This window comes from Littorina saxatilis, linkage group LG1, assembly GCF_037325665.1.
Source record: "Littorina saxatilis isolate snail1 linkage group LG1, US_GU_Lsax_2.0, whole genome shotgun sequence".
In the NCBI taxonomy this organism is placed as follows: domain Eukaryota; kingdom Metazoa; phylum Mollusca; class Gastropoda; order Littorinimorpha; family Littorinidae; genus Littorina; species Littorina saxatilis.
Window position 1 is genome coordinate 42,329,973 of NC_090245.1, and position 72,089 is coordinate 42,402,061.

General features: G+C 42.4%; 3 protein-coding genes and 1 long non-coding RNA gene across 13 annotated transcripts in view; 2 read left to right on the forward strand and 2 right to left on the reverse strand.

The window, feature by feature from the left end:
* Positions 1–4,791: 4,791 nt before the first annotated feature.
* Positions 4,792–24,746, reverse strand: LOC138970114 (aquaporin-5-like). Its single transcript, XM_070342601.1, has 3 exons — positions 24,001–24,746; positions 14,988–15,068; positions 4,792–6,693 (listed from the first exon to the last, which is right to left on the reverse strand). The coding sequence occupies exons 1-3, from the start codon at positions 24,547–24,549 to the stop codon at positions 6,403–6,405; spliced, it is 921 nt and encodes a 306-aa protein (XP_070198702.1). The 5' UTR covers positions 24,550–24,746; the 3' UTR covers positions 4,792–6,402.
* Positions 24,747–50,343: 25,597 nt separating this feature from the next.
* On the forward strand, positions 50,344–51,200 carry LOC138964135 (uncharacterized). Its single transcript, XR_011455036.1, has 2 exons — positions 50,344–50,724; positions 51,048–51,200. It is a non-coding gene; the product is annotated as an uncharacterized lncRNA (long non-coding RNA).
* Positions 51,201–59,884: 8,684 nt separating this feature from the next.
* On the forward strand, positions 59,885–68,196 carry LOC138970124 (cytosolic iron-sulfur assembly component 2B-like). Its single transcript, XM_070342608.1, has 5 exons — positions 59,885–60,045; positions 62,196–62,275; positions 64,145–64,270; positions 65,168–65,213; positions 66,940–68,196. Exons 1-5 carry the CDS (start codon positions 59,928–59,930, stop codon positions 67,038–67,040), a joined length of 471 nt encoding a protein of 156 aa, XP_070198709.1. The 5' UTR covers positions 59,885–59,927; the 3' UTR covers positions 67,041–68,196.
* A 672-nt stretch (positions 68,197–68,868) lies between these two features.
* The window catches only part of LOC138970133 (uncharacterized), a 44,793-nt gene continuing 41,572 nt past the window's right edge, over positions 68,869–72,089 (reverse strand). For all 10 annotated transcript variants that reach the window (XM_070342636.1, XM_070342628.1, XM_070342653.1 and 7 more), the window contains one exon: positions 68,869–70,524. Coding sequence is in view for 3 of the 10 variants with exons in the window: in XM_070342643.1 (XP_070198744.1) it covers positions 70,503–70,524 (22 nt within the window). In the remaining 7 variants the exon portion in view is untranslated. The remainder of the gene's footprint in view (positions 70,525–72,089) is intronic.

Below are 72,089 nucleotides of genomic sequence, written 5' to 3' on the forward strand. Positions count from 1 at the left end.
AATTTTAATTTTTATCTTTTGTAAATATTATAGAAGCGTATCATGATGAAATTTAAATGAAATACTTATTGCATGTGCCAGTTGTAAGATGAAATCGCTTAGACATAATCTGCATTTGGTTGTTTGAAATGATACTCCATTGCCTGGCTTGACTCATTAATCCTTCACTGGATGTGCTATAAGACAGGCATTACATGTGGTTGACAGATATTAAGTTTATTTGCATGATTGGTGCAATGATGCCGACGAAAAGAAGGAACACTTTTTAATATCACAAGAGCTAATGGCGATGTACATAATATGAGTGTGTATATGATAACAAACAGTGACAATGAGAAAAATAAAAATGTATGCACTAACTTGAACACAAGACACAGTAATATCACAAACTGGAAGGTATAATTATTATGCAGTTACTTCACACGTACGTAGAAGGAAGGGTGGATGTTTTGCTATGGCGATCCGTAAGATCAGTAATGCCAGTAGCGGTGACCGTGATTCTTTAAGTCTTTATGACACTTGGACCATTGTGGCTAACGGAAGTCTATAGTGAAAAGTTCTAAGCTTCGATAGTTGTTAATTTTGTGCTCTTGTTGTGCAAATCTAACTCATATTTCACCAACGGTAATCTGTGTATTGTTTGTGTGTTTTCATGAGCATGTGTGTATCGTGTGTTATTGTATCACGCCGTAGACGGTGGCACGCCTAGTTTTTTCCACCGCAGGAACAACACCCCATTCGTTCCCCCGCACGCGGAAGCAAAATTGTTATCTCGCAAAGGAATTGCCCTGTGAAGGTACGTTGTGGCAAATCACATTATCAAGTATAGATATTCTAAAGCAGAATTGCCTAGGCTATATGTATAATATGTAACTTATGTCTTGTTGTGTACTCGTGAACAGTGGCGTTCGATTTTCTGCCGAAGTCCGTGAAAATTATACAGAGAGGTCTCAATTTCGTACAAATTAACCTAGAACTACCATTTAAAGCACTATTTTAATACTCACAGTTTAATCTTCGATACCTTGCAGCCTTGTATGCGCGTTTTTGGGCACCAGCATCGTGGATAAGCTGCTCTAATCTAGTGTTATTTTGTGGTACTCGATTCTCAGTGGGTAAGGTCCCCCGCAGACACCAGATAAGGTCCCCCGCATTTTTGCCGGAGTGCCTACTACGCCCCCCCGCACATGCGCGCTGAAAAAGCACATCATGCACAGCAAAACTGACCCGTTTGAAGCGTTTTTATTTGACAGATGGAGACCAGCGACCACGCGCTATCTGCCGGGGAGGTGTCTGGGGAAGTAATCGACAGCTACCTAGACATCAGTAGTGAGGTGACTATAGGTGAGACAGTCCCTTTACAGACTTCTACACCGAAGAAGGTTGGTCTCCTCCATTTGTGTGACGAATGCGGATCAGCATTCAAACACAAGCGAACATTGGACAATCACAAACGTGAGAAACATGGCAACGAATCTCGTTTTGTATGCATAGTTTGTGACAAGAGGTTTAGTCGACAGGTAGATTACCAGTCTCATATGAACAAGCATGCAGGCACCAAACCTTTCTAGTGTGGTGTTTGCAAAAAATCGTACGCACACAAACGCAGTCTGGACAAGCATGTATGTCTGGGTGAAAAGCCGGGGTTTTAGTGCCAAACCTGTCAAAAGTCGTTCATGAGAAGAAAGTATCTTCGTGACCACCAAATCACCCACTCTACTGGCTACGCTTATTTATGCTATGCGTGCATGAAACGGTATAAGCATCGCTCTGGTCTTGCCAGGCATAGGCGTCGGGCTCAACAAGATGGAAACTGCATATTTAACATCGCTGTAACACATATAGGCTACTATAATGCCTACATTCACACACTTGCAGAGGAACAACTTCTTTTAATTTCCATAACATTCAAGAATAAGTGTGCTCGACAGTTTTATATGACACGCAGTTAATCAGGTTTGTTTTGTTTATGACCACAAAAAAAGAAACAAGTCGCGTAAGGCGAAAATACAATATTTAGTCAAGTAGCTGCCATTTTTCAGCAAGACCGTATACTCGTAGCATCGTCAGTCCACCGCTCATGGCAAAGGCAGTGAAATTGACAAGAAGAGCGGGGTAGTAGTTGCGCTAAGAAGGATAGCACGCTTTTCTGTACCTCTCTTTGTTTTAACTTTCTGAGCGTGTTTTTAATCCAAACATATCATATCTATATGTTTTTGGAATCAGGAACCGACAAGGAATAAGATGAAAGTGTTTTTAAATTGATTTGGACAATTTAATTTTGATAATAATTTTATATATTTAATTTTCAGAGCTTGTTTTTAATCCGAATATAACATATTTATATGTTTTTGGAATCAGCAAATGATGGAGAATAAGATAAACGTAAATTTGGATCGTTTTATAAATTTTTTTTTTTTTTTTACAATTTTCAGATTTTTAATGACCAAAGTCATTAATTAATTTTTAAGCCACCAAGCTGAAATGCAATACCGAACCCCGGGCTTCGTCGAAGATTACTTGACCAAAATTTCAACCAATTTGATTGAAAAATGAGGGCGTGACAGTGCCGCCTCAACTTTCACGAAAAGCCGGATATGACGTCATCAAAGACATTTATCAAAAAAATGAAAAAAACGTATGGGGATTTCATACCCAGGAACTCTCATGTCAAATTTCATAAAGATCGGTCCAGTAGTTTAGTCTGAATCGCTCTACACACACACACACACGCACACACGCACGCACACACACACGCACATACACCACGACCCTCGTTTCGATTCCCCCTCGATGTTAAAATATTTAGTCAAAACTTGACTAAATATAAAAAGAGACAGAGAGTTGATCAATCAATCAATGAGTCTTATATCGCGCATATTCCGTGGGTACAGTTCTAGGCGCTCTGCAGTGATGCCGTGTGAGATGAAATTTTATACGGCCAGTAGATTGCAGCCATTTCGGCGCATATTTACCTTTCACGGCCTATTATTCCAAGTCACACGGGTATAGGTAGACAATTATTAACTGTGCCTAAGCAATTTTGCCAGGAAAGACCCTTTTGTCAATCGTGGGATCTTTAACGAGCACACCCAATGTAGTGGACACGGGGGGGGGGGGGGGGGGGGGGGGGGGGGGGGTGGGAGGTTCGGACACCGAAGAGAGTCTGCACACAAAGTTGACTCTGTGAAATAAATTTCCGCCGAACCAGGGATCGAACTCACGCTGACAGCGGCCAACTGAATACAAATCCAGCGCGCTACCAACTGAGCTATATCCCCGCTGAGTTGAGGGAAGTTGAGTGCTTTTTGTTTTTGTTTTATAATTCTGCTTTGTTAAAAAGCACAATCCTTCAAGTACAAACGATTCTCCTCATCATATGAAGTCTTGCATGCCTGTCAGAGTATATCTATACTGAATGAAAGAGTGTGACATGAAGTTCTTGTACATCATTGCAAAGAGTGTGACATGAAGTTCTTGTACATCATTGCAAAGAGTGTGACATGAAGTTCTTGTACATCATTGCAAAGAGTGTGAATGACGTTTTAGTTTAGATGTCAAGCGCTTAGAGCAAGCCTTTTTAACGAAAGTTTTTGATTTAGCGCTATATAAATGTTCTTCTTCTTATTATTATTATCTCTGGACTCAAAGCAAAAAGTAACAACCTCACAGCTTCCTGTGTAAAGTGGACATATTTATGTGCAATTCTTTCACACACACACACACACACACACACACACACACACATGCACGCACGCGCACACACGCACGCACACATACATGCACGCACGCGCACACACACACACACACACACACACACACACACGCACACGCACACACACTAAAACAATGGTTAATCGGTGACTTATTGCTCGTGCCAAATGTTGGAATACATCTGAAGATGTCAGAGTCCAATCACATCCATAATTAGTGGATTTACACAAAAATTATAGCTGTATGTCATTTTTTCTGATAAACATAACGGCGGGGGATCTTACCCTAGTGTTGCGGTGGGGCGTAGTAGGCAAATCGACCAAGCTGCGGGGGATCTTACCCCGTCAAATTTCACTGTTGATCTTTGAACCGATCGTGAGTCTAAACTAAGGTAAGCTTAAACTTAAAAATGAAGAGCAGTATCCACAAGTAGTTTGACTTTGACCAGCAAAAAGATTTAAGCCCTTCTGTTGACCGTGCTTTGTGTTATTTCAACATTTTTAACGTGGGAGACAGTATTTCTGACTTGTCTTGATGACATTTCTTCTCTTATGTAGTACACGAGAGTGTAAATGGTAAGACAACTAGCTGATCCAATGCAAAATAAAGTACAGAACAGTATGATATAAACTTCAATACTAGAAAGTCTGGTTATCTACTGTTTTAAGGCATTGATTTGGAGACACCTACCATGTTGTTCGTCTTGCGGGGGAACGAATTGGGTGTTGTTCCTGCGGTGGAAAAAACTAGGCGTGCCACCGTCTACGGCGTGTGTATGCTCGCATGCTGGCGCGCATGTGTCTGTTCTTCGTATTACTTTGTGATCTTCCGTTTTCTGTATTTAACCTTAGATCAGGCGATCAATGTGTGTCTTTCTTGCTCTGACATACACATAATGTGTTCCTCAAGCGTAATTTGTAATTTGTCTGCTGATGCTTCACCACACACCCACACAAATACACACACACGTTGTCATGCACGCATGTACACACACACACACACACACACACACACACGCGCGCACACACACACACACACACACACACACTTCCGACAAACCACAATAAAAGCAAATAATTACATTTAAATGTTTATTAACGACAGTTTCATGGACACACAAAGACGTCAGCCAATCCTCACTTGAACAAATACTGAAGAAAACGACATGAATTTGAACAGATGATACCAGTCTGATCGAAATACGCAAACAAAAGACAGCTAAATGTTGACAGATGTGTGTTCAATGGTGAAACTTTACAAATATTACCAATAATTACAATACTAAAAACAAATAAAGAATTAACTTAATCATGAAGATAGAGAATGAAATGAGCGAAGCATCTAGGAATGCCATATCAAAAACCGTTTTAGCAGCTTCTATGCCAAACATGATTTGATGACAAGCAATCTTACCACACCAAAAACTAAAAAATTAAACACATCTTAATTCTTGACAGAAAAAAATTGAAGCAGTATTTCCTTTACAAAGCATTTTTACAGCTAAACATATTCTGGGGTTATCTTCATAAAGACTAGCTACTACACATCAAATTGCACAAGAGGCCAAAATAAAATACAAAATCCACAAAGATCGTGTTCAAAACAAAAGAGAGGAATACCTCTGCAAATGCAGATTTAGATTCTAAAACGTAAATTGCTTATAAATGATTTCTTCGTAGCGTTTCTGCGTACCTCGTACGCATAGATATATTCAGGCAGCTTGCTAAGCAATACGAAGAGTTAAAAAGGGACTGTTTTACAATGAGTATTTGAATAATCCGTACAAAAATGAAAGTGAAGGCACATGATTATAGCTGTCCAGAGTACAGGCACATGATGGGTGTTTAACATTAACCAGCCTCTCTGTACTGAAGAATGACTTCCAGTTTGTCGCGTGAGCGGTTGTGTATTTGGCAGGTGGTTTACATATCCTGAGCAATGCAAAATAACAACGATTGGATGGATTTTTACTAACTTCTGCGATGCATCCGAAAACGGTCAACATATCATGCTGCAAAGTTTAGAATACCCCGTATGAAATTTAATTAACGAATTTCCCCTCTTTTGATTTATTCGTTTTATCTGTTTGTTTTTATCCTTTTTTATATATTTTTTTTCTTTACTAACAAATCTTTGCAGCAGTTACCCATCCTTTTTATAGACTCCCCCGCCCCCCCTCCCCCTCCGGAAAAGCCTCTATTCAAATCACTTGATAACAGATTACAGCTTACGCTTGTGAACGTTTCTCCATGGTATCTCTGATAGTAAGTTTTATATTATCAAGGAACTCCCCCCTCCCCCATTCATTACTTTGTGTCCATCAGCTCTTTTTTGGAAACTGTTGCAATAAACCTTCTGCTATTGGTCAGTGGAAACCACATCCGAACTGTGCGAAAACGATTTGATTTCCAGAACATACTGACCATCAAATAATAACCGTTGTTTCTACTTTCATAAACAAGAAAAGGCCGTTCGCCGGAGTGACGCCGCTTTAGTTATAGTGCTTCTTGCTCATCCTCAGCCATCCATAAGAAAGCCGCTGTCTACTGCATATAGCGCAAGAAGATCAGCAGGTTGAGTTAGCGATCCTCATTTAAAGCGTGGCTTTTTGGGGCAAATCAGCTTTTAGGCCTACAAAACATCTCGCAATGATATCCCCTGATTGAAATTTCTACAAATCTATTCTCCCTAAACCTGCTCCTTAGCGTTCTCTTCCGTCAGTTTGGCTTTGTCGGAATCGGTGGCAGCCGGCTCTTTCTCTTCCAGCGTGGGTTCCTTCTCGTCGATCTCGATCACCTCCGCCGCGGCCGCGTCGTCCAAGGGGGGCTTCTCCGAGGACTGTTTCTGCTGCTGCTGGTCGGGTTTCTTGGTCCTGAGCAGACACTTGCGAGCCTTGGCCACCGTGGCGCCGGCAGCGAAGATGTAGTCGTAGAGAAGTCCGGCCACCAAGCCGCCTGAGAGAGGTCCCACCCAGTACACCTGTGGAACACATCAAGTCAGAACGTTACATTTTGAGGTCTGGCGTTCTTAATAACAGGGCTGGACCTAGTGTATGAGAAGGGGGAGGGGGGGTGCTTCCAACATGAGGCAAGGTTATTCACAAACTATACAAGGACACAACTTGAAGAACACAAAGTGTGACCTGGAATAATAGGCCGTGAAAGGTGGATGCAGCGCCTATAGGCTGTTGATCTACTGGCCGATGTGAATGCGTGATATATTGTGTAAAAAATTCCATCTCACACGGCATTAATAGGTAACATGCGCCATGAGTCGCCTTGTGTGGTGAGATACGTGCGCGATATAAATCCTCGTTAATAAATAAATAAAATAAAATAAACAAAGCACCCCAAACACTCTCTTTTCATATATTATTGGTGACCTTTTTATCCCCTTTTTTGTGTGTGTGTGTGTGTGTGTATGTGTGTGTGTGTGTGTGTGTGTGTATGTGTGTGTGTGGGGTGGGGGGGGGTTAGCTATTTTGAAACAAAAACTCTTTTGCAATTAATTCCTATTTTTGACTTTAGTTTGGTGTCAATGAACCAGCCTACTCCAATGGAAACGATATGTGGTTAGGGCGTGGATCCGTACTGAGCGGTATATAAGTCATTCAGGACTCGAGCAGCTTCACCTAAAGTAAGCCGAGACGCAGTCATAAAGATAGAGAGACCCCAGGAACCCCCATTGATGGTGCGGGGGCAGCTGAGCACTATCACAACTCACGCTGGTTATCAGGTACGCCCGCCTGTCCTGTAATACACGCAAGACTCGAGAAATATCCTCCCAACAGAGAGGAGCCGTTTGGAACAACTTTGTTACAGTGGAACCCCCCTTTTAAGACCTCCAAAATACTGGGAAACTCAGGTTTAAAAAAAAAGAATGAGTGTTAAACTTGGGGTAAACAGGGGTTGTGAACAGGAAATTCGAGAAAACAGGGTTTAAAAAGGGAGGGAGTATCAAATGGGGGGGGGGGGGGAGGGGGAGGGGGGGTGCGCGTCTTAAAAAGGGGTCCACTGTACTCGTAAATATACAGAGCTTACTGATGCCCCTAGCACATATGTGAGCCTCCACCACGAAATGAGTCGCATGTCACCTTTGCATGATTTTCATATTTTTACATTTTCCTAAAGAGTTTTTCATGCTCTATCCAGTGATGAAAACCGTTTTAGAAAAGAGCGAAAACTGTTTGAGTTATAAGTCTGTGACTAAGGTGACCCTCACACTTTCTACCAGACACTCCCCGGACTTGTATTGAGCCTATAGCGCAGAACCGCGCGAGGTGACATGCGACTCAATTCGTGGTGGAGGGTCACATATATAGGGCTGGAGAAGATACGGCGATTTTGGTTGATTTTTTGGAATTAGTATCCTGGCCGATGATGCTAAGAAGGGACATTTAGAATATTAGATTGACACTTTAAACTGATTGCGCTGTATCAATACCACGAACTGCACATTTGTTCATTTGAGACTTTCTTCTTTTGTCCCCTCACACCCCTCACTTTATTCAAAAGTTTGCGATGTCGAGTTTTACAAAACCGTCGGAATGGTGACTTATGGACAAAACGCATGGTAAAACTACGGAACGCTCGTGTAAAAACAAAATCCAAACACTTCTTCTAAATAGTTTCATTATAACTTCTGGTTCAGGTTTTACAAGTTTCTGTGCCATCCGCTGTACCAAGAAACACCCGTTTCCACTTTGTGCCGCTTACGAGGATGTCAGCGGAGATATTGTTTGTGAGAGCAGACAAATGTTGTATTTGCGGCAATGCCATTTGCTGCGGGCGGAACCACTTTGCGGTGCATGCGCAAGTCGAGCTGCACAGCACGTGCTACGTGTCTCTTCGAATCAACTTGCCATTTGTAGTCACCTTTCTTGGACCCCCATCCCCACCCCAACCCCTTCCTACCTCTCTCTCTCCACGAGTCGGCAAATATATTTTTCTTCAACCCTTTTGACCCCCTTCTCCGATTCTACTATAAGAGTATTGGCATCTTTCTGAAATCTCTCTCTCTCTCTCTCTCTCTCTCTCTCTCTCTCTCTCTCTCTCTCTCAGCCCCCCCCCCCCTCACTCTTCAGTCAGTATCACTCTGCTGACGAAAGCAAGGGGTAAAAAAACCCATAACAGTGTCACTATAATAAGGAGAGCTATGTATCAGTGTATCCCAGATACTTCCACGATTCTTCAGTGCAAGGCAGCTCAAGTCAGCTACAAGCATGAGAGATAGTTTGTTAACCCGGCTCGTGTGGAGTCCCTTGCCAAAGTTTAATTAGTTCCTGTAAATCAGAGAATTCCCAGGCAGACAACTTGCACAGCTTACAACAGAGAGAGTGAGAGAGACAGAGAGAGAGAGAGAGAGAGAGAGAGAGAGAGAGAGAGAGAGAGCGAGACAGAGAGACAGAGAGACAGAGAGAGAGAGAGAGAGAGAGACAGAGAGAGAGAGAGAGACAGACAGACAGACAGACAGAGACAGAGAGAACGAGAGAGAGAGAGAGAGAGAGAGAGAGAGAGAGAGTATGAGGGAGCGAGAGAGAGAGAGACAGAGACAGACAGACAGACAGACAGAGACAGAGAGTAGGGGGAGCATAGAGACAGAGAGGGGGGAGGAGGGGGAAGGAGAGAGACAGAGAAGAAGGAGGGAGGGAGAGATAGAGAGAGAGTAAGAGACAGAGAGAGACAGACAGACAGACAGACAGACAGAAAGACAGAGAGACAGACAGACAGAGAGACAGACAGACAGACAGACAGACAGACAGACAGAGAGAGAGAGAGAGAGAGAGAGAGAGAGAGAGAGAGAGAGAGAGAGAGAGCGCGCGTGCGAGTGGATGTGTGAGTCTGTGTGTCCGTCTGTCTGTATGTGCGTGTGTGTGTATGTGTTACTTAGCCATTCTTTCCCGTAATTTTTCATCCCAAACACAATTACTCATTTGAACGGCATATCCAGACAATCTTGATGTGTGTGTGTGTGTGTGTGTGTGTGTGTGTGTGTGTGACCTGCCTCGGGTAGTTTGCGAGTTTATTTTGGTGAATGTCAAGTAAACGTTTTTTTTAAAATTTATTTGTTTTTGTTTTTTACCAACACCTGTTTCTTTCATCTATAGATATCATTATCTATCCTCGCCAAGTTTCTCAATTACAGCAAAGAATAAGACTATTGTTCTGAGATGATTTCATCAGAGCATCAAAGGTTCATACAACCGATGCAAAAATAATTACCGTAAACCACTGCGTTTATCCTAGTAGTGAGATTTGAGAAGGGATTTATTTTTCATCAAAGATTCTTTTCCCTGTTTTTTTTAAAATTTTTATCAAGGAAACGTCAATAATCTTCTGAAAAAACCCGGGTAATGCCTCTCTGTGGCAAGCTTCCTTCTGTCTATCTGTCTCGTCCCCCTCCACTTCTTCCGTAACCCCCTAGATTTTTTCATTCCTTCAGCCTTTACAAGACAAGGGGAGAGAATCATGACTTTTTAACACTTTTTTTTCTTCTCTCAAAGCTATCACCCAGAAGTGCGAGGCTATGAGAGAAATGCCTAGATGGTAGCAGAGATAGTGGTAGTGGAGCCTGACGGACCGAGTCATCAAGAGGAACCAGAATGAACGAGCCTTTAGTTTGTGTGGCAGAGTGACGGTTTTAGATGGAATGCGTCATATCTGTTGGCCTCAATGCGTGGAAGAATAAACTGAATGAGAGGAGGAAGGAGAGGAGGTAACGAAGAAAGCTATCATCATCATCAGCAGCATCAGCAGCAGCAGCAGCAGCAGCAGCAGCAGCATAAGGGAAGTTTTGACAGAAAAGACGGGTGAGATTTTTGTTGTGGTGGGAGGGGATGACTTTGGGCGCTAAAAAGGGGAATAAACACAAATCAGGAAACAAAGTGGAAAGGAAATAACAAATATGCACACGTAATTACAACAAGTACACTGCCCCCAGCGCCAACGGGACTTTTTCCAAACGGTCTCCTTTCGTTTACTTGGTTTGCAGACTTATGTACACAAGGGGGAGCACGCATAATATACGTTCACGAGACTCTTGCTGTCAGAGTTTTAGTTCCTAAGTATACTGAGAAGCTGTTGCGGGTGGTCTCCGTTGCCGAAGCGACTGCATGGCTCCTCAGTTTCACTGCTGTAAGTACCATTTGCTTTGTGGTAAACTGAAGCCCCCCCCCCCCCCCTCCCCTCCCCCCAAGACCAACAACAAGTTAATCAGACAAATCTTAACTTAGTTTATTCTCTGTCTGTCTGTCTGTCTCTGTCTGTCTCTGTCTGTCTCTGTCTGAAAGAGGAAACAAACTCGCATCGATCCCGCATAGCCATAATTATAAGCTTTGGAGACGAAAAAAACCCCAATAACCAGCCAACCAATCTCTCTCTCTCTCTCTCTCTCTCTCTCTCTCTCTCTCTCTCTCTCTCTCTCTCTCTCTCTCTCTCTCTCTCTCTCTCTCTCTCTCTCTCTCTCTCTCTCTCTCTCATAAAAGACGTGCCCTTAGTTTGGTCCATTTATACCCTGACTGTGTACTTGAATAACCTGTCCGCGCCTGCAAAGGATAGCTGACATTCTTCAGAAATTAATGGAATAATTATCGCCTGGCCATGGGCTTCGTTGCAGCCAAGTAGCAATGCAGCAATGTGCAGCAATTGTGACCAAGTGGAGGGATGGTCTTATCCAATGTAAAAGCTTGACCAGGTCTGAGACTGTGAGGCGGCGAACTGTTTTTTTACGAGGCGGAGTGGGCCTTTAACCAACGGAGTCTGTGTCATGTCAACAAGTGCTGATTGCAAAAAAGATCGCCCAGCTCCTCGAGAACAAATTATGGGTTGTGTCAACATTGTTAACTCCCTTGAAGAACTTCATTTTTTTTCTGTAACGACTCGTCTTGTAAACTAAATAGGGCGGACCTGTTTCGTCATACCGCGCCGACAGAATCAACCTTTTCAACAAAGTTTCCACTTTTTCCTTACGACATGTACACACACACACACTTCCCTTGTCTGGTAGTTTCATGTGTGTAGAATTTCCGTGGTCGTAGGTTGAGTAAAGGGCGGAGAAGATATTAACGCCCACACGTTTTTTTTTCTCTCTCTCTGAGAAAACAGAAACGAAGTCTTTTCTTTCAGACACTGTATTTTTTTTAAACAGTTTCCCCCTTTACTACGACCTACATTATGAATAACGTACTTGTAATTTTATCTGATGATCTGATGCGGAATTCCTTTCAAGGAAAGGGACAGGAAATCCAGTGTATCCAGTGTTTTGTTAACTGTTAAGATGCAGGAACTATGGTGTCCTGTAGACTTCTGGCGGCTTAGTATGTCACTGTGACTAATAATTTTTTCGTTTTGTAAACTCAGGAATGGTTACTGCCGTCTTGAAAATGTGTATTGTACCAACTGTTTCATATATAAATGAATGACGTAAACAGCAACTCAAGTGATTTGCAAAAGAAGTGACCCTAATTATGTTCACGGCCAACGGAAACGATATGACCAATTGTGACCCTCCACCACGGAATGAGTCGCATGTCACCTTTGCAGGATTTTCATATTTTTACATTTTCCTAAAGATTTTGTATGCTCTATCCAGTGGTGAAAACCGTTTTTAGAAAAGAGCGAAAACTGAGTTATACGCCTGTGACTAAGGTGACCCTCACACTGTTACCAGACACTCCCCGGACTTATATTAAAGCCTAGCGCAGAACCGCGCGAGGTGACATGCGACTCATTTCGTGGTGGAGGGTCACAATTTGCCAGATGTTGCTGTCTCATGTATGCATTTGACAAAAACAAGTAGCAGTTGCTTTGTTCTGTGAGTAAGGAGCAGGATAAATACAACATTGACACTAAATCAAAAAACGAATTTACAGCTGCTTGCTTCTAATGCTGAGTATTTATATTTTTTCAAGCGTTGTGTTTTTAATTTAGATACCAGACCCTAAGTCCCTCTCTTGGGCATAAACGCATAACAGCAGTGGCTTTTCGACAAAGAAGTAGCGTGTACGTTTGTACCCTCGCAATTCTGTTAAAGCGATACACAACGTCTGAATTAGACTTATAGGCTTTTTTTTCTCCCTATTTAGCACAATCTCAGGCTATAGCCAGTATCAAAAGAAAAAAGGTGGGGGGGGGGGGGGGAGAAGGGGGATGGATAGGACGGGATGAAAAGGGAGAATCAGAAAGTTTCTGACTTTTTTCGTGCTCCTTCATCCCCCTCCTCCCCACCCTCTACCCAACTCTTCATCGGTAGAGTCTAAAGATGTGGGCTGTTACGAGGGTATCAGTAATGCTATCGTAAACTCCGGTACTCCACCCAAACCACAGGGGCGCCTTCACTCATGCAAACAGCACATAGTTCCAAGATGTTTGTGACTATAGACTTGAACAGGTGCTTACACAGACACACATACATGCACAGACAAACACACAAATAGACACACACAGAAACCACACGTGCACGCGCGGACACACACACACACACACACACACACGAACACACACACACACACACACACACACACACGCGCGCGCGCGCGGAAACAAGTTAGCATATAGTATGATCGTATGCATACGGCGCCCACGCACGATTGCAAACCCAGAGGAAGACCGCCAGTACATTTACTTTACTTTACTTTATTTGGTGTTTAACGTCGTTTTCAACCACGAAGGTTATATCGCGACGAGGGAAAGGGGGGAGATGGGATAGGGGAAAGGGGGGAGATGGGATAGAGCCACTTGTTAAGTGTTTCTTGTTCACAAAAGCACTAATCAAAAAAATGCTCCCGGGGCTTGCAACGTAGTACAATATATGACCTTACTGGGAGAATGCAAGTTTCCAGTACAAAGGACTAAACATTTCTTACATACTGCTTGACTAAAATCTTTACAAACATTGACTATATTCTATACAAGAACCACTTAACAAGGGTAAAAGGAGAAACACAATCCGTTAGTCGCCTCATACGACATGCGGGGTGCAGAGAAATAAGGATGTGGAAAAGAAGACTTTTGGTAAGTGAAATAAAGGTGATGGATCCAGTCAGGTAGAAATAAGACAACAAGAAAAGAATTGGAAAACTGCAGGGAATAGTAGGGAGAGTTTTCTTGGAAGGAAATATAGGTGAAAGGACTGGTAAGGCAGAAATAAGACAAAAGAAGAGAAGAAACAGAACCGTTAGTCGCCTCTTACGACATGCTGGGTAGCATCGGGTAAATTCTTTCTAGTCCCATCCAATATGGGACTCCCCCTAACCCGCGGGGGGTGCCAGTGCATTCTTAAATTACATTTCGCAAGACAGAAATTCATGAGAGAAAATCTCAAGAAGCAAGAACGTCTTATTGTGCTCAGATTACAGTTTATTCTTCTTTTATGGCTATTCGCAGAATCTTATCTTATTCCCCCGAGGGAAAAAAGTACTTGCAAGCATCTCGCCAAACACGTGTATCGTTTATTGTGCACCTTGTTAATCATACCCCGAATTACATCTGCTCCTGACAATTATCATCCATGATGGGAAGCTGAAACTTTATGCCATGCAGTTCCATATCACTACTACCCGCTTGAATGTTCAAACAAACAACACATTCGATAAAGCAAACATGTGGCATGATGTTTTAGGGTTTTGTTTCCAAAAGCAGTTTATTTAGTCTCAGCGCAGCACGCTGTTTTGAGTTCAAATCTATCAGGGGGAAAAGGGCAAGGCAGATGTAGGTTATCTCCCGTTACTCGCAAGCCCCATGTTTCCCCATCTACTCTTCAGTCCCACCCCCTTTATCCTCCCGCCCTCATCTCCCCCTCCCTCCCCCACCCTCTTCGAAAAGAGGGGTGGAGGACCATTCAAGCTTGAACTAGCTGGATCCCCCTGAAAGCATCGGGTCCAATGAATCAAAGGTGGGACGATTTTTGTCTAATCTTGAATCTAATGTTTGTAGCAGAACGTAGCAATTTATGCTATCGTGCCACAGAAAAAGATGGGGGCAATGACGGAGCGCTATCGGGGAAATAAACAGAAACAAGCGAAAAAGAAAGCATTTCAGCTGGTTTTGCGTGCAAACTACAGTGCTTCGACCGTCGACAAGAATGAACACAGATATCTTTCAAAATATACCAACCAACCAACCACACACACACACGCACGCACGCACGCACCACGCACTGATACACACTGATACATCCACACACACACACACACACACACACACACACACATACACACACACACACACACAAACACTCAGCCAAACTAACGAACACGAAATATGTAGTCAACTCACCCAGTGGTCATCCCAGGTTCCCATAATAACGGCAGGTCCAAAGCTTCGTGCGGGGTTCATTCCAGCCTTCGTGTAGTTAATCTGCAACAGTCAAAGGAAAATATTTCTAAATTATAAATCATGAAACTATCCAAAACAATGGATTAATAAAGTAATGAATGAAGTGTTGGATTACTAGTTGGGATTGCTGCGCTTGTGTCTTCCCAGCGACCATTTTCTCGGCTAAGATCATTATCTGCATCATAAAAGTACCATGCGTGACTTCAACGTTTTGTTTTGTCCTAAATTGAACGTCCCAATTTGTTTGTTTGTTTGTTTGTTTGCTTAACGCCCAGCCGACCACGAAGGGCCATATCAGGACGGTGCTGCTTTGACATTTAACGTGCGCCACACACAAGACAGAAGTCGCAGCACAGGCTTCATGTCTCACCCAGTCACATTATTCTGACACCGGACCAACCAGTCCTAGCACTAATGCCAGACGCCAGGCGGAGCAGCCACTAGATTGCCAATTTTAAAGCCTTAGGTATGACCCGGCCGGGGTTCGAACCCACGACCTCCCGATCACGGGGCGGACGGAACGTCCCAATGACCTACCTTACTTTTGTTGTTATTATCACGAAGCTATCTAGACGAAAACCATAATTCATAAAAATATCTACATACTGAACATAATTCATAAAGGTATCGACATAATAAACATTATTTATCAAGGTCTGTACGTGCAAAATGTTATCCATAAGAGGATATCAACATGAAAAAGGTTATCCGAAAAAGGTACCAGCATGAAAAATATCAATCATAATTAAAGCTCGCCAAAACTCAGTAAAGGAGGCCCAGAAACGCACGCCAGAATGAATGGAGGAATAAATGTCTCATTTCAAATCGAGTTCTCATCTTTATACACGCAGAATGGAAAGTGCCAACTTACAGACAATAGTGAATACACTGAAAGCCAGTGCGATAAAATAGCCATTGTGCCTGCCAAATCTTAAACAAATAAAAATGTCGAAACTGGGGACGCTACAAAACTCCCTCTCAACCTCTCCGAGCCATTCCCTGCATTGCAAAGGTAGGGTAGAACAATAACGATATAAAATTGGTTTGATGGGAAAATGTTTTACATGGCTCAATCTGAACCGGCGTTTGATCGACAATCTGGTTCCCATTGAGATTGTCAGACACGTCTTTGTTCTTTGACCAGCACCCCTGCCATCTTTATCCACGGGAGATAAGTGCCACACATGCAGGGTGCAAAAGTTGCCCCCCCTCTTGAGAGAACTCCGTGCGTCTGCCACGCGCATCTGTTATCGCCCTTGACCATTTGGCAGCCATCTTGCGGCATGTCCAAACCGGCGCGCCATCGGGGACCCCCCGAACAAAGAAGAAAGACTTGGTCTATGTATTAATTTTGATAAAATAATGACACTGAGCACCTTTAACCTGAAACTCCCGCGGTTTGTACACAACATCTATGACCGTTTTAACACCCGCACAAACACATAAAACAAACAAACGCAATTTTCCTTCTTTATTTTATCAACCGAACACTTTTGCTTTAAATCTGGACTTTGTGCTCAGAAGAAACTAAGAATCAAAGCATAGATGGCTGGTAACTTTCCACAAGCCACACCTGCGTAAAAGACGAATTCCGGAATAGTTGCTCTCCTTAGTTTTTTCCATAGAAAAATTGAGGCAAACTACACGTAATATATTTAGTCTTACCTCAGTATTTCTATTGAAACAAGGGAAAGCAACTCTTCCACAACCAATAAAAACTCGACAGAGTTATTTCCAAACATCGTCTATTACACAACATTCAAGAACGGTGGTTAAACTGTTGTTTTGTATCTTTTAACGTCTTTGATGGGAGAAAGAACCCATAGATCAATTTCCTGAAGCATCGAGCGAGTACAAAACCAACATTACCCCAAGCCATTCTGCGTGTAACCAAGGCTATTTTCACAGAAAATATCGTGGGGCGCAGTTAGTAATAGCAGATGTCGACCTCCTACAAATATGGCTCTGTCCTGTCTTCCAGCGTTTGGCGTCATCAGGCCAACATGTCTGCAGATTCGGGACAAGGATGGCTTTGATTATAGGCACAGGCCTTACCCGTAAGCAGCGCCCACAATTGCGTTACGGTTAAATCACCATATGAAATTTTTTTCACAGAGAGGGATTTTGCCGAGTGACAACACAATTTTCATTACGCGGTTCAACTTGGCTCCGCACTACGTGCAAAATGTCTCTGAATAGACAGCTATTTGCGTACAGTTGGGCTCACTATATCAGGTCTTTTTCATGCGATAATATAATACCACTTCGACGCATACTAACGTTATCATCCTGGGTGCTTCAGCTATGCAGAGTTGGAATTTGTATGACGACATTTAGTGGGCAAATTGACACTAGCGGCTGTTACAAATTAATTCATACAAAAATCCCACTCTGAACAGAAAACATACAGGCTGTTGATTTTTGGTTTATGCACAAGCAGAGGGGTGGCCTTATCCCATGGAATAGGGCGGGGATGTAGCTCAGTCGGTAGCGCGCTGGATTTGTATCCAGTTGGCCGCTGTCAGCGTGAGTTCGTCCCCACGTTCGGCGAGAGATTTATTTCTCAGAGTCAACTTTGTGTGCAGACTCTCCTCGGTGTCCGAACACCCCCGTGTGTACACGCAAGCACAAGACCAAGTGCGCACGAAAAAGATCCTGTAATCCATGTCAGAGTTCGGTGGGTTATAGAAACACGAAAATACCCAGCATGCTTCCTCCGAAAACGGCGTATGGCTGCCTAAATGGCGGGGTAAAAAAACCGGTCATACACGTAAAATTCCACTCGTGCAAAAAACACGAGTGTACGTGGGAGTTTCAGCCCACGAACGCAGAAGAAGAAGAAGATCCCATGGCATAGCCTGGCCTGATTTGAGATTCCTCTCCTCTTCTTCTTCTGCGTTCATGGGCTGAAACTCTCTCGCACACTCGTGGTTTTCTTTGTTATTTTTGTTGTCGTTAGTGGGTTTTTATGTTAATGGCCGTTTGAACCCTGCCATTTAGGCAGCCATACTCCGTTTTCGGAGGAATTTGAGAACATGAGCCGACTGAGTTGTTGGACGGGAAGGACTGCTCCATCAGGCCAGAATGCCTGCAGCTTTGGGACAAACGTGGCTTTGATAAAGCTAACAAAATACATCTCTCTCCGCAGTCATTGCATACAGCTTTTCATTTTCTTCCCTCCTGCCTTTTTCCTTGGCCTTTCATAAAAAAGTATGTTTTTTTCTTTTAGTGTATATGAAATGTATACAATAGGAAGTGTCGTTTGCAGAATGAGTGAGCGATGACAGTCGTTTTCAGTTTCTCTCTGTGAGAGAGAGAGAGAGCGAGAGAGAGAGAGAGAGAGAGAGAGAGAGAGAGAGAGAGAGAGAGAGAGAGAGAGAGGAGGGAGAGAGAAAGAGAGGAGGGAGGGGAGAGAAAGGGAGGGAGAAAGAGATACTTTGATGTTTTAATGTCGTTAGCTTAATTGCAGTCGTATCGACAAGGAGGAACAACATAATTAGAAATAGTCACGAGAGAGAGAAAAAGAGTGAGAGAGAGAAAGATAGATAAAGAGAAAGAGATAGACAGAGACAGACGGAGACACGTTTTCCCGCCCTTCACCAATGACTAAACTGACGTACACACTGCAAGAAAACCAGAAAGACTTTGTCATGCTGTGTAGCACGCTGATTTTCATCCACTGAGCCGCAGTGGTTCTTTCACACAAGCGTGGGAACCTGACTGTTGCCAGATTTTGGAAGTTCTCGTGTACAAGCCTTTGGATACCTTGGAATCGTAGGACTATGATGGGCGGTATACTCGTACAACCCACGAGACTTTGAATTGTACAGTGCACAAACTAAGAGACCGATGGAGAAGATGGCCTTCTATTGTTGTACTTTTACATCCAGTAAATGTTGATGACAAATAGACAGTTATTTTTTGTTTTTTGTTTGTTTTTGATGTTGTGTTGTGTGTGCCCACGATCCATTTTTAGTGTAACGGACACTTTTACATTCACATCAAAACCAGACGCCCCCCCCCCCCTCTCTCTCTCTCTAAACATTTTGAAAGGCTAAAACTTACAACTGGTGTTTAGGAAACCGTATTTAAAATTGTGAGGTAGAAATATGAAATTTTCCAAGTGCCTAAATAGTTTCATGTACATACGACCTGAACGGACTGAAACGAACGAACTCAATTCACCAACCAAACATCCCATGTATCTTGACTAGCACGAACAGGTATTCACTTCCCTGCAGCTGGGTAAATCGGCCGTTTTTATCACCTTCAAACTCGAGAAAAAACATCAACTACACGCTATCTAAATAACTTCAAGTGTCGAAGCGTGGCCATTCCACATTCCTGAGAGTCTACGGCTACGGAAACAACTTTTTTTCTTTCTCTGGCACTGACATTTTGGTCACGGGTTCACGGGTCAAAGGTCGTGACCTCTCGCAAACCGCTACACTTTGAACTTCTTGTTTTTTGTAGTGTTGACTGCGGGTTGAACAGTATGGTGAGCAGAAGGCGTGGAAAGGGGGGGGGTGAGGATGGGGGGAGGGGGGGTAAACGCTTTGATAATTTAACAGGTACAGGATTTAAAACACGACATGTTCCTTTTCAGCGAAGAAGAAGAAGACGAAGATATACCGGCCACCAACATCATCAACTGACAAAATCGTCCGACCGAACTTCGCGAAGGAAAAAACACACACATAAAACTTTTGAAAGTATACAAGTATGTTCAGTACTTGAACACACGGAGTGCGCGTAACCACCTACAAGTACTAACGCCGCAATAACGCAACTTGTGACGGGAAGGCGGTTAGTTCAAGGGCGGGAGAGAAAAATACTGCAAAGTAAATGACCCAAGACATCTGTCACAGAGGGGTTGTGTTGGTACTTCATCATTCAAACTTGTGGATTCAATTAGCACGGGCCGTTCTCATGGAACAGTGGAAAAGGACTCATTGTAATGGTACTTCCGTGGTCCTCTCTAATAAGTCTTGGCTTCAGTTCTGCTAGTGGCGTTTTTATGATTGAGTAAAACTGGCTACGTGAAACCTCTTCCTGTGCATTAAAAACGTACTGCGGTGCATGAAGGGTCTGAAAGCCGAGCTTTCTTCTGAGCAACCAAGGCAAATCTGAACTTTTAATTACAAATTAGTGTCTGAAATTGAAAAGTGCCTCACATTAATTAAATAAAAAGCGCTTCAGGCATATCCATATACTACGTGGGACAAGAAATACTACTAACACAAACAGCGACCTTTTCCTCCTTCAATAAATCCTCTCTCCAGCGCTACGATCGGGCTGATACTACAAGCCCTCCCCTCAGCCCCCATTCGTCCCTGATGCATCCCGCCCTCTACCCACCGCCACCGCCCCACCCCCTCCCCATTCTCGACCTACAATCAACCTCTCATCCCTCTACCTCCCCACTATCTTCCTTGTCCTCTCCTCTTCAACCTCCTGCTGGGAGTTCCAGCGTTCCCCACGGTCTCTGGTTCAACTTCACAAGCCTGGAGCCAGCAGAGTGGTGCCCTTTGAAATCCCTGCGCTTCAACTTCAAGTGGAAGTGATTCTCCCAATGAAACAGCTAATGACTAGACATGTAGATGAGTCTTCGGTGTACTAGATAAGTTGACAATACTGGTAGCAAATTGATAGAACTGGTACTACTATACTAGCAAATCGCGGGACATTCTGTTGGTGCGATTGATTGCAGGAAGCGTATGAGCTCCCTTTCCCGAGTGCTTGCTTGTCAGTGCTGAGTGCTCGGTACGCAATGGGCTCACACATGTCTGCAAGAATTAGATAGTTATTTACATACCTACCCCCTGTATAACTATTTACATATCCACCCTGTGTATAATTTCTACTTGTAGTTGAACACTCCAGAAAAGGCGATCGAAGAATACGCACTGTACCTGCTCACGGTAGCTAAACGTGCGCATAAGAGTATCATCGCAGACCTTCCATTTCCACAATGTCAGAATTCTCTTGTTTTTGAGATTTATGCAGAGTACAGTCGTTTTTACGACCCGCTGTAAATTCTGGCGGTATGATTTAGGGCTACTTTTCATGACTGTCTCACGGTCTTCTCGAATAGCTTTAGCAGGCGAGATCACGCAATTTTCAAACTGACGGTTGCCAGTTAATCAGATAAGCAACAGCTTCGAAGTAGCATGACTCCATGGCCCTGGTACTTCATCATCAAGAGGGATGTCTGGGTAATTTCAGGTGTCAGAGTTACGTCTGTCAAACCGATTTTGATTGAATAACAGGCGGCATCTTCTGTGAAGACGATTTTGTTTGGACACTCGACTGAACGGCAACATCCGGTTCTCGTGGCAAACTGAAGGGTAAAGGAACCACTTAGTTTGTGCACTTGCAATGTTACTTTTAAAATTGTAGTTATCATATGTTTCAGCGATTAGATTAAGTTTTCCCAAGATGTAATGAAAACCAGTTGACATGCATTCATCTTCCTATTTTGACATTGTATATTAAATATCAATGAAAAATCTAAACACATTTCATGATCAGAAAGGGGTGGGGAGGGGGTTGGGGTGGGGTGTTGGAGTCGGAGGGGGAGATGGAGCAGTAACCGTAACAATAGTTTTGATTCATCTTTGTTTTTACTCCCATATTACATTTTTCATTTACTCTTGATCACAATATCCCATGTAATGGATCTTCTTTTATCCGTAACAAATTGAAAATCTCTTTCTAGGCTGCCTAGTACGAGATGGCACACAAAGTCAGAAGCTTTTGTACAGTTGGCCGAACTTTTTTCATGAAACTTGACTCCTGCTTTCCTTCATTCGCAGATAATGATCAACACCACCAGTATCTAATTTCTCGGGACGAACAGCAGACACCGGGCCTTTCAGTGCCAATTTCAACACTATCTGGTTCCAATTCTCCCCACCTCATCAACCTCCACCCCTACATCCCCCCCCCCCCCACCCCCTTCCCCTCGGGGTCTTGATTAGTTCAAACCACGACCTTCCTTTCCTCCCTCCCGTCCTCCCCCCCCCCCCCTCCACTGTGCACTTCTTCCCCCGAAGTCTTCCTCCTCCCCACCCCGTCCCCCTGGGCGTATATTGAATGTCTTTGTTGAAGGGTTGTTTATCGGGCAAATTCTCCTTGAAATCATGGATAATTGGGTTGCTTACGCCTGGACTAAACAGTGACGGAAGCCGGCAATCATCGGCAATTAGATGACTATTGCAGAAGACCTGTAATCCTTTGAAATTGCCGCTCGTTATTTGTGCTGGACATCCACTGAGTTGTAGGCTTATATAATACTCAGTGTATTAGTCACACGCGCGCCGCGTGGAAGCTGCAGTTTCAAGGCTGTAGTTAGTTGGACGGAAGACTTCAAGAGAGCGGATGGTTTGCACTGAATTAAGTTGTTTGAATGCGTGAGTGAATGTGAAACGCGTGAATGGTTTAGATTGAATTAGGGTGTTTGCATTTAGTGAGTGAACGTGAGACGCAATGATTGATTGAGAAGAGCGTGAATGGTTTGGATTGAATTAGGGTGTTTGAATTTAGTGAGTGAACGTGAGACGCAATGATTGATTGAGAAGAGCGTGAATGGTTTGGATTGAATTAAGGTGTTTGAATTGGTGAGTGAATGTGTGATGTCATGGTTGAGTGGATGTGGGCGTGCCACTGTGGGCGGGGGAGCGGAGAAGTAAATATTTATTGTGAAGGAAACTGCGGTGCATGCATCTGTGCTATATCAACTGAATGTGGCACAAGGCTGACTGAAAATATTTCTTCTTCGCGAATGTAGGCTATGTGTTATAACTGGTAAAAAGATATAAAATGAATTTCAATACAACAACAACAAAAAAAGAAAACAAAAAAGAAAAAAAGACGAAAAAAAAGGAATAGACAGAAAGAGTAGAGAAGTAGGAACAAAGTATATCAATTCAACTGCACAACGCAAAAAGAAAAGAGGAAAAGAGAAACGAAAAGAAAAGGAAAAGGCAGAAGGAGTCGAGAAGAAAAACAACAACATCAACAGTATATCAACAACAACATCAACAGTATATCAACAACAACAAAGAAAGGTTGTACCCGATTCAAACGTCGACAAAAAAATCACTACAGAAAAAAATCCTCAACTTTTACCTGTAAGGGCTTCGTATTCTAATAATGACTAAATCAAAATCCCTATTCTCCCTCTTCTTTCACTTTATTCTTCTTCGACAGATCGATGTATCTAACATTTCACATCAGGCCAAAAAATTGCGTTCTGTTTTGTTTAGAATTTAGATGCTTGTTAAAAAACACAGGTTAGAAGATAAACAATTTGTCCCCTTCAGTATCTCGGTACTTTTTTTTCCCCTTGGAACTTCTTTTTAACAGTTTTCGATTTTTAAATTCATTAATGTCATACTTGAATCGAAATCAACTTATTCTGTACATACCGCGGATAAAAATTAATAACCTTTAGCATCTTAACTGGTGTCAAACGCCAATCAGGGACATCATGTGATGAAATTGCTTTTCGAAGAAAAGAGGATAGCAAAAGGCGGTTGTAGGTGGGGGGAAAACGGTGTTCGTTTCTTCATCTAGAGTTGAATGGATGAGTTCTTTACACGGACAGGTGCACGTGCATAAAGGTGAACCTTCCTGCACTTTCAGATGTCAACTTGTACAACAACTGATCAGTCAACTCATCTCAAATGAATTCTACCCGCTTGAACACAAAATTCATACTTGAACATAAAGAGCAAAATATCTTTTCCAGAAGTCCAGTGAAACTAACAAATACAGGTTAGACAGACCAGCGAGGGACAAGCTCTACGGCCCTATGGAGACCCTTCGACGGACATGCAGCAGCATATCTCAGGAGGAACAGAGTGCCTGTCTGAGCGAACGAAGAAGAAGAAGACGAGGGAGAAGACGACAGAGCATAAAGACATGAACAAGATTTAAAGGGTTTACTCACGGCAAAGAGCTGACAGACGACAACAGCCAGGCCAACGGTGAGCGGGTAGGAGCCGGCCATGTCGGAGCGCGCCGAGTCACGGGAGGCGAAGAAGGACAGGACGAAGACGAAGGTGACGAGCATCTCCACGCCGAAGGCCTGGGCCGCCGTGACGTCAGTGCCCATGATGAGCGTGGAGCCCAGGTCGCCCCTGATGGCCTCGGGAGTCAGACCGTACAGGACCCCAGCCCCGAGGATGCCGCCCAGGACCTGGGCGATGATGTAGAGGATGCCCCGCACGATGGACACTCTGCGCGTGATGAGGGCCGCCGACGTGAGGGCCGGGTTGAAGTGACCGCCCGAGATGTGGGCGAAGCACCAGACCATGGTGGCCACGGCCAGGCCGAAAGCCAGGGCGATCTGCACCACGTTGACCCCGGCCGTCCACTGGATCCACGCCCCGCATCCCAGCAGTACGATGACCAGCGTGCCCACCGTCTCGCAGGCGAGGGACCGCCACAGGTTGGGGCTCAGCAGATCTTCCAAGTTGTCCTTCATGATTTTCCACATAATCTGACACACCGCACCTTTTAGTGTACTCTCTACAAGCTGCGTCCAGCTAACTGACCCGTCTCGACCACACCGCTAAGTTTTTACCCACAGTCTCCGTTCGTCCCGAACCAACCCACGCTAAGCTTCCTCGCGGCTTTGTGTGCAGCAGAAACAAGCGTCTTCCCCGGGGGGTGAGAACCACTCAGCGTGTATATCAGTGCCACGCCCCACACCCTGACCTTTATACCCAGCGCGCGCAACGCTATGATTGGCTGGCCTGAGGAGGGAGGCGCGTTTGATTGGCTGCACGTGATGCCAGAAGGGGCACGCGGCGTCGGGACGCTACCGTAGCGGGAAGACTGAGTGGTGCCAGACATTTTACTATACGCTGGGTTTGCTCTGGAGCAGCGTGGCTAGGTGAAGGGATGGGGGTGACCACAGGGGTGGGGTGGAGGAAGGGGTGGGGTAGTAAAAAGCCACGGTGAAATTTGAAAAGGTTTTCCTCTTCAACAAGTGGTGGGGGTAATTACCACTGTGAAATTTAAATGGGTTTTGTAGTTCGACAACCTTTGTATACTTATGTAGTGGTATGTGTGGCTCGTTTCGGAAACCGTGACAAGTTGCAGTGATCGAGTGTTACACACGTTCTACTCTGTGCTCCTGTGTCTGTCACTGACACGGCAGTGTACGCAAGTAAGCGAGGGGTATACAAGAGCATCCATGACTGTATATGTACAGTGGTCGAAACACCACTTACTTCAGCCGGCTTGAAGCACACACACACACACACACACACACACATACACACACACAAACACACGCACGCACGCGCGCACACACACACACACACACACACACGGGACACACACACTGACACACACACAAACAACCACAAACATAACAGAAGCTTTAACCAAACAGAAGAGTCCTGATTTAATGTTAGCAGAGTTTTTAGGGATCAGAAGCAGCACACCAGTAATTAACAAGAGTGATTGCAATTATCAAAGTTTACGAACAACGGCCCAACAGAAGCAGACTTTAATGCCACCTGCGTCTGCACAGCACACCGACTGACACCGCACTCATACGGAATAAACCCAGCAACTTGATTCCATGGTAGACTTTTCTCGGCTTACATGGCATTTGCAGCAATCTTCTTATCAAGGCAGCATCAATCAACGTTGGTTCAAAGGAAAGTATAACTCTGAATTCAAAATGATTCTCACGCTCCTGAAATCATTCATCCACACTTTGTTATGGCTGGACTGATGCTTATCAAGACTTTGAGAGAAGAAAAAAAATCTGAAATCGACAACTGAGTTAAAGTGACAAGTGCTCTCGACTTCAAAAGTGCTTTTCATTATCAAACGAAAGGACAACTTCTTTGTTTGGAAACGATGTTAAATGTTACAGGATTCGAGTTTCAGCCTGTCTCATCGGAAGAGAGGGGTGTGTGTGTGTGTGTGTGGGGGGGGGGGGGTGAGTGTGTGTGTGTGTGTGTGGGGGGGGACAAAACAAAACAAAAGCCAGAAAACAAAAACCAGCAACACAATAACAAACAAAAAACCATGACAAAAACGTACGGAAAAGTTCCCGTGGCAGGACAGGTTAAATAGCTTTTGTGAACGTTCTTTTTACGTACGAAACCAATGACTTCTGTTTGATTTAAAACTAGTGATCGTGAATTCTCTTGCGCTTGCTTAAAGGATGGACATAGAACATAATCGAAATGTAGGCTATGACAGTTCAACGTCACTTTAAAACAGCGATGAAGGTTTGCTGTTTCCAAGTTCGCAAACACCACACGCACGTGCACACGGAGGGAAATATCAAAGTTGACGGGGAAACTAACGAGGGATGAACAATGACCTAATTCTTTGTCATCATGATCCCACGAAGCTATACGCAATGTATGAACCCGGAATAAGGGTTTGGTACTCTATTTACTTCAGATTGAGTAGTAATTAGTGTGATAAGTACTGACAACATAATAAAAACAAAACACACATTCATAATGGTATCTATGGCCGAAATTCTACTTTACTTCTAAACACCCTACAATACTGACGAAAACAACGGAAAATACATACATGTACACAAATAAGGCAATTCTGTAAGCTGAGCAAGTTCAAGTACATCATGCATGTTAAAGTAAACTATGAAAGTACACATCATGTTCTTAACTATTTACTTCAGATTGAGTAGTAAGTGTGATAGGTAGACATGAAATAATAATGAAAAAACCAAATTATGTAAGGTAAGCAAACTCAAGCAGATCAAAGTAAACCATCAATAGACAAACTCCGGAAATAACTCGGGTTTGTATGGACTGTGAAGGAGTGAATACCCCTGCTTTTATTTACTGAGACAAACAACAAGCCACGGGCCAATCACTAGCGAGGGGTGTGTCTGAAACACGTCGGCAAGGAACACGTGTGAATTGTTTGTCACACGAACATTATAGCAAGAGTATGCACTCTTTTAAAACCCATACAAAACCGACAGAGATATTTCCGAACATGGTCTACTATGACAAGCAATTCACACGTGTTCGGCCTTGTCCACGTGTGAATTGCTTGTCACACGAAAATTATAGCAAGAGTATGCACTCTTTTAAAACTCATACAAACCCGACAGAGTTATTTCTGAACATGGTCTACTATTGTATACGCACTGACTTGTGTCGCTGGGTGGTACGATGGACATTCCTGCCACGTTATCTTCGCCCAGCAGTGGAGTATCTTTGGTGCCACACAGGTCGAGTTTGGTGTTTTGTCAGAAAACAAATGTTCCAGAATTCAGGCATCGGTGGAGTATCTAATGTCACCGGAGCCACTGGTTATGCGAGAGCGTGAGGTGAGACTCCTTGAAAAAGCGTTTTTGAATCTGGGGATACATGTCCTCAATGACCTGTTGTGGGAAAGATCTGGATTCTGTTTCGGCTGGTTTGTGTGTGTTTATGTGAATGTGTGTATGTGTGTGTGTGTTGCCAGTGTGTGTGTACGTGTGTGTGTGTGTGTGTATGCCAGTGTGTGTGTACGTGTGTGTACGTACGTGTGTGTGTGTGTGTGTGTGTGCGTGCGAGAGAGAGAGAGAGAGAGAGAGAGACTGAGAGAGATAGGGACAGAGCGTGTGTATGTGTGTGTGTGTGTGTGTGTGTGCCTTGTAACGGTGTGAATTTTGATCAGGCCTCCCTCTCAGTTTTATTCTCTCATCAAAACATCTCCACTCCTTCCATCCTCTCACCCTCTACTAACCCTTCTTTTCTCCTCCCAACTCCCCAGGAGCTCCGGCTAATAAGTTTAGTCACGATAGGAAAACACTGTTTTAATTTTAATCACAGTTAAAATGAAAACAGGATTTGTTTTTCCACTTTTGTTTCTGGACGTCTGTTGCCATGATCCGTGGCCATAGGCTGACAATCGTAGGCCGCAATGTTGCCCTCTTATTATGAAGAGGTTTCCGAGGCTATGAACGTAGGTCACACGTCGTTGGAATTAGTCATGAAGCTTACATCTAGCATAGGCCGCAATGTTGCCCCCTCATTATGAAGAGGTTTCCGAGGCTATGAACGTAGGTCACACGTCGTTGGAATTAGTCATGAAGCTTACATCTAGCATAGGCCGCAATGTTGCCCCCTCATTATGAAGAGGTTTCCGAGGCTATGAACGTAGGTCACATATGCCAGACTCTTCTCAGGGCCGGACTACCGGGGGGGTTATGGGGGTTGCGCAACCCCCCCCCCTAGCCTAAACATGTACCTTACTTATTTAATTTTTTTTTTATTATTGCTTATTTTATGCCGTTTCATGCAAGGAGCGACCATTTTCCTATCTCAGAATATGACTTACCCATCAGCTTCAGGGGGCGAAGCCCCCTGACCCCCACAACGAGGGGGGGGTTCTAGGGTTTCCGGACCCCCCCCCCCCCCAGCCAAAAAATAAAAATATTGAATGAGGTATGCATTTCTTTATTTTACATTGAGTTTCAATTTTTGGGGTATTAATCAGTGACAAAATCTGCTGCCTGAAACTGGTAATGATCCTCCTCAGAATGCACCAGATTGCACCATTTTGCATCCTTTTTTTCAAAATTTTCCGGGGGGGCATGCCCCCGGACCCCCCTAGCAAGCTAGGCGCTTCGCGCCGTCGGCTCGGCGCTTCGCGCCTTCACACCCATATCTTCACAATATACTTTTGAAAAAAACCACCCATAAAATGAACTGATCCGCCCCTGCCGCCAGGGGGGACATCCCCCTGGGCCACCTCTGGCAACCCCCCCCCCTCCTCTTCGCCTAGTCCGGCCCTGCTTCTACTGCTACGCTATCTTAGCGTAACAGTAGAAGATCTTTGGTCACACTGCGTTGGAATTAGTGCTGAAGCTTACAGCTCCTCCACTGAAGAAGCCCAATGGTTTATAGTAAGGCCCAAGGATTTACAAATCAATCTGGCTACCCCAGTATCCCATTTTTTCTGGCGTTATCGCCCTCAGTCGGTGGTGGTAGAATAACTGATGGCATCTCTTCTTGACCTGCTCTGGCTCTGAGATTCAATGGTACCGGTATCGGCCATTATCACAGTGATGTGCTCCCAAGGTGGTAAAGAACGAAGCAAGTTATGTTCCCCGCAGTCTCCCTATCCATCTGGCACCTGTTCTCCTTGTGTGTGTGTTCCACTGTCTGTCTGTGTGTGTCTGTGTGTCTGTCTGTCACTCTCTCTCCCTCTCTCTCTCTCTCCCTCTCTATCTCTCCCCTCTCTCTCTCTCCCTCCCTCTCTCTCTCTCTCTCCCTCTCCCTCCCCCCTCTCTCTCTCTCTCTCTCTCTCTCGCCGTCTATATCTCGTCCTCTCCCTTCCTTTCTCTCTCTTCCACCTTCTTCCCCCCCCTCTCTCTCTTTCTAGCCATCTAGCTGTCTCTCCCCCTCTCTCTCTAGCCATCTAGCTGTCTCTCCCCCTCTCTCTCTAGCCATCTAGCTGTCTCTCCCCCTCTCTCTCTAGCCATCTAGCTGTCTCTCCCCCTCTCTCTCTAGCCATCTAGCTGTCTCTCCCCCTCTCTCTCTACACATTCTCCAACTCCTCAGTACAGTCCTACCCCGCCGCCACTCCCCCCCCCCCCCAACCTCTTTCTCCGCATACCCACTCCCCGCCCTGCCGCCTCAATCTCGTGGCTGGGGAGATGTGCACGAGAGAGTTATAACCCGAGTGGGAGACAGCCGAGGTGTCGGATGGGTTGGAACCACAGACATATAGAAAGAGTACTCTTTCAAAATACCTGTGGTTGGAACAGGTAAGTTTGTGAATTCGACAAATCCGACCCCGCGGTTGGTTCCCACTTGGTTGATAACTTTCTTGTGCACATCATATCATACAAGATACAAGATACAAGATACAAGAAATTTTATTGTCCTCATCAATACAAGGAAATTTGGCATGTGTGTGGCAAGACATAATACACTGATACATAGACATTTACAAAGCAACAACTGAAGTTCAATATCAACACACCCTTACGCACACATACCCACTACTTCAGACACACAGGCTACATGTGCCCCTCGGACGTACGCAACCCACAATTCACCCAGCCATACAACTCCACTTGCACTTACTCATTCATGCAGCACTCTAGCGCCCGGCCATGCACAACTCACACACTGGAACCCTCGTACGGCTACATAATGACACCCGCACAAACATTACAGCCTCAAACATCGTACTAGATCTACAACTAACAAGCATACATCCACTATCAAACACCGAATACATCATCACATATCAGGCCGGTTGATACAAACGCGGGTCAGGAACAAGACTGACATAAGACAACCAATGACAAAACTAATCGCAAAAAACAACAACAAAACAACAATAACAACAACAACACTAGAATTAGACAACGGATAACCCCATAGAACCACAGACAACACACTTTAGCCTTTCCAATCACTGACTGACCTTCGCCCTCTGACCTTCATATCATCCCTCCCAAGCTCTTGACAAATCCCCAGGCCTCCAAAGCAGGCAATTTGCTGGATAATGATGTTAGCTGTACGTGAAACAATGACTGGGGTTATGGGACACCGGCGGAAACAATAGGGGGAAGAGATTACCACTGTCATCCTCCCGCAGTGACCGAATTCCGCTGTCCAAAAAAATTTCGGAGCCGCCGCTGTTCCTCTTGAAATCCATTTTGATTCCACAACGATTAGGTTGGCATAAATAGTCAGTCGTTCAGCGTAGATTTAGCTCCGAACACGGGAAACCAAAAGCATTGTGAGAAATACAGAATGGAATGATAATGGAAGGAAGGAAGGTTAGAAGCCAATAGCTGATGAAAGGGAGGAAGGAGAATAAAATAAAATAAAAAGGAAGGAAGGAAGAAAGGAAGGTAGGAAGGTTGGAAGGAAGAAAGGAAGGAAGAAAAGAAGGAAGGAAGGAGGGAATCTTAGGAAGAATCTAAGAAGGACAGAAAGAAGGTGAGGGGAAACAGGAAGATCGAAAGACAGAAGGGTAGTACGTACGTGAATAAAAAAACAAGTCGCGTAAGGCGAAATTACTACATTTAGTCAAGCTGTGGAACTCACAGAATGAAACTGAACGCACTGCATTTTTTCACAATGACCGTAGTCCGCCGCTTGTGCATAACGGAGTGAAACTGACGAGCCTGTTCAGCGCGGTAATGGTTTCGCTGTGCTGCATAGCACGCTTTTTTGTACCTCTCTTCGTTTAAACTTTCTGAGCGTGTTTTTAATCCAAACATATCATTTCTATATGTTTTTGGAATCAGGAACCGACAAGGAATAAGATGAAATAGTTTTTAAATCGATTTCGGAAATTTAATTTTGATCATAATTTTTATATTTTTAATTTTCAGAGCTTGTTTTTAATCCAAATATAACATATTTATATGTTTTTGGAATCAGGAAATGATGTAGAATAAGATGAACGTAAATTTGGATCCTTTTATATAAAAAACAAATTATTACAATTTTCAGATTTTTAATGACCAAAGTCATTAATTAATGTTTAAGCCACCAAGTTGAAATGCAATACCGCAGTCCGGCCTTTGTCGAAGATTGCTTTACAAAAATGTCAATCAATTTGATTGAAAAATGAGGGTGTGACAGTGCCGCCTCAACTTTTACAAAAAGCCGGATATGACGTCATCAAAAGTATTTATCGAAAAAAAGAAAAAAACAACCGGGGATATCATTCCCAGGAACTCTCATGTCAAATTTCATAAAGATCGGTCCAGTAGTTTGGTCTGAATCGCTCTACACACACACACGCACAGACACACTGACACAGACACACACACACACACACACACACACACACACACACACACACACACACACACACAAACACACACACACACACACACACACACATACACCACGACCCTCGTCTCGATTCCCCCTCTATGTTAAAACATTTAGTCAAAACTTGACTAAATGTAAAAAGGAAGAAGCATGCAAGGTAAGACAGACCGAAGCTGCGAAGAAAAAAGTCCTTACTAGCACCAGCAGCAAAATGCCAAGCTATCGAATGGTAAATACAAAAACATATTTTCCCAAAGCTAGCCATATCCGAACCTTTAGTGGTGTGGCCGGTATGCAAGTTAGGTTGGCTCCAAATCCAAAATGTCATTCTGTTTTTCACGCTGGTGACACATGTGAGACAGGTCCAGGCTGACTGTTTTAACAGCACGCAACATTCAGCACACCCCAAACATTGTCAACCCGGCTGTCACCAAGCTGTGACAGGGTCTGGCTGTAGTTAATTTTCTCATTTTGATATAATAACGTATTATTGTAATGTAGTTTAGTGACTGACATAGTTATAGTGACAGTGCACGGATATTTCACCAATGATTCATTGCCGCACAGAGTTTGCATGGTGAACGGTTAATGTTTCATATTTGGGCATTGCCAGACTTGATTTCAGGCTTACTTTTTTTGTTGGGGGAGGTGGTGTGGTGGTAAATGGGGTGGTGAGAGGCGGTTAGGGAGTAAAACATCTTCAAATAATTCTAATAAATAAATAATTTAGTATCACAGAGCAGGAACACTTTTGCGGATCTCATGATCAAAAACGTGAACACACGCTCTGGTATATAAGAAAAAAAACCAACTAAAAGCATCAACAATATTGGAAAGCTTTTCAGTCAGACACGCTGCTAATAAATAACTTATCTTGCCCAGGGAGGATATTCTAATGAATAATGGAAACGTTGAAGCAAAAGCCAAAATGACACGCAGAAGTTCTTTTGAAGTCTGAGGTCTAGCTTGCACAAAATCAAAAAGAATGTTTGAAATAGGACGATTGGTTTTGGAATACCAGTGGTGACGGTCGAATGTCATAACTTTCATTTTCACGTAAGCAATGCATACGCACCCTTCATTTATGTCTAAGGTCTCAAACAACAAAAAGCAGTTCGCAACGGCATCAATTCTATTGACCTTTCTCGAAGATAGCAGTAGAACATATTTGCTTTTCTCAACAGACGACGCTTGCACAGTTTATAACACAAATATTCAACTGCCATGCCGCTCTAATATACAGTGGTTCAAAGACCACACTCTTATCGAAGCAGTACGACGAACATATTCTACTGCTACCGCAGAATATTTTTGGTGCAATATCCTAGACACACTACACACAGTGGTTCCAAGAAGATGACGCTAACGGCCGCGGCGTCATCAAGCTGGTCTGCCAGGGTCGTCCATCACAGCGCCTCTGGCATCGCATGACTGCATTCCAGACATTGCAGACACCACTCCAGTCTGCTGGCACTGGCACTGGCACTGGCACGGCGGTTTCAGGTGGCGTCGTGGACACAGCCCACTGGGCTGTAACGGTATCATATGTCAGTGACTGAAAGGTCTCAGTACTGCAAGTGAAACCAGACGCCACCATAGAATTTTAAAGCCATAGTGAGCCATGACCACTCCGGAATGTTGCTTCTTGAATAATTGGTTTTTTTAATATTCTCTTCGGAAAAATGGCAGAAATTGGTCATACAAGCTGTTTGAATTTCGGCAATTTAACTATATTTATTTTCGTCGCCCTTCATCCACTGTAACAAATTAGGTAGCTGCAACGAAACCGACGGAAACAGTTCCGGCGATGCGAAATAAGTTTAGACGTTTCGTCGACTGCGGTCGCCAGACAATCAAAATCCCGCCCATTGAGATTGTGACCGTGACACCAGATTGTTTTGCTTTTGAAATCGCGTGACTACTGTAATCGAACATGGCAATTCATTTGACACAACATATGATCTGTGAATTTGAGACTGCACGCCAAGTATCTCAGTCTGACACGATGCTGACACGTCGCGTGAAGTTGTGAGTTGCACTGCTCTTGCAACCACTGGCAAACCACAAGGTAAAAGACTCCCTTGTTCGTCACAGTTTCTTTTTAGTCGTCGTTATGGTTGTTGGGTTGATATAATGAGGTGAATGGAATTGGAAGCGCCAGAAACAGAGATTGATGTATGCTTTATACGACAACAACATAAGCAGCGTGTCTTGAAGCTGTGTGTGAAACGCGGGTGGGGGTGGGGGTGGGGAGGGGGGGGGGGATGGGGTGAGGAAACAGGAGCAACATTACATGGCAACCTCAGTCCAATTGGTCTGAAATAAAATCTGCCGTACCTGTACTGTAAACTAGTTGAACGCGATAGAGATCGAGGCATAGACTACATAGAAATCACATCGAGGCGCTTGGAGTGCAATACCTGTATAGACACACATCTGGATGACTCGGACTACCTGACCGCAAGCCGCATCAGTCGCAGACCAAACCAGCATTACCTGGCGAGTACTGCATGCCCCGTCCGTACGCATATTCGTATGATACAACGCAGCCTCGACTGACCATGACGCTGTCAGCTGTGATAGCCTTTGGGGCACGTACCGCTCGTGTCTCAACTGGCATGTTTATCATAGCAGACAGGGCGTAATGAGAGACCATCTGGAGTCTCCGGTATTCCCAGTTTCCCCTGTGCCAGGACCTCATTATTAGTCCGTGTCAGTCTTATACAGTGGGACCCCCTTTTTAAGACCCCCCATCCCCCAGTTTAAGACTATCTACCTTTTTTCTCAGACTTTCTGTTGATAACCTCTGTAAAGTTACCCCCGGCCAATTTGACGACCCACTCCTTTTTAAGAATGGATTTTCTCTGATTTTTAGAGGTCTTAAAAGAGGTTTTTTTGCTGTACGTGGCTAGTACTGTACAGTACGGTGGTTGGACGTGACCAGTTTATGGCCAAGTATGTACAGTATGCCTCAGTGATTGCAGTATAGTTGTGATTGTCTCTGCACAAATAAGGACTAACACAGTCCCTCTTTCTGCTTGTTTTGCTCCTTTCGGAGCAAGTTTATAAAAATCATTTGTTTCCATTTGTTTCATGGCTGGGCACTCACAATGACCGCATTAGGAAGAAAAAAACTATTGGAAGTGCACGTCGCCAACCTACAGATGAAATCTCATTCCAAAAGAAAATGACGAAGCCCGCTAAGAAAGAAAAAAAAGTGTTCGTTCACAACAGTGATGTTCGCTTGTTTTCAGAATCAGAATGCTGATGTACCCTAATCCCAAAATATTTTAATTTAAAGGCTTAACTTCCAAGCCATTTCCAGACTTGGCTATCGACGTTCTCTTTGGATCAATGTCTTCAAAACAATCACACGCCATAGGCGTATCTAACTTACATAGTGAAACAGTTTTACCATTGTAGTTTGCTGAAAAACTTCAGATTTAAGAGAGAGAGAGAGAGAGAGAGAGAGAGAGAGAGAGAGAGAGAGAGAGAGAGAGAGAGAGAGAGAGAGAGAGAGAGAGAGAGAGAGAGAGAGAGACAATGACAATGACAATTCTTTATTTTACGAGGGTAACAGAATAAGCATTGGTATACTTTTTTGCATCTGGCCCTCGCCCTAAAGAGGGACTAAATCTACTATAATAACTACTACTACATACTTACATAATTAGTAAAACAGTATAAGTTTATGTACATAAGTGCATTATATGAAACATTGTAGTTTATAAATGTTCATGACAAGGTGCAAAGTAAAAATTTGCAAGTCAATTAGAGTCAGAATACTATATGCAATAGTACATCAACTCTGTAAGACAATGAATATTATGCAGAACATCATAATTTCGTGAACAAAACAATAAATCAAAAGTGAGTGACTGTGTCCCAAAGGACATAACAATCAAGAATATACTATTTTCATTAAATGGGATATATATTTGTTTTTGAAAGAATCTGTGCTGGTAGCTTCCCGTAAGGCATTCGGAAGAGCGTTCCAGAGACGGCCACCTGAATAAACTAGACTAGACTTAAATAAGTCTATCCTAGGAAGAGGAGTGTTAAATTTCATAAGGTGGTGTGAATTCTTCAAAGAGAACTTTGAACAAATGGTTTGGGGTAGAGTTTCGGATATGATTTTATGCATAAAGATTCCTTTGTTAAAAAGCAGTCTTGACTTTAGAGGTAAGATCCCTAAATGTATGTAGTCTAACTCTGTGAGGGTAGTGTGCTTTAGTAATACTACTTTTAGCGCTCTTTTATGTAATCTGCTGAGTGGTTTTAAGGAATTTTCACTTGCGGAGTCCCATAGAGTGGATGCGTAATCAATAACAGATTGAATATGAGCAATGAAGAATAACTTTCTGGTTTGGCAGTTCAGGAAGTGTTTAATTCTAGATAAGAGATACACTTTCTTAGACACCACTTTACTAAGTTGCTCTATGTGGGTTGACCAAGACAAGTTGTTATCGATATTAACACCCAGCAGTTTGTGATGGTCGACTTTTTCCACTATTTCACCATCTATCATTAAAGCAGGACCAGCTGAACAAATATTCTGGCGTTTTTGTCTTGTTGTTATGACCATATATTTGGTTTTCTTTGGGTTAAGAGACATATGGTTTAGTTCAGTCCACTCTGTCAACTGGTTTAAACTCCTTTGAAGTGATTCTGATAAGCGAGTTACATTTGTGTTGCTGGAGTGAATTGTGGTGTCATCTGCAAAAAGTTCACATACATTTTGAATATGTAGGGGGAGGTCATTAATGTATATAGAGAAGAGGAGGGGTCCTAAAACCGATCCTTGTGGTACACCGTATTTTACTTCTTGCAGAGAGAGAGAGAGAGAGAGAGACTGAGAGACTTTCAAAGTAAAGACAAAACGAAAAGAACAAAGATGAGAAGTCAAAAAGCGAAGTCTATGCCGATTCAAGGACAGGCAAAGTTCAACAAACAAAAGGCAAAAGGTCAAACCTGGGTGCTGTGATAGTGTTATCTCCCTTAGCCAGTAAATGGTAGGGCTTTTCGTGCTTTCTTTTTCTGATCTCACCAAAGAGTTCTCTCTTGACAAAAGCTATGCAACTCCAAACGCCATTTCCGTTGTTATGACAACACAATAGAAGACAAACAGAAAACTGAGAAGAGATGAAAAAACAAGCAGTTGAAAATCGAGACGGCCTGGTTTTTATGAGTACTGATTATTCCATTATTAAGCAGTTTTGCTCTCTTTGGTTCAATCGTGATTCCACTGAATTATTTTCTTCGGTTGTATCTGATGTTAATTGTGATGTTATTTGTTTGAGCTTGCATTCTTTGAAAACCTTTGCCAGTAACCCCCCCCCCCCCCCCCACACACACACACACACACGCACACACCCTTTTGTTGTATCGACAAGTTATAAAAACGGTCTATTTCATGATTATGTTCCACTTGTCTTCTGTTTTCAGTTTTTATTGTAATTAGCATCATCTTAGTTATAGTTTAGAATGTAACAAACTGTGCGGTTTGTTGTTGTTTTCTCTGCCTCTCAGTATCAGTCCGTCTGTCTGTCTGTTTGTCTATCTCTCTGAGACTATATGTATGTCCCTCTGTCCATCTCTCTCTCTCTCTATCTAGTTCTCTCTGTCTCTGTCTGTCTGACTGTTTTACTTTCTGTCTGTCTGACTGTTTTACTTTCTGTCTGCCTGTCTGTCTGTCTGTCTGTCTCTGTCTCTCTCTCTCTCTCTCTCGCTCTTCTTCTCAGTCTCTCACTCTCTCTCTCTCTCTCTCTCTCTCTCTCTCTCTCTCTCTCTCTCTCTCTCCGTGCCCCAAATTGTTTTACTGTGAGTTAAAACAACACTTATCATCTTCTCTCTTTGCCCGCCCCTCCCCTCCCCCGCACCATCTGTCTCTTTTTATTTGTCTGTCGATGTCTCCTATCTCTCTGTCACTCTCTCTGTACGTGTGTGTGTGTGAGGGGGGGGGGCAAAAAGTGCCTGTGTATTTGTGTTAACATTTCAATCACCATTTCTTCTTTCGCGCCTTCAACATTTCTTTGTTGACATCCTTTCCTTTTTGTAGCCGATGCGTGGCATGGAACACTGTCTTTTTGTGCTCAATGGCTGTTTTGTTCCAGGAACTTTGCCAACGCTGAAACGGACAGAATGGTCGTTTAAGAACTGGAATAACTCTAAAACGACCGGCTGCAAACACCCCCAACCACTTCCCCCCTGCGACAAAGTAAACACACTCTTGTTATTTGTTATTCACCCTAGATACCATCTTGGTTTTTTTACTCCTCCAGGATTGGTGTGATGTGTGTGTGAGTTGTCTTTTCCTGCCTGCGGTTGTTACTTCGTGCGAGGATTGAAAGGTGTACTTTTTGTGTGATTGGCAAGTTGTGTTTGAGGCTGTGATTTTATCAACGTTTTTTTCTTCTCTCAAGCAGTCCTTTTCTTTTGGCCTTGAATTGAAAAGCAACAGCAGCAGCAACAACACATCAACAACAACAACAACAACAACAACAACAACAACAACAACAGCTAGGCTACTGTTCAACAACAACAACAACAGCTAGGCTACTGTTCAAATTCGACTGACACATATTCTTCGTCAACGCTATTAACGGTATTGCGGTAACTTTGCTAACTAAAAGCAACCTCAAGTGGTTTTTGTTGAAAAGTAGTGCAGGCAGCTCAGTTGTTTTGTGTGTGATTGTGATCAGATATGACTCAGACTCCATGCAGCGATATCACTATTTTGTCAATAAAACTTAATACTTATGGCTGAGTCGACATGCAGGGATTTCAGGTTTACGAAGTTAAATGTCCACCTGCCGATGGAAGCGAATCAGTAGCAAGACTGCGATTTGACTACGATTTTGTCTACATAAGTTTTGTGCAAATTAATAATTATATTTTTGGTCAACGCACAGACGTTTCAAGCTCAAGAACCTTTTGGGCTGCTGGTACCAATTAAAAGACCGACCGTGGTTAAGCCTAATATTAATTCGGCGAAGTCGACTTTGCGAAGTCAACTTCACAAAGTTCGCTGCACGAAGCTTTGGCACTGAAGTTTTGGTAAAAACACTTCGCGAAGTCTACTTCACAAAGTTCGCTGCACGAAGCTTTGGCACTGAAGTTTTGGTAAAAACACTTCGCGAAGTCTACTTCACAAAGTTCGCTGCACGAAGCTTTGGCACTGAAGTTTTGGTAAAAACACTTCGCGAAGTCTACTTCACAAAGTTCGCTGCACGAAGCTTTGGCACTGAAGTTTTGGTAAAAACACTTCGCGAAGTCTACTTCACAAAGTTCGCTGCACGAAGCTTTGGCACTGAATTTTTGGTAAAAACACTTCGCGAAGTCTACTTCACAAAGTTCGCTGCACGAAGCTTTGGCACTGAAGTTTTGGTAAAAACACTTCGCGAAGTCTACTTCACAAAGTTCGCTGCACGAAGCTTTGGCACTGAATTTTTGGTAAAAACACTTCGCGAAGTCTACTTCACAAAGTTCGCTGCACGAAGCTTTGGCACTGAAGTTTTGGTAAAAACACTTCGCGAAGTCTACTTCACAAAGTTCGCTGCACGAAGCTTTGGCACTGAAGTTTTGGTAAAAACACTTCGCGAAGTCTACTTCACAAAGTTCGCTGCACGAAGCTTTGGCACTGAAGTTTTGGTAAAAACACTTCGCGAAGTCTACTTCACAAAGTTCGCTGCACGAAGCTTTGGCACTGAAGTTTTGGTAAAAACACTTCGCGAAGTCAACTTCGGGTTCAATTAAGAAACCATCTCGTGTGATCATATGGAATTTAGTATGATCTCCTGCACTCTTTATGAGTAACCTGTGCAGTATCAGTGATTGAAAGTACCTGTTGCGGAGAGTCCGGGTAAACGAGGGCCATATGTGCACATGAATTGCCGGCTGTGTTGCACCACACTTTGAAGTAATCCCACACTTTGAAGTAAATTACTTCAAAGTGTGGGGATGTGCCCCACACTTTGAAGTAAACCCATTTTTTACTTCAAAGTGTGGGGGGATCTTCCCACACTTTGAAGTAAACTCAGTTTTTACTTCAAAGTGTGTGGGGATCTTCCCACACTTTGAAGTAACTTACTTCAAAGCGTGGGACTTTTGCATCGCCTGTTTGAGCCTGATGATTTTGTCAAAAAAATGGCAAAGTCTTTTGGATGAGTGAACAGAAAAAGTGAGCGAGCCAAGAAACATAGTGATGTTTGTTATCAGGCTTTAAGCAATGTCCCATTGTTGAGTGTAACGAAAACTCGTGGTGACGATTTTAAAACATGTTGGGTCACGCATGGTCCAATCTTACATGGTCCAATCTTACATGGTCCAACCTTACATGGTCCAACCTTACATGGTCCAATCTTACATGGTCCAATCTTACATGGTCCAACCTTACATGGTCCAACCTTACATGGTCCAATCTTACATGGTCCAATCTTACATGGTCCAACCTTACATGGTCCAACCTTACATGGTCCAACCTTACATGGTCCAACCTTACATGGTCCAATCTTACATGGTCCAACCTTACATGGTCCAACCTTACATGGTCCAACCTTACATGGTCCAACCTTACATGGTCCAACCTTACATGGTCCAACCTTACATGGTCCAATCTTACATGGTCCAATATTACATGGTCCAACCTTACATGGTCCAACCTTACATGGTCCAACCTTACATGGTCCAATCTTACATGGTCCAACCTTACATGGTCCAACCTTACATGGTCCAACCTTGCATGGTCCAAGCTTACATGGTCCAACCTTACATGGTCCAACCTTACATGGTCCAACCTTACATGGTCCAATCTTACATGGTCCAATATTACATGGTCCAACCTTACATGGTCCAACCTTACATGGTCCAATCTTACATGGTCCAATAATATATAGACCATGTAAGATTGGACCATGTAAGATTGGACCATGTAAGGTTGGACCATGCAAGATTGGACCATGTAAGATTGGACCATGTAAGATTGGACCATGTAAGGTTGGACCATGTAAGGTTGGACCATGCAAGATTGGACCATGTAAGGTTGGACCATGTAAGATTGGACCATGTAAGATTGGACCATGTAAGGTTGGACCATGTAAGGTTGGACCATGTAAGGTTGGACCATGTAAGATTGGACCATGCGTGACCCAACATGTTTTAAAATCGTCACCACGAGTTTTCGTCACACTCAACAATGGGACATTGCTTAAAGCCTGATAACAAACATCACTATGTTTCTTGGCTCGCTGACTTTTTCTGTTCACTCATCCAAAAGACTGCCATTTTTTTTGACAAAATCATCAGGCTCAAACAGGCGATGCGAAAGTCCCACGCTTTGAAGTAAGTTACTTCAAAGTGTGGGAAAATCCCCCCACACTTTGAAGTAAAAACTGAGTTTACTTCAAAGTGTGGGAAGATCCCCCCACACTTTGAAGTAAAAAATGAGTTTACTTCAAAGTGTGGGGTACATCCCCACACTTTGAAGTAATTTACTTCAAAGTGTGGGATTACTTCAAAGTGTGGTGCAACACGGCTGCCTCCCCCATGCATGGTGGTTTATATGCGTTGAGTTTTATTCACTGCACGCCTGCTCTTGACCTGATTTCATCTGTAGAGGGTAGTCATGTACAGACCGACAGACAGACAGACAGTCAGACAGACAGACAGACACTGATTCCCACACACACACACACACACACACACACACACACACACACACACACACACACCACACACACACACGCGCGCGCAGAAGATAAACAAAAGAGTCCTGATTTAATGTTGGCAAGTTTTCAGTAATTGATCGTAAGCGACACACAAGCAATAAACAAAGAGATTACAATTATCAAAGTTTACGAACAATGACCAACCAGAAGCAGAGTTTGTTGTTACTTCCGTTTGTACAAAATGGATTTAAAACCAGGAAAATGATGTCCTATCACTGAGATTGGACTGATACCTTACATCAATACTCTAACAAGGCTTTAATAATGTTCGCACTGCCTCCGAAACTTCTGTATCAGAGATAACCCAAAAAAATAAACAACAAATAGACGTCAGCGCTGTAAATATCGACACATAGACAACATCGTTTTGTATCAGAGATGAAACAAAAGGAACATTCTTTAACTGCGCCTTCCTTCTCAGGAGGACATGTGAACAGCTGTTTGTGCTGATTGGTTCCAGACGTTGGTCACCCAGTGAAAATCTCGCCTTTGTAGTCAGTCAATGGCTGCCACATGCCTACGCTGGACAACGGGGCTTGACCGAGACACTAAAGGGTTACAGAGAGACGTAGAAGAAGGGTAAAAGTGTTGTACACATAGAAGAGCGCCTAGTAGGGCACCGGCTTGAGATTTGGAGTCCCCGGGTGGATACAGATTTTGAAGCACTGATGCCGGAAATCGGAGAGGAGAGAAGAGGGGGGTTGAGAGGATATAAGGATAGAAGTGTTGCACATATATATAGAAGAGAGCCTATAGTAGGGTACCGGCTTGAGATTTGGAGGCCCCGGGTGGAATAAGATTTTGAAGGACCGATGCCAGAAATCGGAGGGGGGCGGGGTGTTGGGCGGTGGGGGTCGAGAAGATGATTATAAGGGTTGAAGTGTTGTGCAGATATGTTGTGCGTATGTTTTATGACCTGAAGTAGATACAATGACAGAGAGGCGAACAATAATTTTAAAAAGAGTTCTTTTCAGTAACCGTCTTGGCAGCGGAAATCCTTCGCCCGTATGTATCAAGATAATACTGTATATTTTTTTTAACATTTTTATAAGTCTGAAGCCTTCTCTGTACACTCCATACGAAGATTTTTTTAATTTTTTTTAATCCACCATTATCCACCAAGATATCCACCATTGTTCTTTATCTTTTAACAACCTCTTCCCCTCGCTCCTCCAGCCTATGTCCACCTTGGCTTCAACTCGCTCTCGTTCGATCTGAGGTCGGAAATAAAAGCCTCGGGAGTCGGTAGCAGTTGAAAAATAAATCGTTGCTTTCATTTCCGACCTCAGATCGAACGAGAGCGAGTTGAAACCAAGGTGGACAATAGGCTGGAGGAGTGAGGGGAAGGGGTTTGTTGAGAGATGAAGGACAATGGTGGAAGTCTTCGCATGGAGTGTACAGTGTATGGACTGCGTAAGATGCCGGCTTCAGACTTCGAAGCCCGGGTGGTAGAGATCGGCTCGAGGAGGAGAGGGTGGTGGGGGTGGTGGTGGTGTGTATGGGGGGGGGGAGGGGGGGCGGACGGTTGTGGAGAGATGAAAGAGAATTGAGGTGGAAGTGTCCTTATGAAGTATATGTAGGCTGGGTAGGATACCTGCTTCAAACTCCGAATCCCGGGTGGAGATGGAGTGTGAAGAATCCATGGCAAGCTGGGCGGAGGGAAAGACGCTGGTGAAAAAGGTGTAGGAGTGGGGGTGGGGTGGAACAGTGGGAAGGGGGGTAGGGCGTGGGTGGGGTGGGGGTCGTCCTAGGGGGAGGTTTACTTTATCCCCAGAGGCCTGCCCCCTCCAGCTATCTACAGAAGGTAAACAGTGACCGATAGTAAGCAGACAAAGACCGGTACCACAGACTACTGTACACTATACGATCTGTTGTATTCAGGGGAAGACGCTGTACTTTGGGGTTTTCCCTTTCTGTATCAGTCCTGCAGGACTGCCGACCTTCCTCGTTCCAGATCACTTTAACAAAAACAACACTTTATTGTCCCTTAAAAATGAATGCACAAAAATGGAATTGTGTTCGATGCATCTAACCTGCTTGCATGTCAACGATTATAAAATACACATAGTTAAAATTAACAGGACATTCAAAAAGACAGAAACACACAAAACACATAAATTATAATGTTAACAAGCACACTTACTGCAACTAACCCTCACTAATTGTGCTTTCAACTTACATTATATAACATTGCAAGATACCATATGAAATAAGATTTAAAAAAAAAATGTATCAAAATCAGAATAATATCATAATAAACTTTTCAGCGAACGACAATAAGAAGATAATAAACTTTTTTTCATACATCACATTGAATGAATTTTGTGTGCCATTCTTTTCTTATATTTTTCTTTTAATCAAGGTTTATTCTTGCAGGCACCTTAATTCATTTTCACAGTACAGTATAATTCTGTACTTGTTTCTGGTATTGGAATGATAGGAAATCGAGTAAATGGTCACGCTGAAACTCACGCTATTTAAAACAAAAAATATGAGAGAAAAATGTTCCTTATATCTTTGAAATATGAAAGAAAGAATAAAAGAAAGAAAAAGAAAAAGGAACGAAAGAAAGAAAGAAAATTAACAACAAGAAAGACAAAAAGGATAGGAAGAGAAAATGTGTGTGCGTGTTTACATCATTCATCGCAAATGGGTATCGAAAGCAAAGAGTATCGAATACATTGAGATCGATTTCGCGCCATAAAGGAAGTGCAAAGAATAATGAGTAAGCTGACCTCGATTTTGCAGCATTCAAATATTTCTGGCATTTTTTTCAGAAGGAAACAAACAACAACCCACACACACAAAGAAAAAAAAGTGCAGTAACCCACATCAGACGCGGAAGTAGGATTTTCCATTGTACAAAGGAAAATTATGTTGTAAAATTGAAAAACAAGTAGAAACTAAAGAACTCTCGGAACCGAACCCTTAGACACAGACTTTCAGCACCGTAGGAAATCAACCGAGAAAGGAGACACACAGGAATCCTGAAGACGATAGCCGACTTTTTTCTTGATTGGTACAAGGGATCCTTGTGTTTTGTACGGGTTTTCGGTTTCAAGATGGTCTTGTTTTCGAGGAGCGTTGGTGTGCGTGTGTGTATAGGTATACAGGGGAAAGCACTTCAGGCAACCTTGTTCTTTGAGACGCTTGTTTACGCCGCGACTGTTCGCTGTTTATGTTTTCTGCAAAGCTTTGTCAATGGGGTGCTTTGTCAGTCTCATCATAGTTTTGCCCTTCCCCTCCACTGTTTGTGGCTTGTTGTTTTGTTATTTTGTTTTTTGGGAGGAGGGGGGGAGGGGGGAAGGGGGGGGATTGCTCAGAAAAAGCTCACCACAGGTCAAGAAGAGCTGCATCATTTTAAGAATGTTAAGATATTAAAGGCCCACTCCGCCTCGTGAAAACAGTTCGTCTCACTGTCTCAGATCTGGCCAGGCTATAACATGGGATAAGACCATCCTTCCATAATTTGGTCACATAGTAAAAGTCAACACCCTGACTGCTTGATGAAATAAAAATCAAATGAAAAAAGCATCAGGGACTTTAAACGAAATTAATTCTGAAAAAATACCACTGTGCTCACAAAATCGTCTATTTAGCTTCAGTCCTTGTTCAGCTGTGGCGGATACTGAGACGAAAGAATCAAAGCATCAAACACAAAGAAGAAGAAGAGGAAGTCGGTTCCAACGTGGAGTATTGGCTTACTGGCGGAAGCCGTTCGATATAATCTCTGTACGCAACAGAAGCCGCACGTCGCACCATAGGGATACATCAAGCAGGACGCCATGTTGATCAATGCAGTATTTGATTTACTCTCGAGGGACATCTGTCAGACTGAACAGATTGACTGACCGTGCATGAGCTATACCTTCCGGACTTCTTAGCTCCGATCAGTGTTTCTGGTACTGTTCTGAATATAATCAGATGCCGTCATAATCATCGTGATTGTCGTCGTCGTTGTTGTCATCATCGTTGCCGCCGTCGATGTGGTACACGCCTTCATCATCATCATTGTTGTTGTCGTCGTCATTGTTGTCGTCATCATTGTCGTCATCGTTGAAATTGGACACGCCTTAATTAATATCATCATTATCATTGCCGCCTGAGCTACATCTCCGCCCGAAAACACCGAGGCTTTCCCAGATCGAAAAAGATGAAGTGGACTTCATAAAAAAAAGTGTCCCAGACACATGACGATAAAATAGTGTATTTTACGTCACTGTGTAAAACAAGATCGACCAGATCGAAATAGTTGAAGTGGACTTCTGCAAAAATCTCAGACACATGACGATAAAATAGTGTATTTTACGTCACTGTGTAGTGGCATTTGTTTGCAGAAATAAACCTCAGACACTGTGATTGTTCCTAGCTTGCCCAGATGGTTTAATCGGACCGCAGGGATGACATCATCGCTGGGGGGGGGGGGGGGGGGGGGTGGCACGGTGGAGGGGCAAATCAGTCCCAATCACCGGAAGTTCTCACGATAGGCTGAGGCTGTAAACCGGACTGGAACAGACTGAAATGCTTATCTTTCGGCCAATCAGTTTACCACTTAATGACTATAACAGTAGTTGGTCTAATGACTCAGTAAAGGCCCTAGTAACTCAACTCAACTCAACTCAACTCAAATTTATTAATCCATATGGAAATTATATTGTAACAATACTCATTTCCAATCAAAAGAATAAGAATGCATAATAAAAAATAAAACATCATAAGAAAATAAGTGAGTATGATTATTATGAGTATGATCACAGTCTCACTAACGCAAACAGTCATCCGTCAAGTCAAGTCTGCCAACACACAACTCACTCACACAACAACAACAGCAACAGCAATACAATTTAACAAAAACCATAATTCCAATAACAAAAAGACGTCCAAGAGTCCACCTCCACATCCACGCACACACAAGGTATACAAAGCACCACATGTCGACTAGAACACCGCACATTTGAACTACGGTAATACAGTTACTAAAAATACATACATTACAGATAACCCAGCAACAGAGTACAGTAATAATTATGACAGAGAAACATGATAGAGGCCTCTAACATGTGATTGGTTGAAAGCATGGATAGCTCTGGGAACAAAAAAATTGCGGAAGCGTGACGTTCTAGCAACCATAGCCCTCAGTCTACCACTCCTGTCAATGCGTCGAGAGTCAAATTCAGGTTTCAGTGGGTGTGTCTCTTCAACTGCGTTGCCCACTAACCAGAGGAGCGCTGGATCAGGCATAATCTTCTTTACTTTGTATTAATAAAAGGCAGGGCAATGCAGTTTACATAAAGCTGATTTCAACGACTACACTTACTGTCAAGGGTGCACAGATAAGCCAATATTGTTTAGCTTTGAGCTTCATTTACATCTTCGTTGAGACTGATTTTTTTGTAAATGAGGACAAATCACCAGACGAAGTAAAAACAGGTAAGTAAGCAATTAAAGGCACACTCCTTCCCGGGTGAACAGTTCGGCTGACCGTCTAATAAAAACTGGTTGCTTTTGTTGCGGAAACCAGTCAAACCGCTCAATAGACCCTATCGATATTCCAAGCTCTCGTAATCTCTCGCAAACTTCAGAGCATAGCAAAGCATGCGGTACTAGCGATTTCGTGCGAGCTGCACAAGCCAAGGTTCGAAGTTCTCGCGATGTTCGAAGCATAACAAAGAGCGTGTCTCGCGAGAGCTGCTCAGATACCAAAAAGGTCTATTGGATAAGAGAGAAATAAACCCACTGCCAAATGGAGTCGAAACCGCGGGTACGCCTGACGGGTTGACGTCTTCAGTTCCAGTATAATACCGGCAATTTCCAATCAACACGAACATTGTTTATAGCACTACTAAAAATGAAAATCAGAATGGTACTTTCTTTCTTTATTTTTTTCAGAAGCCGGGAATGATTATGGACAAAAGCGGAAAAAAACAAGATGAAAAAATAACACGCAGAAAAACTGAGACTCCCCACCACCACGCCTTATGCAGAAGAAAAAGAAAATACGAAGAAGAAGAAGAAGAAGAAGAAGAAAGAACTGAGACGTCCCACCACCCCCTGATGTATCTGTTTAAACCCGAGTTATCCAAACAACGACACCCCTCGTTACATGGCGGGGAATGGAACGAACACTTCGCTGGGGGGACCTCATTAATTAATGATCGCAACCCCTTTCACTCCCGTGTTTTCCTCCCAACGATCAAATAGGCACGTACGTGCACCTTGTCACTAGTGCACCCCTCTCTCAGTGGAGTGCACTCTGCGCATGCACTGCACGTGCGAGCGTAGAATGATGGATGATGACATTCAGCCCTCAGCTGTAGGCCGAGAGAAACCACTGAAGATCTTGGTGTGGTTTTTGCTAGGCTTTGGGGTTTTGATACTGCGTCAGTTTGTTTGTTTGTTTGCTTAACGCCCAGCCGACCACGAAGGGCCATATCAGGGCGGTGCTGCTTTGACATATAACTTTCCGGCTCTACTTCTTCTCGGCGAAGCGGGTATTCATTCTAGTCCTACAGATTTTGGTAATTCAACAGATGTTAAAGATGAATTTCATAATTTGTTATCGGTATATAAGTGTGTGTTTTAAGTCCATTTATATTCATAATTAAACTATTGCAGTTAGTGTTTGCGCTATGCCAAATGTAACACGCTTCAAGTTTTACCGTCTGATAAACGAACTAGCCTATTACTGTTGGACTCAGATAATACACCACGGAAACAACGAACAGAGGTTTTAGTTTGAAGTGCTCAATAATAGGATTTTGACCTCTTGATTAAAACAAACAACACACACACCCATCCCCCTATAACGAGATATGAGATCAAACCAGGTGTGGACTTAGATATGGGGCGCTGAGAAGGGGCAGATAATAGACTGGCAGCCATCTTGAGGATCAGAGAATTCTCACAAATGCAAGTTGAAAGGGAGAGATAATATAAGGCCAGAGGGCTGTATCGTTTTGGGCGACCTCTTGCATTCCTGTGCCTTGTTTTAACGTACATTTTTGTTGGATTGGAATGGGAACAGACTGATCCAAGAGAGAGATGGAGGGCGGGGAGAGATAGAGAGAGAGAGAGAGAGAGAGAGAGAGAGAGAGAGAGAGAGAGAGAGAGAGAGAGAGAGAGAGAGAGAGAGAGAGAGAGAGAGACCAAAAAGAACAATTTGCTACCCCCTTTCAACTGGAATGGGAGAGGAGGGGGGCGGTGGGTTGTCGCGATTTTTCCTTTAAACTTTCCCCAGTTCAGTTAAAAAAAAAATGGTTACAATGGCTCCTCAAGACCCATTTGCTGATGTGTTTGGTTTCGTACGAATCAGTGTGAGTGCTCCCTGTCAGTTTATCAGAGATGTGTATAACAACACACATCTATGGTTTATGAAGAAAAGTTTTTCCAGACTGCAAGTCGGGTCGATGAGAATTCATGTCATCACTTTACATTATGAGAACGAAGCGCACAGGAAAACAAAATATGAAACAAAAGAGGTGTGATAGCAAGTTCTTTCGTCTTTCAAACACTGATTTATTTCCTTTACACACAAAGTGATAGCGCCAATATGCATTCCTCTGCAAATGGTCACGTAAGGCTAAACAAAAATATATGTTGGTTTAGGGTAACCCGACCGACCCTATTTTTTTTCCCGCCGACCCTAAAACTTTGTTTTCATTTCACACAAAAATTTCAGGGTCATGTTACCCTTAACCAACATATATTTTTGTTTGGCCTAATACTCTACTTTACTGATGTATACTCTAATGCGTGTTCGCCAATGTAAATTATTGTGTGTGGGAGCTTGGAAATGGTGAGAAGGAAGGAGAAGAGAAAGAAGAAAACTAAAGCCTGAAATAAGCGAGTTTAAAAGAGCAGCAAGCACCTATCTGTGACAGGCAAGCCTTTGTTTCATTCGTTGAAGAACCGCAGGGATTCTGACAGCTTTTAAGAAAAGCCACGCAGAGAGAGGAAGGTGGTTGGGAATCGACATACTGGAGTTATTGTGGGCCGTCATACACTGAGTATCTGCCATCTTGCATGCTCTATCAAACGGGCTGCACTGTTCTGACCCGAACACACACTCGATTGTCTCGCGACGCTATCAACTCTCCACCCCAGGGCTTGAGGTAAAGAGTTTATACACCGCCTTCGGTGAGCACAGAGCGTTGTGCGTGCTATCGGCAGGATCATCATCATCATCGGGAGGATCATCGGCATCTTCTTCTTTTCCGTCCGCTCCGAGTTCTGGCTGAAGAGGAAACCTGCAGATGACTTCTTCTCGTGACCTTTCAGTTACTTGAGTTCACTTCGTGAATCGGTTTCTTCTTCTTCTTCGTTCATGGGCTAAAACTCCCACGTTCACTCATGTTTTGGCACGAGTGGAGGTTTACGTGTATGACCGTTTTTTCCCCCCGCCATTCAGGCAGAATACGCCGATTTCGGGGAAACTTCGTGATCTGAATACAATACTTTTTTAAAACTTTTTTTGTTTACAATTCCGACTACAATAGTACTTAGTTCAGTCTTATATAAGTAAAGAACGTTGTAGAATGTTAAAATATTCGCTCATTACAAAACGAGCCAAACAATACTGAACGCAGGAACGACTATTTCTGAACAGTTGCGTTTAAACTTTAGTGACAGCATCTGATAAACAGCTCTCAGATTGTCTACGTTCACTATTCAGGTGGTTTCCCGGTGGTGGGGTTGAAAAAAGAGAGGGAGAGGGACACGGGGCAGGGGCACAGAGATATAGAATAGAGCCACCAAGCGCTGTGCTATTCTATGGAGGTCTCCCTATTGACGTCATCACTTCGTGCGCACCGGGGCTTGGAGGGCAAGAAGCCACCGCGCCGCTTAGCGAAAACATGGAAGCGTGGTGCCGATCGCGAAGTTTCGCTGCGGCGATTCCGTATTTGCGTCGACGATTTGGCTAAATTTCATTCAAGATGGTGAATACTTGTTGCATAATCGGTTGCACAAGCCGAAGCAACAAGGAAAATGCTCTTGCATTTTTCAGAATTCCGAAAGTCGACGCTGGAGGAAGACACCGAGATTTACTGGAGAAAAGAAGGAGAGCGTGGCTGAAAAAAATCAACAGGAAAAACATCACCGACAAGACTGTGAAGACGTGGACTCGTGTTTGCTCCAAACATTTCCACAGTGGTAAGCATTATTTTGTTTTGTTTATTTTGTTGTTGTTGTTTTTGTTGTTTGTTTTCAAATGAAAGTAATGGGTTCGTTTTTATTTGTGATGCCTCTCCGCTCTTCTCTACTTCTCCTTCTCGATTTGAGTTAAGCACTTGACCTGACTCTTGCTTCAGATTAATTGTCACTGTCCGAAATGCATAACTCATTTAAGGGAATTGAAGAAAGTGAAAGAAAGTGAATTTTGGAGTTGGTTGAGGTAACTGAGAAGTTTTTTTTTTCTTTTTCTTTTTTTTTTAAACACAAGGACAAATATTCAGTAAATTCTTGTTATTTTCCAGGTAAACCTGCGGATCTGACTGATGATGCCATAGCTTTTTGACTCCAAGTGTGTGCCTTAATCAGTGCTGGTTAGCATGTCTGTACAGTTTATGCTTTTTTTTTTATTGAAGCATGTGATTTTAGTAAGAACTAATAAATACATTGTTGTTGCAGTTACGTTTTTGTTCTTAAGACTTTTTTTTTAAGCTTGCGTGTGTCTTATCTGAGACATTTCTTAATTGTGAAGAATCTGGTGAGTGATTGTCAGAATGAGTGTGTATCTGTGTAATGGCTCCTTTGTTTAGTCAACAAAGTTAATATGTTGAGCCCAGCTGTCCTAAACGGAAAAACAGTAACGTTTCACAAAATTGAACAAAACTGTTGAAAACACACCTACTGGAGCTAACAAAGGCAGAGATTAGGTACAAATCAAAAGTAATGTGTTAAATATCACACTCACACCAGCTTCACATTCACAGAGTGACAGATTGGTAAAAATTAAAATACATATAATGTGTTCAACGCTTTATTTAACTGAACTGTCATTGTCAACATATATATAAAAATTAAAAACAAAAAACACGTAACACTGAATTCAGGGAAATTTTTAGTTACTGTCTTCAGCAGCACTAAAGTAAAAAGAAATAGAAAAAATAAAAAAGAAGAACAAAAAACACACACACACATTACACATTTACAGGTTCACAATAAATGTTCTAAGGTAATATCAAAGTAAGCACTAAAGCAGACACCAGACTTGATCCAAAAGGAAAAAAGAATCGCTTCTCCAAACATAAACATACAAAGTTAGAAATACCATTTCTCGAATAACAATGAAATGAAAACTCACACACACTGAAGCAGAAATAATAGGTAATCTAAAACTAAAGAGCTTCACACATAAACATACAAAGTTAGAAATAGAACTACAAGTTCTTGAATAATAACAAAATGAAAACTCATGCACACACACTGAAGCAGAAATTATATGTAATCTGAAACTAAAGAGCTTCGGTCAATTTCTCCAAGTATCGCACTTTAGCAACGTCACTCAATGATGTAATGTACTTCTCTTTTGGCTGGTCGACCGTTTTTGTTCCTGATTTTGACATTATTCAATTAAAACACTCCCGAATCATCGAGCGGCGCACTGACGCTACTAGCCGTTCCGCTTCTTGCCCTCCAACCCATTTCTGCGTATCACGTGACACCGCTCCGAAGTACGCAAAAGGGAGACCTCCATATCTCTGTGGGCAGGGGGCACGAGAGGAAATGCAGAACACGTCGGGTATTGTGGTTGCTGATAGCTGTTCACGTCTTATTTTGAAATTCCCTAAATTTCGCCCAACCCAGACAAAGGGTCGACAACTCCATTTTGACCCAGCGCCTCTAAACAGGGGAGGCCCACAGTGGGGAGGCCACTGGCCGAGTACCTATTCCTCCAGCTATACACGTGCAGGAGCATCCTTGCAGCAAATACTAGAGCCATTAGCAGAGGGTATCAGCGCTGCCCCTCCCAGTCGCCAGGTGTTTTCAGCCCGGCAGGAATTCGCTGATGACGATGCTGACTGCAACGTGCAAGCCGAGTCTCCCGCATTGCTGTGGATTAAGATGGGAGCACTTTCATCATCAGTGTACACGTGTTACCATTTGCTATAAAAAGAAGAAGATTTAGAAGGAAGACTGTGAAAAACAAGAACAAGAATAATTAGAATATATTCCAAATGTTTGTTGTTGTTGTTGTTGTTTTGAATATTTTGAATTTTGCCACTTTATTATTTTGTCTCTATAATCTCATTGATGTGTTTACTTTTGTGTGCTCATTTGTTATATAATGAATTCCATGACTTTCGATCTTAACATGCATCTGTATAAACACTGTTTACACCAACAAAAAGACAAAGAAAAACGTACAAACAAACAAAGCAACAAAGAAAAGAACAGGTCAGAGTTTTGCTTGCGTGTGCTCCTGTAACTTGCATTGATAGACAGCACTGAGACACACGCTCTTGGGAAGCTGTCGTTCCCTTTTGACCAAGTCTTGCACACGAAAAGGGGGACATGAACAAAAGGGGAGTAGAAGAGGGGGGAAGAACGGAACGGAAGAGGATCGAACATTAAAAAATAAACAAGTCGCATGAAGCGATATAAAAACATTTAGTCAAGCAGTCGGCATCCAAGTAACAGTTAAACACATAAAACAGTCATCGCCGAGACTATATTTAAGATAGTCTTGACTAACCACACCCAAACACCGAGACGGGTCACGCTCGTCTCCGGGTAGCGTGCAAACGCAGTAGTTACAAGGAACTTAGTCGATAAATATCGACAGGGGGCGGACAAATGGTTTACATGTGAAATGTGTGTATATGGGTGTGGTTCTGAAACAAACAAACCATGTGAACCCCCCCATCCCACCGCTCGCGGGCTGAACGACTGACGCGGTCTTTTCCAGAAGAACACCGCGTGTACATAATACACAATTCGATCGCGTAGCACTGCCAATGCACATTTTCGCAACGAAAACCGTGCTACTGTTTCTTGTGTGTTAAATCTGAAAGCAATATAAGTGAACGAACAATTGAAAACTGATATCACGTTACTAAACTCCCAAAAGTAATAAATTACTTCTGACTGCGGTACACAATACGGCAGTCACCTTTGCGAATGCTGTCGAAGAATCTAACCGAAAGTAAACATTCTGGGAATCTACGCGCATCGGCCTTGACGCAAGTTCAATACTGAGCCAGTGAGCGCGCCGCGGCGAAGTTGGCCGCTGTAAGTCTCGCAGCGCTGGCTGGCTGAGCGAGTTGCGTGTCCATCCATATTAGGTCCAAGCCGCACCGTAGATCAGATTAGTAGGTGCTTGATTTTGGTATTTTGATTTTACATAACATTAAACCTTTCTTGGGGTTCATGGTCATGGCAACAGCCATAATAATATTATATCATGTATAATATTACATTTCAGCATATTTGAATTACATGTCATCATACCAAACTGTCATACATTTTTATTCCTACATCATTCTGATTGATCACAACCAAACCTACTATCAGTGGACACATCCAAATGTAAGCGCCTGTTCTTGACAACTTTTAATCGATCTAAAAATAGCAACTTGCTGGGCCCTTTGCCGCCAACAGACACTGTTTGGCCTGTAGGTAAAATGTACAATGTATTTTCTGATTTGTGCACAAAAGCTTTTTTTCTTTTTTCTTTTTTTTAACATAACAATGTTTAATGTCACTGTATGTTTAAAAGACCATGGTCATATTTGTCAAAAAAAATGTTAAATTAGAAAATAAATAACATTTTGGTTCATGATTTTTCCTACACCTGTGCTAAAAATAAGAAATAAAAATGTCGGGTATATAAGTCACTCAAATACAGCTAGGTATGAATGGCTCGGTTTGAGTTTGTTGCAGTTGACCCTGCACAATGCGACATATCATGTTTTTGTTGAACAATTTTGACGTCACCCCTCCCATAGGGTGACGTATTTCACAACTTCCTGTGTTACACAAACTCTGTGATGACCAATTTTGACGTCACCCCTCCCATAGGGTGACGGATTTCACAACTTTCTACAGATGAACAATGTTGCCTTCACCCCTCCCATAGGGTGACGGATGTCACAACTTCCTGTGTACACAAACTGATGACGTATTTCACAACAAAATGGCGCTGCCCATGGTCAACCTCTAAACTATCCGTATAGAATGGGGGCGTCCTCGCCCCCATAATAATCTATTTTCTGTCATTCGGAGCACATTTTTAGAGTAAACATGACATATAATATGTATATATATTCTTCAATTCAGGAGAAATTGAGGAATACGATGCAATCATTTTTATATCTGTTAGTGAAAATTAGATTTAAATGACAACTTTAATGAGCAAACTAATTAACTAGTTTTTAAGCATCCAAGTTGAAATGCAATTCCATAGTCCGGGTTTCGTCGAAGATTGCTTCACTAACATTTCAACCAATTTGGTTGAAAAATGAGGGCGTGACATTGCTGACTCAACTTTCACAAAAAGCTGGATATGACGTCATCAAGGATATAAATCGAACAAAAGAAAAAAAAGGTGTGGGGATATTATACCCACGAACTCTCATGTGAAATTTCATGAAGATTGGTCCAGTAGTTTTCTCTGAATCGCTCTACACACACACACACATACACACACACATACACACACACATACACACACACACACACACACACACACACACACACACACCACCACCACCACCACCACCCTCGTCTTGATTCCCCGTCTATGTTTACATATTTAGTCAAAACTTGACTAAATGTAAAAAACAAGATCTCGGTTGAAAGCATGGAAGCTTTGAGAAAAGATCATAGGATATTACGGGTTATGCATGGTCTGTTTATTTATTTTGTATCGTACATAACGCCGGTAACCGTCTGAGCATATATTTATGTCTATACCGTACCTGGCGTTAGACGTACGCAGGCCTGCCACTTGTATCAATTCAGATATGATGTACACAGTGTACCTCATACTTTTCTGAACGTTCTGATTCCTATTATACATATGTATAGTTGCCATTCCGCAAAGTGCCCGTAAGTTAACTACTCATTGCTCTAAACAAATGATAACTGCGTGAACGTCAGTTTCCACGGCAAGGCCAAGTCTGCAGCGTGTCGTTGGGGGAGCAGACGTCTGTCTGAATAAACTTGCATGAGGGGAAGCGGCTCATTAATCACCAATCTGCTCTCAGTCATTATGAGGGAAGCGATTAGAGAGAGAGAGAGAGAGAGAGAGAGAGAGAGAGAGAGAGAGAGAGAGAGAGAGAGAGAGAGAGGGAGGGAGGGAAAGAGAGATCGAAGGAGGGGGAGAGAGAAACGGGCTCCCCAAACTGTGAGTCCCTGCGTCCTATCCGCACTAGAAGCCGAAATCACGTACTAGAAATTTATTTCGGGGGTTCCGGTACGCGCCAAAACTAACAAGTCGCGTAAGGCGAAAATACAATATTTAGTCAAGTAGCTGTCGAACTCACAGAATGAAACTGAACGCAACGCAACGCAGCAAGACCGTATACTCGTAGCATCGTCACTCCACCGCCCGTGGCAAAGGCAGTGCCCGTGGAATTGACAAGAAGAGCGGGGTATTCGTTGCGCTGAGAAGGATAGCACGCTTTTCTGTACCTCTCTTCGTTTTAACTTTCTGAGCGTGTTTTTAATCCAAACATATCATATCTATATATTTTTGGAATCAGGAACCGACAAGGAATAAGATGAAAGTGTTTTTAAATTGATTTCGAAAAAAAAATTTTGATAATAATTTTTATATATTTAATTTTCAGAGCTTGTTTTTAATCCGAATATAACATATTTATATGTTTTTGGAATCAGCAAATGATGGAGAATAAGATAAACGTAAATTTGGATCGTTTTATAAATTTTTATTTTTTTTTACAATTTTCCGATTTTTAATGGCCAAAGTCATTAATTAATTTTTAAGCCACCAAGCTGAAATGCAATACCGAAGTCCGGGCTTCGTCGAAGATTACTTGACCAAAATTTCAACCAATTTGGTTGAAAAATGAGGGCGTGACAGTGCCGCCTCAACTTTCACGAAAAGCCGGATATGACGTCATCAAAGACATTTATCAAAAAAATGAAAAAAACGTTCGGGGATTTCATACCCAGGAACTCTCATGTCAAATTTCATAAAGATCGGTCCAGTAGTTTAGTCTGAATCGCTCTACACACACACACACACACGCACACACGCACACACGCACGCACACACGCACATACACCACGACCCTCGTTTCGATTCCCCCTCGATGTTAAAATATTTAGTCAAAACTTGACTAAATATAAAAAAAGCGGGTCCAGGAACGCACTAAATTACCGTTGGTACTGTTTTCAGACTGTTGTTGTCAGTTAATTCTATTGCAAGCACTAATGTCAGTTTCACGCAGGAACAACATCGGAAATGAGACGAAAGCCGATACACACACACACACACACACACGCACACACACACACACGCACACACGCACACATACACACACACACACACACGCACACACACACACACACACACACACGCACACACACGCACGCACCTCCCCCCCCCCCCCACACACAGAGAGGCACATTGACACGCTTTGAATTTGAGGCCCCTGCAGTTTTGGACCCTCTGAAAATTCAAAGTTGGGGTCCCGGGACCCCCTAAGAGAGGCGTCCGTGGGGATCCCTGAGAAAAAGAGAGACAGAGAAAGAGACACAGAGACAGAGGGAGAGACAGACAGAGAGAGATAGAGACAAAAAGAGAGAGCGAGGGAGAGAGAGAGTATACATGCATGATACTACCGTAGAAAAGAAGAAGCGAGTGTAAAAGAAAACAAGTGGCGTAAGGCGAAATTACTACATTTAGTCAAGCTGTGGAACTCACAGAATGAAACTGAACGCACTGCATTTTTTCACAATGACCGTAGTCCGCCGCTTGTGCATAACGGAGTGAAACTGACGAGCCTGTTCAGCGCGGTAGTGGTTTCGCTGTGCTGCATAGCACGCCGGTTTTTATATTTAGTCAAGTTTTGACTAAATATTTTAACATCGAGGGGGGAATCGAGACGAGGGTCGTGGTGTATGTGTGTGTATGTGTGCGTGCGTGTAGAGCGATTCAGACTAAACTACTGGACCGATCTTTATGAAATTTGACATGAGAGTTCCTGGGTATGATATCCTCAGACGTTTTTTTCATTTTTTTGATAAATGTCTTTGATGACGTCATATCCGGCTTTTCGTGAAAGTTGAGGCGGCACTGTCACGCCCTCATTTATTAGATCATTATGACTAGCATTGTTCATTTCCAGCGCCTGTGGTCATCCAGACTTTATAACCGGGTTCCGCTGTCAGATGTGGTTTACAGCAGTATTGTATACATATGCACGGCGTCTGTTGCACGGGCGCGCCTCTGTCTGGAACTGAAAGAAGAAGTGCACCTGGACCATCGTCTGCTCATCAGTCGTGATGTCGTGTCTGGCATCGTACAGCATTATATAGAACCAGTGATGAAACAGTATGGTGGTACAGTGGTAGAATATATTTGATGGTGCATCAAACTGCAAGAGTCAACGGTGTATTCTGGAAGATCACTATATATTGGAACCCCCTTTTAAGCGAAGTCGACTACGCAAAGTATAGTTCGCGAAGCTGGCCGCACGAAGCTGTAGCACTGAGTTTTTGGAAAAGACTTCGCGAAGTCGGCTTCGTTCTCAATTAAGGACCGACTTTCCTAGCAATTGGACAATAACATAGAAAAAATGAAATGATTTAGAAAGTATCTGTTGCATTTCAACTAGCTGATAACTGGGAATATATTTAATCAACGTTCAGTTTTGGAACGTTGGCAGTCTCTTACGGATGTCACCACTTTTGGATGAAGCACTGAGCTGCAGTTGTCCCGCGTATCAAGTCTGTCTCCAAGTTCCGGTGGTGGGTCATCAAAACGTTTTGACCCGCGCGCTCATCGACTATTTCACATGAAAAATCCTGTCTGTTCTCTGCCGAAGCGGGAGAGGACTTGGTGACTTTTTGTTAGGCCTAAAAAAAAAATAGGTGTGGTTACGGTAACCCGACCTACCCTATTTTTTGGGGCCGACCCTATAACTTTTTATTACATTTGCAAAAAAAAAAAAAAAAAAAAAAACACATACAAGAAAACGAGTGCAGAAAACGCAATGAAAGCGAAAGCGCCCGAGTCGCACACTTATTTCCCTGTCAAGTAGGTTTAATTTGTACACATTAGAAAAAAAAGTTAAAAAAAAAAAGTGATTGCCTACCTTCCTACCCTATTTTTTTTGGCTATGTTACCGTAACCACACCTATATTTTTTTTGGGCCTTATGTGCAGAATCTGACCTGTCCCGAAAGCTTTCTCCTTCTTCTTCTTCTTCTTCTTCAGCGTTCGATAATGGTTGGAAAGCTTTCTTAAAAGACGAGACTGAAGGAGAGTGTTGAGAAAAGTAGACCGCCTCAGTAGGGATATCCTACATTCTAACATAAACAGGGCTAGACCTAGGTGGGGCGGGTGGGGGAGGGGGGGGTGTTCTGGGTTATAAAAGCCTCGCCCCCCTCCTTATCCGACAAATGCGGTACATTTCTTTTGTCAAGAAAGACCCAAAATACCCATTATAAATGCTAAATTTCAACCGCATTGACCTAGCCAGCCCCTCTACCCTTGCCTCATTGTAAAAGCCCCTCCCTCTCATACACTAGATCCAGCCCTGAGGAGAGTGCAATACGTCAAACACACTCTAGAAATGCCCGAACGTACTATGGATCTATTTAATTATATGAAATTTGCTGGAAGAGAACTCAAACACTTGAACAAAAGTTGTATTGAACAACTTATAGCGAGGGCCTTCTGCGAATGGAGTCGTACATTGCAGCACCTGAATGGCAAAGCGTAGTCTCGTGAGACGACGCTTGGTGCGTCTGAAGAGCCCTATACTTGAACAACAGTCTCTGCTGCAGACGGAAAAGGTGAGGCTGAAGGGCTGGCAGAAAGATGATCTTGTTGCGGTTTCGGCAGAAGAGCTCTGGTCTAAGGGAAATAATTTGAGCAAGTTAGCCAATAAGAATTATGGATGAATTGCTTCCCTTGGATTAGTTATTTTGATTGCGCATGGTTTTAAATTGATGTATTCAAAACATAATAATTATAAACATTTTCAGCACGTGTTTTACTGCAAATGAAATAAAAATCGCTTTAAAAAAAAAAATACCTGCGTTTCTTTTATGGACATTAATTTGTTTATTCGTGGTATAAAACCGTATCTCGGTAAATCCTTTACCCTATCCATTATTACGGCTGCATTTAACACTTCCTGTAATGGTGGAAAGCGAAAGATGACTTCACTGGAAAACGCAAACCCACTGGTTTTTCAGCGTTCAAAGGAGCGAGCGATTTTGCCCGAAGAGGAGGACGACAATGTTATCGATAAAATCGATAGCAGAGAAGTATTTGGTGAGTTCGGGAAGCAGACATGGTATGCAGGCGACAAAATACTTTATGGAGACTGCGTTACAAGTTCTTCTTCTTCTTCTTAGTGATAGGTAGCCAACATCAGCATGATGATGAATCTGCTACGCTTGGGTGATGGTGGTTCCGGTCTATTGCTTGGTCAGGGGTGAAGTTCAGGGGGGGGGAGGTTGGGGGTAGGGGGGGGGATGATGGGTCAGTGGAGAGTTGCCAGCCTGGCCTGAAAGGATGCCAGGGATGGCGCTGTGGCAGTTTCTACAGGCAGGCGGTTCCACTCTGGAATGGTGCGCGGGAAGAATGTTTTCTGCCTGTAGGCTGTCCTAGAGTGGGGGATTTCGTAGGATAGAGCGTGGATCTGCCTAGTCGTGCACTTGGGTGGGCTTGGCTTTGGTGCGTGGCTGCTCTTCACTGCGACAAGGTCGTGGTGGACTTTGTAGAAGGTTGTTAGTCTCGCTCGCCTCCGTCTGCTCTCAAGCGAAGGCCACTCAAGGTCTTCGAGCATGTTGTTGACGCTGGAGGTCTGGCGGAAGCGATGCGACACCCATCTGGCTGCTCTTCTTTGGACCTTTTCGAGAGAGGCACTGTCTTCAGCGGTGTGTGGGTCCCATACTGGGCTGGCATACTCTAGGATGGGTCGTACTAGTGCCTTGTATGCAGCCGCCTTGACCTTCTTGTTGCTGAGCTTGATGTTGCGTCTAGTTACACAACTAACATTATATAGTAACAAGTTACAATAACATAGGCTAGACAGAAGTGCACTCCACTAAATTGATTAAAATTTCACTTTGTTTGAAACATATTATCACCATTGGTAGTGCTGAACTTTAGTATTGTAAATTTAAATTTCACAATCCAGTGCTGCCATTGTTGAGTTATATTAGATACAAGTACAAGTCATTTTTATCTAAGAGTAAGAATGATTCTAGGAAAATTAACCCTTAGGCTGGTTGTCGCGACTACTTTACGTATACTGTCACCTGGTTGTCACGACATATGTCGCGCTACTGGCTCAGTCTGTTTGGTCGGTTCCGATTACCTCCCATGGATGCAAAAACCTATATCAGTATATGACCGTTTTTCTTTATTTTTCTCTCTGTTAATTCACCAGTGGCTATGTAACATGTGTTACAGAATTGCACCAGTGTAAGGGTTAATTGAGGGAATGAGCTCCAAAACTGCGCATAATTTGGTCCTTTGGGTCCATGAAAATGCATAATTTTAACCGCCATGTTTCGATCTATCCTTATGTGGTAATGTTGAACATTAGCGTTGTAAATTCATAGAGCAGAATTAATTCAATCCACTGCAATAGTCTGCAGAAAATTAACTTGCTCTTGAAGTTGTAAGCATAACGAGTTCATATCTTTGAAGTTATGGAATGAACTGTATACAGATGGCGAGATGCCTAATTTTCATTTACATGACTTTCAGTTTCAGAACAAAAACATCGACACAATAACTTTTGTGAAGGATGGGAAACAACTATGCCGATATTACGCATGCATTTCTTTGCATTTTCGTCGATCAAATGACCAAATTAGTTAATTATGCTTAATTTTGGAGCTCAACCGGTCAATTAATTTTACGAGAAAATTTTCTTTGGTTTGATTAAAGGGACTCGTAGCTGTATAAAAAAGAAGTCACTAGATTATTATTGAATAATGCCCCTGGAGTGTGAGCTCTGAATTTTCAATGCTAAAGACTAAAGTTCAACAGTACCCCCTTTTCTTTTAACTTTTGTTCTCACAATGGCCGAGCCAATGTTTTCCTTTTAAACTTCATGTAAATAAACGCATAGATCGGTATAGGTCATTCCGTAACGTGAATGGTGATTCAATAGACTTTTTATGTTTCAAACTCAAAGAGCAAGTTATGTAAATTCAGAGGCTTAGGACTAGGAGTCAGATTGCAGAAAAAAAACGTCCCTGAATTTACAATGCTTAAGTTCTACATAACCGCAACATTGGCTGTTGTTACCACTTAGTATGTTAAAATTTGATTTAATTTCTTTTTGCTAAAAACTACACTCTATCACAACAATCGCAAAATGGAAGCATGCTTAAACACTTCGTTGTTCTGAGTTTTTATTTTTAATTGTATGCAGTCTGATTTAACCTCCTTCTCTTCTTTTTCAGACATGATTCGAGGTATCAATGACCCAGAGCACCCTCTTACTTTGGAAGAGCTGAACGTGTTGGAAGAATCTAAAGTGACAGTAAGTACTAAGGCCTTCACCTGGGTGATAGCTGAACAAAAATATGAAACAAAAGACGATATGCTCCCCCTCGGACCGACAAAAAGGCTAGTCTGTCAACAACCCATCAAACATCTTATAATACTATCCCAGGGGGCGACGAATACAAACGCTACTTTACAAGGTCGTTCGTTTTTCTCCAGAAAAACTGTCACAGACTATTCTGAAGAAAAAGTTAATCGCAATAATGCTGCAGAAAACCAAGTAAACATTATGCTTCAGAAAAACTGTTTTACTGCTATAGTAAAATATTGTACTTACAGCCTAGGCAATTCTGCTTCGGAATACAGTCGAACCCACTTAAAACGAACACGCTAGTTACGAATTTTGACTTATAACGTATTAGTTTTAAGTTCCCAACTGAATACCTCTTTCTTCATGCTTAAAAAAAATGCTTAAAACGAATTCTTTATAACGAATTTATGCTTATAACGAGCACTTTTTGGATTCCCAAGCATGCATAATGTCTGTAATTTACTCACGCTTATGACGAAATCTTTAAACTCGTCCCGAGATCGACATATCATGGGAATTTGAGAAGTTTGAATACATGTGTGTCAAAGTCTTCCCTTGCGTCGACTGCTTGAACCATTGCTCAACCGATCACTGAATAAAGTTAAACTGATTACACTGTACTCACAAAACAATTTCAAATTTAGAATCAAAGTGATTGATAGCTCAGACACTGAACATGAATGACTGACTGACGTTTATTTCCTTCGCGAATACCAAAAACGAAACATCAATGTTTAGAACGGAAGCCATTGCCAAAAACTATAGATGCCAGAGTGGGTTCCCTTGGACAAGGGAAACCACACTCTCAACGTTTGCGTTCGCCGGTTCGCGATAGTTTATCAGTCAGTCAGTGCTTTCGATTTGGATTTGAACATCATGTTGCAACAAAAAACAAAAAAACTAAATTCGCCAAGGTTTGCTACCCGTCGCCAAGGTAAGTGATTCCGGACAAATGATAGGAACACCGCGAATGTGGACAGTGTCAGTGTGTGCGACCAAAAACGTAACAACTGGATGAAACATCTGTGTGCTCACTCTCACTCAAACTCAACAATCATCACTCAACATGAGACACACATGAACATGTAACTGAATATGTCACTTTATTGTCTAAACGTGAAGCAGCATGAAAGTTGCGAAAGAAACAAATTGAAACACCATAAAATGTACAAGACTTAAAAAAAAAAAAAAAATCAATCAATTTTCTTAATACGAATTTTGGTTAAGACGAACTTTTTTTCCGATCCCCAGTGATTCGTCTTAAGCGAGTTCGACTGTATCTATAATAAATAATGTGATCTGCCATAAAATACCTTCACATGGCAATTCTTTTGCGATATATCAACTCTGCTTCCGCGTGCGGAGGACATAATCGTGTGTAACGCCTGCGGTGGACACAACTAGGCGTTCCACGATCCAGGGCGTGATTATGGTCTTCATTTCTCGACAAGCCATTGAAAGTGAAATTGACAGTGTATGAAGTCAATCATTGCAGGTATTACTTAATTAACCTGTCTGATCTTGTGATGTATGTTTGAGGAAGCATGAGTGATTTGGAAAACAGGATGTCAATCTTTATGTGAATTGTGAAATAATTTTTAATAAAACTGCAGCTTCAACAAGCTACATTTACTCTTGTCTGTAACTCTGTTTTCCTGATTATAAGAAATGCCTTTTAATACTCACAACTCTTTCATTCATGGTTGAAAGAGAACAAAACTGCTTCACACAATACATACATCTTTTGCACACAGGTGACTTTTCAGGTTTGGCTGACAAGCCAACTTTATTTTTGACGTGTCTTTTTTTCCAAAGGTCAATGATGATGACAACAGTGTGCACATCTTCTTCACGCCCACAATTCCCCATTGTTCTATGGCCACATTGATTGGCCTCGCCATACGTGTCAAGCTTCTGAGAGTTCTGCCAGCCAGATTTAAGGTATGTTTTACTAGTGTTGTTCCCATGCCTCGGTCTTCGGTCATTGACGCATACTTTTATCTGGCACATTGTTCTGACCCTTTACCGGTCTACTCTCTGATACTTTTGACCTGTAGGAGCTCTGACTTAACCCTTAGGCTGGTTGTCGCGACATATGTCGCGCTACTTTACGTATACTGTCACCTGGTTGTCACGACATATGTCGCGCTACTGGCTCAGTCTGTTTGGTCGGTTCCGATTACCTCCCATGGATGCGAAAACCTATATGACCGTTTTTTGTTATTTTTCTCTCTGTTAATTCACCAGTGGCTATGTAACATGTGTTACAGAATTGCACCAGTGTAAGGGTTAACATTTTTGTTTGTTAGCCAGGAAATTTTTAGTCAAGGTCCAACTGACCTATTATCCTCTTGGTCTAAGAGCAGTGCACAATGTTTAACTGGCGTGGAGATTGTTGTGAAAGATATTATATATAGGAACCTACTGTAAGTGTGTGTTTACCAATCTGCTAGAGTATTATTTATAAATTGTCTGGTGGTACTTCAGATAGCATTGGTTTTAGTGAAAAAGTAATAGTCTCTTCTGACTCAGGGCTGGTGAAGAAGAATAAACTTTGCAAGCAGGTAATCTGTTTGCTGTGATATTTTCACCAGGCAATAGCAAAAGGAATTACATGTAGTGATAAAATGCACACACACTATTGTCTTCCGTTCCTGCGCATGTCACTTGGCAAGGGGAAAGTTATATCTAAACTAAAAGCTTAGTTAAATAAGTCTGATGTTTGCATTCTTTAGGAGCATTTTATGAGTTGTGTGTACTTAAATGCATTCGGTAGTATGAAAATAGCTAGCAATTGAAAATAAAAAGAGTCAAATGTATATGTTTTATTTTTTTCAGGTTGATGTTGAATTAACTCCAGGCAGTCACACCTCAGATGTCGCAAGTAAGTATGCATGCTTTTAAAGTGTGTATAAAGTGGAACCCCCCCGTTTAAGACCCCCCTCCCCCCCGATTTAAGACTTCCCCCTTTTTTAAGACCTTGATTTTTCCGATTTTCTTTCCATAACATCTGTACATTTACCCCAATTTTTTTTAAGACTCCCTCCATTTTAAGACCTGAGTTTGTTAAGATTTTAGGAGGTCTCAAAAAGGAGGGTTCCACTGATAAAATCATCTGAAGACAGCTTTACAATGAACTCTTATTTCCTTTTTGCTCATACAATGGGAAAGATTTCAAAAAAACTTAGAAAATGAGATCTTAAAAAGATGTGAGTCTAAAGATGGGGGTAAGTTTACAGAGCTTGTGTACAGAAAGTTCAAGAAAGCAGGATCTTAAGAGGAAGGAAATCTCAACAAGTCGCGTAAGGCGAAAATACAATATTTAGTCAAGTAGCTGTCGAACTCACAGAATGAAACTGAACGCAATGCCATTTTTCAGCAAGACCGTATACTCGTAGCATCGTCAGTCCACCGCTCATGGCAAAGGCAGTGAAATTGGCAAGAAGAGCGGGGTAGTAGTTGCGCTAAGAAGGATAGCACGCTTTTCTGTACCTCTCTTCGTTTTAACTTTCTGAGCGTGTTTTTAATCCAAACATATCATATCTATATGTTTTTGGAATCAGGAACCGACAAGGAATAAGATGAAAGTGTTTTTAAATTGATTTGGACAATTTAATTTTGATAATAATTTTTATATATTTAATTTTCAGAGCTTGTTTTTAATCCGAATATAACATATTTATATGTTTTTGGAATCAGCAAATGATGGAGAATAAGATAAACGTAAATGTGGATCGTTTTATAAATTTTTACTTTTTTTTACAATTTTCCGATTTTTAATGACCAAAGTCATTAATTAATTTTTAAGCCACCAAGCTGAAATGCAATACCGAAGTCCGGGCTTCGTCGAAGATTACTTGACCAAAATTTCAACCAATTTGGTTGAAAAATGAGGGCGTGACAGTGCCGCCTCAACTTTCACGAAAAGCCGGATATGACGTCATCAAAGACATTTATCAAAAAAATGAAAAAAACGTATGGGGATATCAATCCCAGGAACTCTCATGTCAAATTTCATAAAGATCGGTCCAGTAGTTTAGTCTGAATCGCTCTACACAGACACACAGACACACGCACATACACCACGACCCTCGTTTCGATTCCCCCTCGATGTTAAAATATTTAGTCAAAACTTGACTAAATATAAAAAAGGAGGGGGAGGGGGGGGGGGGGGGTACTGTACTAAACTTTCCACCTTGAGAAATGGGAGGGGGAGAATGTAGAAAGAAAACGAACAAGTGAAGATGACACAGTTAAAGGGCATCAGTTTTTGAAATACACTGTCTCATAGATAAAACCTCACACATACATACATGTACTTGTGCATGCACACTGACAGTCACACTTACACTCATAGACGCACACACACAGACATCCACAGACACACACACACACGTAGACACCCGCATGCACGCACACACACACACACACACACACACACACACACACACACACACACACACACACACACACACACACACACACACACACACACACACGTACACAAACAACCCATATATGGGATATTGACTTAAACACAGATATCTGGGATATTGACTTAAACACAGAATTGCACAATGAACATAATGATATGTACTCCCTATGTGCAGTCAACAAACAACTGGCTGACAAAGAGAGAGTGGCGGCAGCACTGGAGAATGCCCATCTTCTGAACGTCGTCAATCAGTGTCTGGGTGGCAGGGCCAAGTAACTCTTCTCTCCTACCTCCCTTGTATGGCAACAACTCTTTTGGGCTTTCAGACAATTCTGTGATCTTTACGCATTTAAACTCCAGAGAAAAAACAGCCCTAAAAGCAGAGTGCCACATTTATCAGCCTTCTAAAAAGTCTTGAAGCGACGCTGTCTGGGTTAGCTACTGGGAGTGAGTTTCAGACAGGGACATTTTTTGTGGAATGCTGAAGAAAAAGAAAGCGAAGACACAAACATTTCAAATCCTTGTCATAATAAATAATATGGAGTGTCTAAATACTTTTTGCTATTGGATAATGATTCAGAAGTGAAGGCAGTGGTGCACTGGGAAGACAAAGCCGGAGGTTATATAATGAAGGTAATTGGTAATCTGGAGGTATTCGGGTTTTTGTTTTTGTTTTTGCGTGTTAAGTCAAAATGACAGAGTTATCTGGACTTTTTGAAAAAAGTCTGAGGCATGTGTGAAGAGATATGGCGCTGATCTCTGTGAGAATGACTCAAAAAGATTAAATATTAAATGAGCAGTAAGTAAATATTGCAGTGATTTGGCTTTGAAATTTTTTATATAAAAAAAAAATCAGTCTAGCTGATGAGTGCAGTGACTGGTGTCTCTGTGTTACAATGAAATGCAGCAGGGTACTTTTTGTTAGCTTCCTCGTCCTTGTCCCTGTAGTTGGTGCTGTGAATGTTAAGATGTACACCCTGTATCTATTCATGATAAAATTGCTGACAAGTTTTTTCGGTATCAGCAAAGGTTCTACTGATGTATCATATAAACATGTAACTGGATTAGCTGATACCCGTTTGGGAGTGTGCACTCACATACAAATGACATGAATTAGTATTGTGTGTGTGTGTGTGTGTGAGAGAGAGAGAGAGAGAGAGAGAGAGAGAGAGAGAGAGAGAGAGAGAGAGAGAGACAGACAGAGAGAGAGAGAGAGAGAGAGAGAGAGAGAGACTGAGACTGTGTGAGACTGTGTGAGTTTGTTTGTGTTCTGTTTATGGACGTCCTCACATGCACACACATTTTCTGAGGGAGGGATTTTCAATTGAGATGGACAATGAAGCATTTTTGAATGTAAAACCAGTATTTGTAAATCCCTGCATAGTTCATGTAATAGACATTGCAAAGTATGAATAAACTTTGAAACAGAAAATGTTATGCTTTGATATTTTTATGTACCTTTTTTGTTGTAGTTGCTGAAAAAAGGTCTAATTTACAGAATAGCTGAACAAAAACCTAGGGCTGTGTACTTCAATTTCAGAGAGAGAGAGAGAGATAGCATGTGTGTGTGTGTGTGTGTGCTGACCAGCACTTTTTGGTGTATCCTTATCTACTTTCATTGAAGTTTTGTTGATTTATTTCTTGTTTATTTATAATTAACAGTTTATTGAAATGATTTTATGTCTTTATCAGAAGTTCAAATCTTTCTCACATAAGAGGAAGTTATCTCAATCTGTATGCAAAGGATTTGTTGATGTTTGTCAGCGAATGTTTTTTTGTGTGTGCAAGAAACGTTATATTTAAGTGCTATATATAAAAAAAACTAGGTCTTTAAATGTTTTTTGATCTGATGAACAGATTCTGGAGTTACGTGGATGTTTCAAGTTATCAGTTCACACACCCACAAACATCACACACACACACACACACACACACACACACACACACACACACACACACACACACACACAGACACACACACTTCCAGCTTATTAAACACATGTACAAACACAAACAAACAAAAAAGAACTAAAGAGACTGCAGACTAAGAAAGACATACAGATAGAAAGACGCTTGTAAGTAAGTAACCAAACAACACACGATGTTTCAACGATAGAAGTTTATTTAATGCCACACTTTTGGAGTGAAAACGTCATACGCACGACAGCAGCGCATGCGCTCCAGAACAAGCGCAGAGCATGCGCAGTCCATCTGATCTACCTTACACGATTACTTATATTTAGACTCATGGGGCACGATGGAAAAATCACTGATCTGGTTAGAAATTCACAATTATACATCTTGACAAAAAACATAACTTCGTTTTGGTGGAACACTTCATTAACCCCCACTGAGTACCAAGACTCGATTTGAACACATTCATTTAGGTCACGTGACTATTGTTAGGTCATAATTATTATACCCCCTTGTTTTCTGGTGGACAAAAATGTGGCTTTTGAACTGCAGATACCTTTTTTTTCTTCTGCTCCGTGGCTTTGTTCACTGTCTATTCAGTCTATGAGGTCTTCGCCATCTACAGTCATTTACACTTTCCTTTGCGCCACTTATCTGCAATTCCCGTTTCACTTCGAAGCAGTTGAGTTTTACGTCCTTCTGTGACATTGAAGCTCTCAAGTTAACTCTTTATATTTATTTTGTATTTGTAAACGCCAGCTATCGTCTCAAACACCAAAGAAACAAAGCGAACAAAGGCCGCCATCAGCACTGATACAGTAAGTTTTGTAAAGCTACAAGCGTACATAGCTAAAGTGCAGTCACGTCAGAGTAACCATCGCTGCACTGCCATTGAGGCTTCAAATTGTTTGAAATGACGGTAAGTCGAAAAAAAGAAGCAGCATAGATTCTATTCGCCATATCATTTCTTATGTTTGTGAAGTGTACCAAAAACGAAGCTGACAAGAATATGTACCAGAAAAGGATTTGAATACTTCATTAAAAAAAAAAAAAATGAAAACCAACACGATGCGCTTAAAGATTCGAACGAGAAATGTGAATATCTACAATGCAAGGCAGTGTTTACGAGGGTAGAAAATCCAATCCGTATACCATCTGTATATCACAAATATTATTCGCAACATATGTCTATCTGGTACTTGTATCACTGAATACATGTACATACAAGACTGACTTTCATCAAGACCAGTTTCTATACGGCAAAAAACGTCCAGTTTTTGTCATAACTCCATACGGCACAGAACTGCAAAAAGGGCACAATAAGTTTATGAGAAAAAGAAATTCTTACATCAAAAAAGTTATTTTACTTGATCATTTTTTTCCTTTTTATGTACAATTCTTTTGTTCTTGGTATACACAGAGTGGCAAGAGATTTTGCCCAAAAGAGACAAAAAATGAAAGGCGGGAATTGACCCGACAATGTCATATATCGAGAAATCTTCATTCGAACATGACATCTGTACATCACCACCTTCCAGAGAAATCACGTCTAAAGCAAACGAACAAGTTTTTTTATTTCGGCAAATGACATGAACGCGTCTGAAAAGCAGTAACAGGTATAAAATAAATTCTCAGAAGAAAAAGGTCATCATCACGAGAAAGAGAAACATGAACAGTTCAATATATCCCGACACATTGCTGGAGAGATAAGAAGAAGTAGAAGAGCGGAGAGCGAGTTCCTAGAAGAAAGTAGTCCAGTGTGAGTTCCGGTGTAAGCAGTCCTTCCAACGAACGCTCTGGGTTGGGGGCCTCTGGCGCTCGCGCCTACTCACGACTTCTAAGTGCGCTGTTGGGAGTGGACAGAAAAAAGGGCACACAATAAGAAAAAAGTCTCAATTTTAGAAATTTGTGAAAAAATCTCGTTCAGAGAGGTCATTTACTAACTGACATTTTCCCTCACACATACACACAGGCATACTGACTTACACTCACAGGTTTTATATATACCTTCATTCACACACTGTCTGGGTTAACTGAATCTCTTAAGAGTTTCTTTCCGTAACATTAACACACTCACTCACCCACCTACCTACCCCCTTCCCCCCAGGCACGCACACAATTATACATACATACCTCCTTGAACCTCTTTCTTGAAAATAAAGAATAAGAGAAAGCATGCAGCTGAAGAGTTAAATACAATCACTCAAAACAAAAAAAAGAATTAATCAATTTTGACTACACATTACTCATAGATACCAAAGTATTAGTCACTCTCTGCTTGTATACATGCGTGTGTGTAGCTGTTTTTCCCCGTGTATGTCTGTGCTGTTTTTAAGGGCATAAAAAAGAAAAATATCCAAAACTCTGTATCCCGTAGGATACACAATGCGAACTTTGTGTAACCTGTACGACGGAAGAATAACGTCACTCATCCCTGAAAAAGAGAATACCCATTTAGGATGAAATAACGAACCAGTAACTATTTGTGATAAAACACGACTGGCCAGTTACGGATTAATTATCGCTGCGGGAATGGCAGCAGGGGGGAGCATCATCACACTTGCAAGCATTTATCAGCCGAGCAAACTAGCAGTAGCAAGCATTGCAAACCACAAGAGCACGAAGAAAATAATGACAGCATTACAAACCTTGTCGCATACACCTGATCATGGCTTCAACTGACTTGGCAACTCGTGGCGAAAACACAGCACAAGTTCAGAAGAAACAACAGTACAATTATAGTACAGAGCTTTCAAACAAGGTGAACTTGCAAAAATGTTTCATATTTTTGTGTTCTTTGAAGGTGATAGGAATTGTTTTTCTACCCGAAGTCTTGATATCAGAAAACAAACCACGACCCCGCGAAAAGTTGTACCTCCAGAAAGTGGTGGTTGATTCTGACATTTCTTATTCCTGGAAAGGGAAAAGTTGGGAGATCTGTGGTCTCTAAAATGTAACAAGAAAAGTATTCGAGTGACACCAAGGACAGAAAGACACGATTTTGCCTCTTGTCTGTAGCAGCAAAGCTCACAACGAAGACAGAGTTTTCTTTTTTGCATTATGATTAATTATCTCTTGTATACCTTGTTTGTCCATTTCAAAGATCGACAGAACGAGCTTCTAGTGAATGTTTTGTGTTGTCAATCAAACGTTCCATAAGACTTACTATTCTTGATTTTTTTTTTATTCTCGAAAGTCAACGTTCTAATTTTCAGTTAACCATTTGCCGAAGCAAGTCATTTAGAATAGCGTCTGTTTGCAATATAAGGTATTCTGTATTGTACTGCATTATATTGTGTCTTGTTACAAAGAAAAGATTGCCAAAAGTTTGGGGAAGCTTCGGTTACACTGTGACAAACGACTAAAGAGACTGCCGAAGGCTAGGTACTGCATGGAACAGTTGTCCACTAG

What these genes read in the sequence shown, in the direction of transcription:
- LOC138970114 (XM_070342601.1), bottom strand. Translation starts at nt 24,549, where the DNA reads ATGTGGAAAATCATGAAGGACAACTTGGAAGATCTGCTGAGCCCCAAC. An exon ending in TCGTCTGTCAGCTCTTTGCC is followed by an intron (nt 15,069 to 24,000) that starts GTGAGTAAACCC and finishes TGACTGTTGCAG; the next exon opens with ATTAACTACACGAAGGCTGG. An exon ending in GAACCTGGGATGACCACTGG is followed by an intron (nt 6,694 to 14,987) that starts GTGAGTTGACTA and finishes TGTGTTCCACAG; the next exon opens with GTGTACTGGGTGGGACCTCT.
- LOC138970124 (XM_070342608.1), top strand. Translation starts at nt 59,928, where the DNA reads ATGACTTCACTGGAAAACGCAAACCCACTGGTTTTTCAGCGTTCAAAG. An exon ending in CGATAGCAGAGAAGTATTTG is followed by an intron (nt 60,046 to 62,195) that starts GTGAGTTCGGGA and finishes CTTCTTTTTCAG; the next exon opens with ACATGATTCGAGGTATCAAT. An exon ending in TCACACCTCAGATGTCGCAA is followed by an intron (nt 65,214 to 66,939) that starts GTAAGTATGCAT and finishes CCCTATGTGCAG; the next exon opens with TCAACAAACAACTGGCTGAC.